This window comes from Cupressus sempervirens, chromosome 5, assembly GCF_028749045.1.
Source record: "Cupressus sempervirens isolate cs-2001-9-10 chromosome 5, ASM2874904v1, whole genome shotgun sequence".
NCBI classification, from domain to species: Eukaryota; Viridiplantae; Streptophyta; class Pinopsida; order Cupressales; family Cupressaceae; genus Cupressus; species Cupressus sempervirens.
Window position 1 is genome coordinate 14,741,490 of NC_143122.1, and position 72,089 is coordinate 14,813,578.

Here is a 72,089-nt window from a genome sequence, read left to right on the forward strand (position 1 = left end):
CATAAAATATACCTTGCTTTAAGGCCTTTCGAGTTAGGGCCAACACAAACAATAATGACAAAAATTAGTTTTCCATGATCTAACTAGATTCACTTGCAAATTCAATCCCAACTAGTCTAAATACACAATTGGATAAGAACACCAAGAGGAATCCACACTTGTACCCTCAAGTCCACCAAGCCATCCTTTAGTTTCTAAGGTGTAGCCCTAGCTCTTTAAACTTTGCATCTACACTTCATTCCCTTCCCAAGCTAGAATATCATTCTCTCCAAAATTGAATCACTAAAAGACTCCAAGATACCCTACTTATACTTGCCAAAATGGCTTACAGAACATTGTATAACATTACAAAACAAAAAAGGTCAACCTAACAATGGTCTACACACATCCCAAGATAAGATCTATTCATAAACATCATGATTGAAATAAATCCCACATGTCTGCTTGCACCAAAAATGTAGAAAACACTCCAAAATGCTAACACTCGGCATTAACAGGAAAATTTAGCACATGAAGGATCACTCGGCAAATGAAGAACCACTCGACATATGAAGAATATCTTTACATACACTATGGAACTTGGCACAAACTATAGAGTGAGATGGGATAACACACGAACCTAAGTTTTTACATGACATGGGATAACTTCAACTCGGCTTAAATTGCAAAATTACTGGCACTCGTGATGAAGGGTTCTCCCCTTAATACCATAAACCATAGCAGAACCAAAGAAACTAAAAAAAATGAAAAAACAAAATATGTACTTCTTATTTGCGTCACAAATGTGGAATTACAAAATTTACAAGTACAATATGTAACCCACATGGGTGCCTTCATTATAGTAATCTGAAGACAAGTTGCAGACTATTAGCCAAAGTTGTTCTAGACAATGTTTGGGCCCTTCTTGAATAGGCAATTGTATGCTACCTAGAGAGGTTCTAGAAAATGAAACTTAATACCTAGGTCCGACAAACCCTAACAATACATATAGAGTTGGCCAAATACATCTTTGACAATTATTTTTGATATTTCGAGTAGGCCAAGTTCAAAAGGCCAGAACTCTTGAGCAATTGCTCTGATTGGCTATAATAACCACTTTATAGAAACATCAGCTCCTAATCTATAGGATTGGAACCACAAAAGTACCCTTCCATTGAGCTTGCAAACCTCATGTGGGAACTCTAAGGCCTCCAACAGTGAGCTTGAATAATTTTTCTACAAAATTTTCCACCAAAAATCTGCAATAACTTCTCTAATACTTAAGATTGAGCAATAAAATTTTTATGGTAGGCTTATAACTCTAAAATGAACCTTGCTATAGAAAATGAGAACATTCCAAGCTCATATGAGAGACTTACTAAAAATAGAAAGTTCCCATAAATAGTAACCACCCTATCTATTTGTCCTTATTAAAATAGAAAATATTGAAAAGGAAATATTTTTGGGTGATGCAAGATTGCTCTTACACCTACAATGCTCCTGCAGCAAACACCCAAGGTAATTTGAGAAGTGAGCCTATCATGTCTCAGTTGTTCAGAGGAAAACCAAGACAATTAACCTCCTCCTTTGCTAGCCATGATGAATCCTCAACTGGCCTTGCTTTCCATTTTACTAGATATTCCTCATAAGTTTTGTTCCTAGTACTTTTGCCAACACAATTGTTCAGTATCCCCTCAATCTCCTTTGTAGTTGAACTAGCTGTTGGAGTAGTCCACTGTGCTTCTTCCACTTCATCTCCATCACCTCCTTCATAATACTTTATTAAATTTGAAATGTTAAATACTGGTGAAATATTAAATTTAGCAAGAAACTCCACTTCATAGGCATTTCCAGAATCATGTCTTTTCACTATCTTACACAATAGTAACTTCCTCGTTCTCAACTTATTATAAGTACCCACTACAAAATGCTCCTTCCTCAAATGAACCATGACTTCATCTCCAATCTAAAATTCCTTATACCTCCTTTTCACATATGCCTTAGCCTTATACTATGTAATCATCTTTGTGATGTGCTTCCTCACCTCCTCATGGATGTTCTTCAAATGTTCAACAAAATCTTTTGCTTTAGCACTACTTATCTCTCCTTTATCCAACTACCTCAATTCAAAAGCATTTCTAAGACTACTCCCATTTACAATTTGAAATGGTGATTTATGAGTACTCCTATTGATAGAATTATTATATACAAATTCTACCTATGGTAAAATCATATCACATCGTTTTGGCTTGTCTCCAACCAAACATCTCAACAAGTTTACAAAAATGTGATTCATAGCTTCTGTTTGTCCACCAATCTATGGATGATACAATGAACTAAATTTCAAATCTCTCTTCAACTTCTTCCATAATGTATGCTAGAAATACCCAAAAAAATTTGTATCTTGATCTGAAACTATACTCTTTGGCAGACCATGTAGTCTCACCACTTCTCTAAAAAAGTACTCTACCACATGAACAAAATCACTAGTCTTCTTGCAAGGAATGAAATGTGCCATCTTTGAAAATATTTCAACCACCATAAAGATAGAATCATTCCCATGCTATGTCCTTGGTAATCCAAGAACAAAATCATTGTTGACATCCTCCCATGACTTCTCTAGTATAGGTTATGGCAGATACAATCCTGTATTCTACTTTACTCCTTTTGCCATCTGACATATTGTACAAACTTCTTCACAACTTGCTAAAACTGTGGCCAATAATAATTCTCAGTAACCAAAGCTATGAATTTATCTCTGCCAAAATTTCCAACCAATCCTCTACTATGCTTCTCCTTGATGAGATTCTCTCTCATTGAACTTGTAGCAATACACAACTGGCTTCATTTGAACAACTTACCATCCTAGATCATGAAATCTGACCACTTTGTCTTGTCAAGTGTAATAGGTTCTATACAAGCCTTCCATGCTTCACCAAAATTAGAATCATCTAGATGCAATGTACTGAGTTCCCTGAACCCAACCACCTCTATCTACATTTCTATCAAAAAAAATTTGTCTTATACTAAGAGCATCCACAACTTTGTTAGACTTCCCACTCATATGTTTGAAAACAAATATATAACTCTACAACAACTCAATCCACTTCAAATGCCTTTGGTTCAATTTTCCTTGACTATTCAAATATTTCAAAGCTTGATAATCAGTATACAAAACAAACTCCTTAGGAAGAAGATAGTATCTCCACTTCTTCAATGCTTGAACTATAGCATAAAATTCTTGATCATAAAAAAAATATTTTCTTTTCGCATCATTAAATTTCTCACTGAAATAAGTAACTAGTCTGCCTTCTTGGCTCAAAATAACTCCTATTGCAGTACCACAAGCATCATAGTCTACATGAAACACCTTGTTAAAATTGAAACACCTTGTTAAAATTGGGAAATGCTAAAATAGGTTGCTCAATAATTTTCTATATCAATGGATTAAAACTCTTATCTACTCCTATAGTCCACTTGAATTCTTTCCTATCCCCTCTCATTGTTTCAGTCAAGGGTCCACAAATACTGCTAAAACCTCTTATGTACTTTATGTAAAATGTAGCTAGTCCATGAAAAGATCTTACCTCTGTCACACTCCTTAGAGTAGGCCATTGAAGGATAGCCTTCACTTTCTCTGGGTTAATTTTTAGACCTTCTACTAAGACTACAGATCTCAGGTACACCAACTCCTTCTTTACAAAGCTACACTTCTTCTAGTTTATCAACAACTTCTTTTCCCTCAACTTATCAAACACCTAGCAAATATGAATCAAATACTCCTCCAATGTCTTACTAAAGATCAAAATATCATCTAAGTAAACAATGAAAAACTTACCTAGAAACTCCTTTAGTACCTCATTCATGACCCTCATGAAACTTCTTAGTGCATTCATTAACCCAAAAGGCATGACTAACTACTTGTATAGTACTTCCCTTGTCTTGAAAGTAATCTTACACTCATCACCTTCTCTGATACAAATATGATGGTATCCATTCTTTAGATCTATCTTTGTGAAATACTTAGCTCCACTCAAACAATCCATAATTAATCATCCTTTCTTGGCAATGGAAATTTATACTTGATTGTGATCTTCTTGATAGTGCAAGAATTTGTGCACATCCTCCATTCTCCATTCTTCTTTGGTGCTAATACAGTTGGTACAACACAAGGACTCAGACTCTCTTGAATCAACCCCTTTTGCAACAACTCATGAAGTTGTTTGTTCAGCTCTTCACTTTTTGGTTGTGTCATTCTATGTGCTCCATTATTTACCAAACTGGTACCATAACCAAATCAATCTGATGATTGATCTTCCTTATTGGGGGCAATCTATCAAGTACATTATTTGATCCAATATCAAAAAATTCTCCCAACATATCTGCAAATTTTGTAGGTACCTCCTCTACTTCTTCTTTACTATCTTTTGGAATTATAGAAAAACACATATGCTCATGCTTCATACATTTAAGAAACTCCTTTCCTTCAACAAAACATATTCTGGTACCAATACATACCTTTTCATCTTTCTCCTTCAATGGCTTCAACTTATGTTTCACTCCATCCTTGGTCAAGGTGTAGGTATTTTCTCACCCATCATGTACAACATTCCTATCAAATTGTGACAACCTACCCAACAACATATGACATTATTCATAGGTATGATATCACATAGTACCTCATCCTAGTAGCTTCTAATCTTGAACTTAATTGAGCACTGGTCATTGACTATGACTTTGTGGTCATCTTTCACCCAAGTAATATGGTATAGATGTTGGTATTTCTATCTTTTCAGCTTCAGCTTTGAGACCATCATTTCTCACACCAGATTGGTGGTACTTCCACCATCAATGATTAGATCACAACACTTATCTTCTTATTTTCACCTTGTGTGAAACAAGCTTTTTTGATCAGGTTCATTCTCACCACTCAGTAGTTGTCTTCTGTTAACTGGGACTTGTTCTCTTTAAACATCTTCAAAATGTGATGATCTGCCATCTTCATCAACATGTGCAACTCTAGCTTGGCCTTCTATTCTTTGATCTGTCCTTCCTTGGCACTGGGTACATTCAAAATCTCTATGCCCTTCTTCTCTATAGTGAAAAAATTTCCCACGAAATCCTCCTCTTCCATATCCTTGTCCTCCACCTCTTCCTCTTTGATCTTTATTTTTTAATCATTGAAATTATTAGAATTTTTTCACCTCTATTTTTGACTACTACTTCTAGCCTCATCCTTATTCTTCTGATCATCATTACGATCTCCATAAGATCATCCACTAGATCTTCCACCATGACCTCCTCCACTATTCTTGGTCTCAAACTTGTTGCTCAATTTCTCCTCAACTTTTAGGGAAATATGGTATGCCTCCTCAATACTATGCATTCAAACTAGACTCAGCTTTTCCTAAATGCTTGGCCTTAACCCATTAAGATAACAGGTGACTTTCTCCTTATTAGCTTTTGCATGGTCGATTGTCATGAAAACTTGGTAGAACTCTTTGGTATACTCTTGAACAGATTTTCCCACTTGCTTCAACCCTTGCATCTTCTTCAATAGATAAAGATCATAATCCATGAGAATGAATTTTTGCTTCAATTTAGCTGTCATCTGATCCCATTTGGTGATTTTGTCCCTTCCCTTTCTATTTTTCTCCAACTGAACCTCCTACCACCAAATCTTCACATGTCCCTTTAGTTTTGCCTTTGTAAACTTGACCCTATCAGGACCCTTAATATCATCATACTCAAAGTACTCCTCTAGTTCATTGATCTAATCAATTAACTTGTCTAGGTTAAGATTTCCCAAAATTGTGGGAACCTCAAACTTAGATCTTTTTCCAATCTTGGAGATGGCCCTAAAAAGCCTCTCTTCCTTTTGGTTTCGAACTACCTTTACTTCAAAATTTTCTTTTCCCTCATCCTCATCCTTGCTTTCACCTCTTACATGAAGATTTATTCCTCTACACATTTTTTCTTCTGGGATAACTTTAAGAAACCCCTCCCTAGAAAAATATTTAAAATATAGGCGAATTCAACATTTAATATGAAGGAAACTTTTCATATCGAGGATGATTTTTCTATTCAAGGCAAGGCATAATTTTTTTTTCTATTGGCAAAAATTTCCTTTCCGTATCAAAATTTAATAATAATTGTGGCGAATTAAATTATTATTTTTTTGCATGCAAATAAATGTACACAATTTTTTTTTGGTCATAAATTTTTTGTAATGTAAGAGGTGAATTAATTATTTTATATAACGCAAAATATTAATATAGTTGTGTAATTTGTTAGTTGCTACAAAGAGATTATTTAATTTTATAGTGATTTTACAAAGTCATGGGTGGGCCATGACCCATATGACAAGTGTACAATGGCTAATGTACTTGTAGTCTGTCATTCCATTAAGATTAAATTAATAAAGTGTCATTTCTTATTTCCAACTTGGTCAACGTGACAACATCATTTTGCATGTTATCATTGTTATCGTAAAAGGAATTGATGTAGACCATTAATGTAAGATAGATCAATGGCCTCAACTCTATTTCAGGCCTAATTTTAAATGTTATAACATAAACTCTAAATCTTCTCGAAATTAAGACACTTGTCCCAAAGTCCAAAATATAAAATAGTTTGCTACACTAGGGTAGTTGGAGACATGCATTGGTAAGATGGTAGGCGACGCTCGGCCCCAAGAAACATATTATTTTATTTTAAGGGTGAAATGTCATTATCCAATAAGAAGAAATAAGATGAAGGATGGCAAATAGTTTAAAATAAATATGTCCTAAATGTATATTACGTTCAAAATTGAACTAGGATTTGGGACCAATTATGAGTAAACTAATCAGCGATTAGCCTGGGATTTGGACACAAATTATTTAATATCTTGGCGACCTATTTGACCCTGTATGTAGGTTTTATTTTCCAAGTTGTGATTTTCGAAAGATATAGAATAGCCATTTGGCGAAGATTCTCCACTAAAAAAATCACTTTTGTTCTTCCAATGCTTAAATTTGTCTTTGGAGGTCTCAAAAACCCTTAGGTGTAACACCTACAACCCTTCCACCACACTCCCTTCGTGGAGGAATTTTTGCACTTTCACAGAAAGCTTAGTACAAAATACCTCACAATAAGCATTTTATCTACATGCTCATCCTAAATCATGGCCCTGGTGTGAACTGCCTCACAATCAACAATTTTCCCACACACTCAAGAACTCTAGCTCTGATATCACTTGATGAAGGGTGCTCCCCTTAATACCATAGACCATAACAGTAAAAAAGAAACAATAAGAAATGCGAAAACAAAATATTGACTTCTTATTTGTGTTAGAAATGTGAAATTACATAATTCACAAGTACAATATGCTAACCTAAATGGGCACCTTCATTACAATAATCTACAAGACAAGCTGCAGACTATCACCTAAAGCTTTTCTAGACAATATTTAGAACCTTCTTAAATAGACAATTGTATACCACCCAAGAAGGTTCTAGACAATGAAACTTAATACCTGGGGCCGACAAACCCTAACAATACATATAGAGTTGGCCAAATACATCTTTGACAATTATTTTAGATATTGTCGGTGGGCCAACTTCAAAAGGCCATAACTCTCGAACCATTACTTTGATTGGCTATTCTAACCACTTTTCAGAAATGCTAGCTCTTGATCTACATGCTTGAAACCATGCAAGCACCCTTCCATTGACTTTATAGACCTCATTTGAGAACTCTAATGTTTTCAATGGTGAGCCTGAAGATTTTTCTAGAATTGTTTCCACCAAAAATCTGCAATAACTTCTCTGATACTTAAGATTGAGCAATAAGATTTTTATGAACCTTGCTATAGAAAATGAGAACATTCTAAGCTCATATGAGAGACTTACCAAAAATAACAAGTTCTCATAAATAATAGAAAAGACTGAAAAGAAAATATTTTTGGGTGATGCAAGATTGCTCTTACACCTAGGATGCTCCTGCATCAACTCTGCAATTGCTACAACTTGGTAACAACTAGTAGAATGAACATAAATGAGCAGGATAACATGTCAACCCAGGATGCTCCTACATCACTAATCTGTAATTTTATTACTAATACATGATATTTGTGATAATATTAAGTTATTGGTAGTGGGCCAATATCCCTCGCAGCTTTTGCATCATGGATGAACTACCTATTATCATTCTATAAGGCAATTTGTTGTATTGATCATTGACATGTCAATATTTTGGTGCAAGAACAACCCCATCCATTCTAACAAGTGGTATTTGAGGTTGGTCACAGGCTTGAATCCATGTAGCTCATGGTGAGTAATGGTAGAAGGAGAATTATTGGTAGTGGTCCAGTGTCCCTTGTGGGGTTCACAAAATGATTTAAATGTCTCATGTGGCTCTATAAGACTATTAGTTATATTGGGCATTGATAGATCAATCTTTTGGTGAAATGATAAACCTGGCCATTCTAACATGTACAACAAAAGTTATAAAACATAAACATTACATTCATTTATATTTATTCTAAAAGGCACATATATTTGTTGGAATATAGAGTCATTATAGACAACCATTAGTTGTGGTTATGCAATAAAATGGTATGTATTTAGGACTCCACAACTCGATTGTTATATGCAACTCGAAGTCAAGGTTGTTCATATGTTTTGAACATTGTCTTGACTATGGATATTCCTGAGAAATAATATTGAGAGATATTTCTGTGTGTTTTTTTTACTGGTATAATTCGACTCATTCTAATGCACATGCTAGTTCAATTCTATTCTATAAAATTGGACAAACTAAATTTTATTACATGAAAATGGACAACTCTTGTAAATATCAATTACATGTAATATCTAAAGCTTCGTCTATACAAACCACATATAACAAGGATGTAAAGTGTCCTATTCCTCCAAAAAATTATTTTTCAAATCTTGCTAGATGTGTTGGCTGTTTAAAAAAATATTATTTATCTGTTAATGTATTTGTGTAGGATTGAGAAAAGAGATTTGATTTTTTCCATTTAATCTTAGCAACTTTGTTGTTAATTTTAAGTAGTATAAGTAAGTTAGTGTCCTAGTTAATTTAGGATTGAAAAGTAATCTTTCACTACTATAAAATTATTAATAAATTTATCATTTCTAATGTTTAGAAAAATTTTGATTTATAAGTGAATCAAAAGACTCCTTAATTTTCAATATTCCTTCTAATTTAAGAACTCCATGTGTACACCATATATGACAAAAAATACCTAAAATAGATTTTGTGGAAATGTTAACAGGTCACAAAGTCATTATAGAATATTAAAAAGTTTTGAAACACATACTCAAAATGTATTGTTTAATAATGTTTAAATAGGAAAGAGTGAAACATCTATTAAATTTACAATTGAGATAATTGTCTTAATTTGAAAAAAATGACTACTTTCAATTGTAGTCAGTAACTAAGTTTTCAAATTGCCTTGTTGAAGAAAACCTTTCAATATTTTGAAAACTTAAGGTAGAGAGAGGGAGATTTTCAAAAAAATTATAGCCCACATGTAAAAACATCAATGCAATGAGTGAAATCTTTAGGAAAAAGTTCATCTTCCATAAACAAACATAATTCTATTGAGAATGACTCTAATAGGGAAAGAGCTATATGAAAATCATAATACCTATAGAGAAATAGAATTTAATATTTCCTTGAAATTTAGATTTATCTACAAAAATAGAAGTTTGATGTGCAAGATAAATAGTGTGATTTGGGATCATTAACAAAAGAAGGAATGAAATATTGCCATGCTCAAGAGGAGACATCTATGAAAGAAGTCGAGCATCATGTAGAAATTTAGGAACAAAATAAATTCACATAGATCATCTAGTTATAATTCTATAAATAAATCATATGAGCATTTTTCATAGTTACATGTTATATTAACTTAATTTTTCCAGCATAAGTGTTAGTTAAAATGCAAGTTTGGATCCGTCTTTTTCAGAACGAGTAAAATGGTATTGTAGGAAATTATAGAATTTCAAGGTACACTTTTCTAATACAATTAGAAGATGGAATTTTAATATTATTTTTAGAATTTTTAAGAAACCACCAACTGGAGTTAAGTTGTACATATACATTGGTCATGAAATAACAATCCAAAAAATACAAAAAAAATCTTACAAATGGAAGAGATTTGTTGGTGGAACTTAAGCTAGAAAATATCAATTATAGATGCTACTTCAATATAGTATAAATGTGATTAAAGCAATTATAAATGAGTCAAAAAACACAAAAAAAAATTCATTATTCATGCTACCTAAGTATAATACCAATGTGAGCAGAAGAAGACGGTTCTTGGTTTCACTACAAAACAATAGATTTATGTGTTATGAAAGTGGAAGCATTAATTATAATCAATAAAATTACCAAAAAAATTAGATGCAATGAAATATTGAGAGAAATAATGAACAATAACAAGACAACTAACAAAACAGAGATATATGTTGTAAAACCTTGACAACATGTCAAGGAAACATCCACAGGGCAAGTATTGGTAATCTTATTGCTCAGAAAAAACTCTATTACATTTCAATTTCAATTTTGTTGTTGCAATAAAACTCTTGAAAAACATTTTGATATGCCTTCATAGAGAAGAAAGATATAACTTCTTGAAGATAAGAGAAAAAATTCTTAACATAGAACAAAACTTGAATTATTCCTCAAAAGCTTAAAGTTTTCTTTTGAAGATAAAAACTAATATTTTTTCTAAAATAGAAAAATATTATTTTCACAATCTTGTTTTTTATGCTTTTCTTCATTTGTTGTCGTTATCTAACAATCTCCACTTTGAGAGCAATTTTCTTAATACTTGCCCAAGCCCATGTATATGTTGGAAGCATGAATGCTAATGATACTTCTATGGGGGAGTATTGTAGAAACATGATTAGATCATGTTATCATGATGATATGTTACATTCATGATTTTGTTTGTCATTGATGTCAACATAGAAGTTTTCTATGATATCTAATAGAAGAATAACAAAAAGATCACGTTGGTACGGACAAATCATTGAGTACTTTCACTAAGAGGTTAAAGGGAGATACCACTAAGTGTCTAGTATATGTAGCTAATCTTAGAAGCATAAGGTATTAATTTAGGAAGAAGTTATGCAAGTTTTGGTGAATACTTTTCTGACATAGAGTTTTAAAAAGCATGTTCTAGTAAACTTTTTATATCTCTTAGTAGAGTTGTTATTTTGAGAAGCCAAAGTTAAAGATGTGAAGAAGACATTCTAAAGATGTCGTAGCTAAGATTTCTCATCATAATGTTACACATATGAAAATTTATTCAAGTTAAAAGGCTAAAGATTAATTTTATCACTAATTGTAATGTGTTCTTAATGAGGTCTTATAATAATTAATTGAGAAGGTGTAATAGCCGACTCAGGGAATTTTTTTATGGATTTTGAATAAAGGAAGGACATTTTTCTTTATCATGTAAGGATGCAAGTGAATGATTGTAAGATGCATGAAGAGCAGAATGTGAAGATAAGTAGACCAGAGCGAAGGTGAAGGAATCTTTGTTGCCAAGGTTTTATTTCATGATTCAAAGTATGATAATTGGATTTGAGGTTCTTGACCTAGTCTACAAGGTCTTAGAGTGTTTGGTTTGGTTGATAGGATAGATGAAAGAAGTTAGATTACAGTACAAACAATTATTCTACAAGGAATAGTTGAGAGATTAGTTAGATAGTGAGTTCAATGGTCTTGCCCTAGAAGTTTTTTGGACAATGGGTCTTTCTATCTTCCATAACTCCTAACAGGGTTGGCACAACTCCTAATAGGGTTGGAATCTCCTAACAGGGATTCAAAGTCTCCTAATAGGGACTCATATGCACTAAATGTTGTAATAGAATCCTAATAGGGTCCAACCTCTAACAAGGAATATTTATATTAGTACATCATCTTGTGGGCATCATTCCCACTGAGGTTTTCCCTTTCATCAAGGGTTTCCCTAGTTGACATATCTGGTGAAATTGTGTATGTGCATAATGTTATGGTTGCTCTTTACTTTGGTTGAAAGGTTAAGATTATTTAAGGTTGATAAATGTCTTAATTATTGGATAACTAATTCACACCTCCCCTCTCTGTTATCTTTGTGGACTATTGTTTCTAATAATTAGTACCAAAGTATCAAGTCCTCGAAGATAAAGTTTAACAACGTTGGGAGATCCATGGAAAACATATTTAGAAAGGATAGTCCCAAGTTTGATGGAACAAATTATGATAGCTGGAAGGAAAAGATGAAGACTCATTTGTTGTGTATGAGTCCAGGATATTGGATCTTGATAAAATCCAAAAAGACAAACATTGCTAAAAAAATTTGGAATCTTGTACCAAGGAAGAAAGGGAACTTTTCATGTGCAACATGAGAGCTAGAGGAGCAATATTGTCTGCACTTCTTGAAATTGAGTACATCTAGGTAAAGTTACTTATTACTTCTCATATGATTTGGAAAGCTTTGGAAAATACTTTTGAAGGTGATGAACATTCTAAGAAATTAAGGTTACAAAGTTGGATTTGTGCATTTCAAGATGCTAAAATGATGGAAGATGAATCTATAAGAACATATGTAGCCAGGATATCAAAAATTACTATAGATATTAGATCGCAAGGAGGAACCAAAGAAGATGATGAGGTGATATGGAAGATATTGCAAAGCTTAATGCCACCATTTAAGAAAGTGGTTCAAATGATACAATTATTGATCTCTTGTACCAAAGACTTCACAAAGGAAATATTACTTGGGAGACTTGAAGCAATTGAGAATGAGCTTAGACAGTCCAAAAAATTGACCAGAATAGAAACAACTTTTAGTGCCCTAAATTTTTGACATAGCTTATCAAGGAGACAAGTGCTAGAGGAGACTTTTCTAGCAGTAGCAAATCTAATGAGGACAAAAAGATAGAAGGAGTAGCCCTTTTGGTAAGAAGAGAAAAGGATGGTAAGAAAATCTTTAGATGTTGGACTTGTAATGAATTTGGTCATTATGTATCTAAGTATCCTAAAAGAGAGGAAAACTATAGAGGAAATTTCAAACCTAGAAGAGATACAGAGAGTTTGTATGCAAATGAAGAAGATGATTTGGATAAACTAGTAAGTGCTAGTGATGATGAAATAAAATTTGTAGCTATTAAAGAAGAAAGTCTAGAGAAGATGGCTTTGGTATCACAGGTTGAAAAGAAATGTAATTAGATAGTTGATAGTGGTTGTTCACATCATATGATAGGTGATATGAACAAGTTTGTTGAATTCAAAAGTCATGATGGAGGCATTGTGAGATTTGGAAACAATGCAATGTGATATGTTAAAGGTATTGGATTTATAACGCTTGATGGTAAGACAAACATTGAGGATGTATAATTTGTTGATGGTTTGAAATAAAATCTTTTGAGTGTTGGACAACTAGTTGATAAAGGTTATCAGTTATAGTTCAAAAAAATGACATAAATGATAAGAGATAAAGAGGGAAAGGTAATTGGAATAGAAACTAGATCTAGATGTAATGTATTTCAGTTGAATCCTACTACAATGACATGTTTGGTTGCAAAGGTAGATGTCAGCTAGTTATGGCATAAGAGATTTTGTCATAGAAACTTTGACAACATTATGAAGGCTAGTATTATGTTTTCAGTTAGATATTTGCCTAAGATTATAAATCCTACAAACACAATTTGCAAGGAGTGTGTATTGGCAAAGCATATCTAAACTTCTTTTCCTAGAAAGAAGTTTACTACTACAACTAAATTGGAGATTATACATATAGATCTTAATGGTCCTATAGAGACTAAAAGATTCTATGGTGAAAAGTATTTCATGATATTAGTTGATGACTTTTCTAGAATTATGTGTGTTGCATTTCTTATAGAAAAACTTGAGGTATTTGATAAGTTGAAGATATTCAAGAATAGAATTGAGAATGAATTAGGTATGAAGATTAAATGTTTAAGATCAAATAGAGGAGGAGAATTTACTTCAAATGAGTTTAACATATTTTGTGAAGCTAATGGAATCAAAAGGTAGTTATTAGCTACAAGATCCCCTGAACAAATGATATTGCAGATAAAAGAAATAGGTCAGTAATAAAAGAAACAAGAGCTATGTTAGCTAAGAATGATGCATCCAAGATTTTTTGGAGGGAAGATGTGAATAAAATAGTCTACACTATGAATAGAGTGTAAGTCAGGAAAGACACAAACAACACCTCTTATGAACTATGGTTTGGTCAATCACCTATAATTAAGTATTTCAGAATTTTTGGTGGTAAATGTTATATCAAAATAGATGATGACATTAGTAAGTTTGATGCTAGAAGTGATGAAGGTACATTTCTTGGTTATTCATTGAAAAGCAAGGCCTATAGATGTTATAATCCAAGAACTATGACTATTGTTGAAAGTGCAAATGTAAGAGTTGAAGAGAAATTTAGGATACAAGAAAGAATAGTTGACTAAAATTTAGATGATAAGAATGTTGTTACTAAACCAAGGAATGATGAAGTATTATTTGAGACTAACAATTATTTGTAGAATGAAGGATAGCTAATATAGGAACAAAGCTCAGAACCTTCAATAGAGCTAAGAGCTAAGATAACAAATCCTACTTCTGGTAAGAATATGACAAAGAATCATCCATCCAAATAGATTATCAAAAGCAGAAGCCAAGATGTGATGACAAGAAGAAGAATCAATGAAGAACTATGTTTGATATCTCAAGTTTAACCAAAGAATATAGATGAAGCATGTAAAGATGATTATTGGTAGAAATATATGAAAGAAGAATTGGATCAGATAGTGAAGAATGAGACATGGAAATTGGTCCCTAGACAAATAGACAAGAATGTGATAAGAACAAAATGGTATTCAAGAACAAGATGAATAAACAAGGTAAAGTGGTAAGAAACAAAGCAAGATTGGTATATAAAGGTTACTTGCAACAAGAAGGAATAGACTATGATGAAACCTATGCTCCTATAGGAAGAATAGAAGCAATAAGGTTCTTTTTAGCATATGCAGCATACAAGAAATTCAAAGTGTATTAGATAGATGTCAAGTTAGCATTTTTGAATTGAGAACTTGAAGAAGAGGTATACATAGAACAACCTAAAGATTTTCTTGTAACAGATGACAAGGACATAGTATGCAGATTGAAGAAAGCATTGTATGGCTTGGAGTAAGCACCCATAACTTAGTATTTAAGGTTGGGCAAGCATTTAACAAAACTTAGATTTAGCAAAGGTATGACAGACAATAATCTATACTGAAAAGAAATTGATGATGGGTTGATGATTCTGGTAATATTTGTTGATAATATCATATTTGGAGAAAATGATGATGAAAGTGAAAAGTTTGCAGAAGAAATGAAAAAGGAATTCGAAATGAGCATGATAGGAGAAATGAAATATTTCCTAGGATTATAGATTGTGTAGGACAAAGAAGTAATCTTTATTTCTTAGACTAAGTATTTGAAATATCTAATGAAAAGGTTTGGTGCGAAGCATGTAAACTCATTGGAACACCTATGGTAAGTAGACACAAGTTATCTACAAAGGATGAGACACCTACTATTGAGCAGAAGAAGTACATATCTATGATTGGAGGATTGCAATATTTGACTCACACAAGGCTAGATATAGCAAATGCAATTGGAATTATTGCAAGATGTCCAGCTGATCCCAGAGAAGCACACTATGCAATAGTCAAAAGGATATTTAGATACCTAAAAGGAACACCATAGTTTAGATTGTGGTATAAAAAATCTAATGATTTCACTTTATATGCTTATATTGATGCTAATTGGGTAGGCAATATGGATGATATAAAGAGCACTAGTGGTGGAGCCTTCTTTTTTGGAGGAAGATTGGTTCCTTGGCTAAGAAAGAAGTAGGACTATACCTCACAAAGTACAATAGAAGTATAATATGTTGCATCAACAAAAAACTGTAATCAGATTATTTATAAGAAGTAGATGTTGAAGGATATAAGGATAGAATTTAGTGAATCTGTTGTCATATTTGTGATAACACAAGTATAATGAATATGTCAAAGAATCTAGTATTACATTCTAAAACTAAGAACATTTCTATCAATTATCACATGTTGAGAGAGAAAGTTTTAGAAAAGGAAATTAGATTGGAGTATGTATGCACCAAAGAGAAGATTACAGATTTTTTTACTAAGCCTCTTCCCAAAGAGACTTTTGAGTATTTACAAGCTACGCTAGGGGTTATGCCCCTACCTACATCAAAGTAGATGATGCAAGAGTGCATTAGTCCAGTGTAACAAAGCACTATTATTTTTGTGGAGTGAATGCTAATCCTTTCTATATGGGGGAGTATCTATGATAGAGAGAGTCATCTAGGACTCTTGTTGGATATTGTTTTTGAATAGTGTCTTTGGAAACTTGAGCAAGCTAGAGATAGTTGTTATAGAGATTGATGGTTGTTGAAGACTTTGACATTGATGTCAATGGGGGAGAAGTTACAACATGAAAAATAGTTTGAGAAAAAATAATTTGAGCATGGAAAAATAGTTTTATATAGATCACATTGAGGTATATCAATGAGGAAAGAATGATTGATGAAGAGGATTTGAAAAGAAAGTTTAATAATCTTTTACAGTTGGTATTTTTGGAACTAGATGTTTTTCATCTATGTTGCCATAAATGTCAAAGGAGGACATTATTGGAAGCATCAATGGTGATGATAATTCTATGGGGGATTATTGTAGAAACATGATTAGATAATTGTCATGATGATATGTTACATTCATGACTGTGATTATCATTCATGTGAACATAGTAGTTTTTTGTGGTATTTGATAGAAGAACAACGGAAAGATAAAGTTGGTACAGATAGATAATTGAGTACTTTCATTAAGTGAGGTTAAAGGGAGAGAATAATAAGTGTCTAGCATATGAAATTAACCTCAAAAGCATAAGATATTAATTTTGGAAGAAGTTATGTAAATTTTGGTGAAGACTATTTTGAGATAGAGTTTATAGAAGCATATTCTGGTAAACTTGTTATAGCTCTTAGTAGAGTTGTTATTCTAAGAAGCCAAAGTTAAAGATGTGAAGAAGACATTCAGGAGATGATATAGTTAAGTTCATATATCATAACATTACACATATAGAAAGTTACTCAAGTTAAAAGGAGAAAGATTAATGTTATTGCTAAGTATAATGTGTTCTTAATGAGGTCCTATAGTAATTAATTCAGGTGTAATAACCGACTCAGGAAATTATTTTATGGATATGGTATAAAGGAAGGAAATTTTCCTTTATTATATAAGGATGCAAGTGAATGATTATAAATAGCACAAAGACCAAATGGGAAGATAAGCAGAGCAGAGCAAAGGTGAAGGAAACTTCGTTGTCAATGTTTTATCATGTGATCTAAAGTTTGATATTTTGATCTGAGGTTTTGGTTTAAAGAATAATTTTGACAGTTGAGTGTCAATACACTTACCCATTTTTCACTATACATGCCGAGCAAAGAGTAGGTGCTGAGTAATATCAAGTGCCAAGTGATATCAAGTACCGAGTTATTCAAGTGCCGAGTAATATCAAGTGCCGAGTGATATCAAGTGTCGAGTTATTCAAGTGCTGAGTAATATCAAGTGTTGAGTGATATCAAGTGCTAAGTTATTCAAGTGACGACTAATATCAAGTGCCGAGTAACATAAAGTGCCGAGTGATATAGTTTTGTTTAGGTGTCGAGCTATCCAAGAAACAGCATGTGCCGAGCATCAATAATGCTTCAGGAGACGAGTAACTCAGGATATCAGCATAAGAGTTTGTAATTTCACAAACTATGATGTAAACCATTTTTCTAGCTGACATAAGGTAAATCTCAAATGATCTAGAGCTAAGAACAAATCTTTTACATTTCCTATGCAATCTGCATGCAACCAATTGGAAAATTGGAAAGGCATGCAACCAATCAGCAAAAAGGGAAGTATTGAGCAGGAAATTGAGATTCAATGTGGATTGTAGATCCATATCTAACCCTAAGTCTTCGAAGTCTTTTTAAGGAAGAAAAAAATATTCACTGTAATGATGATAAGAGAAGGAGAATAGTGTTAAGAAAAAAACACATAATGGAATTCAGTGAAAGAAGACATAGAGAGTAAGAGCAGCAATTCAATATTCAGTTGATCAAAACAAAGTGAAAGAGATGAACAAAAATCAGATCTCACAGGATCAAAATCATAGAGAGAGCCAAAACAAGTGCCTGCATTCAGCAATCAAGGATTGCAAACTAGCAGGCTTATAATACCTAATACTCTCTTACCATTATATTAGAAAGGAAATCCTATGTAGATAGGTTGGCTTAACAGCTATTTGTAGATCCTTATCAAAAGGTGATTAAATCCTTTAACAAGGTGACACTTCATGATAAGTGTTTGTAAATCCTTTAACCAGGTCACTATTGACATAGTGTAAAGCCTTTAACAGGGCAGGCCTTTAATAGGGCAGACCATCAGAAGTGGTTGAACAATATTAAAGTAGTGAATTTTTGTGGGTATCATCCCCACCCCAGTTTTACCTTCTTATTTCTAGAGGGTTTCTAGGTTACCAAATTCCAGTGTTATGTGTTGTTGATGCATGTTTTAGTTTCATATTTTCATGATGTATTTACATGCATGCAATTTACTTTCAGATAAAAGTTTTATTGGATAAAGTGGAATACTTCTGATTCACCCCCCCACCCCCTCTCATCAGTATTCTTTCCATATTTGAATATTCCAACAATTGGTATTAGAGAAAATTAGGTTCTCACAAGAAAAAGCCTAACAGCTTGGAGGAAAAGATCTAAAGATGGAAGTTTTTAAACTTGGAAAGATCATTGAGAATCAGGTGATAGATGTGCAACTTTCTCTACATAGCTTGGAGGAATCTTGAGATAAGTTGAGAAACTCATTGAAAAGAAGGAAGGATTTAGCCATAGCCGAAAATGAGATAAACTACAAGGAGATTGATACCACAAATATATTTTCCAATGGAGATATTAAAGAGTTTGATGTAGCAATTGCAAAATTAATGGAGAAAAACAAAGTTCAAACAGATGAGATAAGATCTCTCAAGATGGAACATGAATCGCAGGCAATAATGTTATGTGAAATCACTGAACAAAAGAAAAGAGTAGTTGAAGATAAAGCTATGATGGAAAATGACAAAAGGAATCTTGCAAACAGAATTGAAGAAAAATGTACTGAATTAACAAGGATCTCAAACATGCAAATGGATACACTTGCCCAAATGATGAACCTTCATCATGAACTTAATGTGAAAGACATTGAGATCTCTACACTAAAGATGCAGAATAAACAATTGCAAAATGACTTAAGAAGAGAAAAGGAAATTGCAGAAAGCTTCAACAAACTCAATGAAGCCATCAAGTATTTTGAGCAATTACTGAAATCCCCAAGATCAACCTATGATACATTAGGACTTGGATACAATAGCACTGAAGTTGGAGAATCATCAAAGAGTGTTGAACAAAGAAGAAACAACGGTAAAAATTTCAAACTTACATGTCATTTGTGTGGAAAGAAAGGACATACATCTAATGTATGTAGAAGCAAGAATTCCCATCAGCATGATAAGCCTAAGAATGTAAACTATTTTCATAAGTGCAAGAAGCAAGGTCATCAAGCATATGAATGTGGATCCAAGACTATTAAGACATCAAGATTTGAGGATCACTATCATAATTGTAAGAAATATGGACATAGAGCTTTTGAATGCAAATCAAAGCCTATGTGGACATCAAATCAACCAGCAAAGACATCAAATCATGAATTTTGGGATTACAACACCAGGTACAGTTGTCACTATTGTCAAGAATAGTGACATATACCCCAAAATTGCATAAGACCACATTTTAGGGGAAACTATAAAAGATGGTTGAGTCAAACCACATGTTTTAGTTGCTTAAAAACTGGTCATATCAGCAAGAATTACCCAACAAGGTCAAAGGCACCAAGTTCTAAGTTCAACAATGGAAAGGAAAAGATAGATGTTGAACACATCAGAAGTGAGATGAATAAGACATGGAAGAAGAAAGATGAGTGTAGCACATCAAGTGCAGAGATCACTTCACCTAATAGGTCAAGTGATCACACTTCATCAAATTAAGCAAGAATGAGCGTGTGGGATTGATAAACTAAGTTACATCATACATCAGTCCCAAAACATAGAAGAACTACAAAGAAGAAATCAGCATAAGAAAAGATGCTATTTCAAAATTAAGAGTCTTGCAAAATTTTCCAAAATTGTCTTCAGGTGCTAAGTTGCTAACAATGACCAAATTGATAGATGATGTCGAGCTATGAAATATCAATGGGAGCCAAGAAAAGTGAAACACAATGAGTGCCGAGTCATGTCAAAATCCTTCAGGTGCTGAGTAGACAGTTGTCAGCGCACTAAGCATTAATTACTCTATTTTGAAGAGTACATAGTTTGATTTTTGATCATTTCTTACCATTCAAACATGAAGCAAAGATGAGAAGAGTGTAGAAGATCAAGGTCTGCTTAGAAGCCATTTGTGAAGATTTCCACAGTGATTCAGCGCAAGTCTCATCGATTTGAGGTATTTTACTTAAGTGTCAAGCTACGTAGTGTTTATAAACTTGTTTAAATTGTAAACCCTAGTTTGGAAAACAATGGCATCTGGGTCTGGAACCACTAAGACCAAACAGAGTCATGAGATACAGTTGGTTAGTAATGAGGTTAAGCAACCAGAATTCAAACCCATTCCAGAAGTTACATATAAGAAGGATCCGACAAGTGCATTATCAGTTATTCCTGATAAAATTGTTATAGTCCAAGATGTTCATAGATGCTATAACTGCAAAATTGGAGCCATAGGAGATTTAGAAATTCACAATGCACATGACAAGCTATGTGAGAACAACATACTGAAAGATGAGTTCTCAATAGTCGAGAGAAAAGGATTGACCAAAACCCTAGAATTTTTTACTGTTTTCAAAGTTGAATGGGTACGTATAGTTTTGAGTAGAATACATGATGGATCCTTTTGGTTAGAAACAGGGCCAGTGAAATTCAACAAGAGAACTGTTCATAGGGTTACTGGTATTCCAACCCTAGATCGGCCAAAGACCCTGCGTAGTGACAAAAGGGAAGTAATAGAGAGAAACACGGGTGCTAAATAGAATAATAGGGGAATGACTATTGATACAATCACAAAACCCCTACTGGATTTTGCTGTGAGAATCATCTCACACAAATTCTATCAGTCAAGCAGGTTAAACAATGTGCCTTGTATAGCAGTTGATGTTGCATACAAATTGATTAAAAAGGATCATACCTATGATCTAGCAGAGCTCATGTTTCAACAAATTAATAAGAATCTAGGAGCTATAAGGAAGAGCAAGGGAGCCTAGTGCAAATTTGGATCAGTTTTGGTGTGCATGTTTTTCTATTTGATGAAAGAATTCCCTTCTATAGGTAAGGTGAGATGGAGTCCAGAAAAATAATTGTTGAACAAATCAATGGATATATTGAACAGATGGGTGATAATTTTGATGCCCAAATGACTAGTTACTTTGAGTACTTCAAATAGTCCATGAAACAAAGAATGAGGATTGCAATTTCATTGACTAACAAATATGAAAAAGACATTTGTTTTCTTGTAGATAGTGATTATACCTATATACAAGCAATCATACCTAGAGTAAGATGGCTTAGGCCACTAGGCTATGAACTCAACATTGATCAAGCCTTTGCAGCAATAATAGCCCTCCTTGGAGAAGAAGTTGATAAGAATGCAAAAGCCTTTGGAACATACGATGTTGTAAAATCAAGGGTGATAACAGATTTGAAAACTGCCTTAGCAGTAAAGAAGAAAGAAAAATTGGTAAGGAAAATCAAACGAAAATTTGGTGTTGAAGAAGAAGGAATAGCAGAAGAGAAAGAAGAACCACAAGGTCTGACTCAAGGGTTAGGAGAAGAAAAAGAGGAAAGTTTTGAGGAAGAAGAAGCCGAGGAAGGACAAGTTGAAACCAAGGTCACAAAAAGAAAGGCCACAACTCCTCCTGCTCCTCAACCCAAAGGAAAGAAAGTAGTTTCTCCAGCACCAAAGAGACCTACGACAAGGGCTGCAACACAAAAACCCCAAGAGGAGGCAAGACAAAAGAAGAAAACTTCAAAGAAGACTATTACTGAGCCAAAGAAGAAAAGAAAATTTGTTGCCCAGCCTGAAACAGGTGAGGAGAAGACTGAGTCAGAGGACAATAGCCAATTTCAAGTGGTAAGGCACAAACCTCAGACTACTATTGATAAATTATGTTCAAAGATCAAGAATGATGATTTGAAAGGTTTAAAGAACCTAAATTTTTCTAACCTCACCAAAGAAGAAAAAAATAAATTAGAGGAATCAATGTATGCTATGATGGCTGAGTATAAGCACACACCTCTAGAATTGGATGAATCAATGCCTAAAGATTTCTACAAAATTGTAGAGGATAAATGGCATTTTTGTTTACAAATGGAAAGGGAGATAAGGGAATCAACATTAGCTAGATTGTTGCCTGATTTGACTAAGGATCAAGTAACAAATGTAGTCAAGAGGCATAACAATAGATTCACTCCCAAACATAGAGATTTTAGCATTTTACAGAACAAAATTGAGGAGGTAGTTACAAAATCCACAAGATTGTGGAAGATAGTTTACAAGAAAATAGAAGATGTCTATAATGAAGAATATAAGGCAGAAGCAAGTGTCAAGATAAAGGAGAAGAAGGCATTAGGAATCAAAGAAAAAGAAAAGGAACAAGTGGAGAAGAAGGTTGAAGAAGAAAAGGAAGATGAAAAGGCACATATAGAGGAGAAAGAGGAAGAGAAAGATATAGCTGTGCAACAAGATCAAAGTGTGCAAGACACATAAGTATACCCTCCTAGTCCTCCTCATGCCACCATCACACCTACAGAGATTATCAAAATCAAGGATGTTACAGACACTTCAAGTCCAAACATCAATCCATTAACTGCAGAGGATTTAGAAATCCTTGACCAATCAACACTAGTACCAAAATTATGTTCAAATCCTGTATTGGTCAGTGTTGATGAATTGCAGAATCCAGTAGTCAAAACAAAGGTAGTCAAGGTGAAAACACAAGAACCACCTTCAATCATACAACCTACTGGTATTCTATTCCTTCCTCCACCACCTCCACTAAGTGTAGTCATTAACACACTTCAGATGCTAAGTACAGCAGCAGGGGAAATTAAAGAAACATTTGAACAGCTAGCAAGTTCAACCCCACCTAGTGATCATCAAAAGGATATACAAGCTGAAGAGAAAGAAGAGACAAGCAAGAAAGAGGAGTCTACAATAAAAACATTGGTTGCATTACCTAAATCTGGTACTCCAACACAGACTCTTCAGTAGCCAAGCACCGACAGGTTACAATTACAAATCAGGACACCAGGCTCGAGCTCATCAAAGGTAGTCAGGAAACTTCACTATGGAATTCCTGCACTTGATGAAGAAATAAAGATTCCATATTATGAATCCAACACTCTCACTGAAGATAAGATCAATGAAATTCAGAGTGCATTGGACAGAAGAAGGAGACAAGAAGCACTTAGAAGAGAACACAAGCACAAGCTTACCTTGAATGAGATCAAAGACATATTCACAGAAGCTTTCTACTTATAGTCTCTAGATGAGTCAAGACCAATCGTAGAGAAACTATCTAATATAGTTGACCAGGTGACTAGTGAAGACTAGGAAACAAATGCTAAACTACTGGAATGGTCAAAAAGAAAATTCCAAGGCAAGTTAAACAAGAAAATATCTGGTGATATAGCACTATCACAAGTAGAGCTGGCTAAGAAAATTGAAATAGTCAAAACTATACTTGGAAACATATTTTCCCTATACAACAAGTTGTGTGTGACTTTTCCACATTCACACAGGACAATAGCCAGAAGATACTAAGCTTGGAGAAAAATCTGAAGATTTCTAGTAGGCAACTCCCCACAAATCCGTCTTAGAGTGAGAAGCTTTTTGCCCAATCGCTTCACACACAAAGAGAGTTAGCTATCTTAGCAGCAGAGGAGGCAACCACAAAAGCTAAATTGATGCAAATTCAATCCTCTATCACACCTCATTTGGAAATACTTCACAAAGAGTAGATGAATGCAGAGACAGTCCTCAAGAAAGACCCCAATCTTTCTACAACTAATGGACTTGTACACCTAGCAGTAGAGATTGCCATCCAACATAAGTCATTGGATGTTGCACTAGCAAATTGGGATGTAGCTTTGAAGGTACTCCTTGAAGTAAATAGTGCATTTTTGGCCAAGTATGGGATTTCCTTATAAGACCTTTGACATAAGTGTCAAAAAGGGGGAGAATAAGCATGGACTAAGTGTTAAGAAGAAATTAAGTATGGGGGAGTTAAGTATAGAATGAAATGGAAAGTATGATGAAAAGGGGGAGATAGAGAATTTTTGACAAATCTTGTATAACATATTAGTCAAAATACAAAAATAGGACAGAAGTCACAGAGTGTACAAGGCATAATCAACTCACAGGGAGTCATAAGGTATATTATTATTTGTTTCTAAAATTTTTGAAGCAACTAAGAGGATGCATGAAATAATGCCAAGATCATAGGATCTTAGTTAAGTGTTTTTTCCACTCATGTCAAAGGGGGAGATTGTTGGTTTCCAGAATAATTTTGACAGCTAAGTGTCAATACACTTAACCATTTTTCACTATACATGTCGAGCAAAGAGTAGGTGCCGAGTAATATCAAGTGTCGAGTGATATCAAGTACTGAGTTATTCAAGTGCCGAGTAATATCAAGTGTCGAGTGATATCAAGTGCTGAGTTATTCAAGTGTCAAGTAATATTAAGTGTCACATGATATCAAGTGCCAAGTTATTCAAGTGCCGAATAATATCAAGTGCCGAGTAACATAAGGTGCCCAGTGATACAGTTTTGTTTAGGTGCCGAGCTATCCAGGAAACAACATGTGTCGAGCATCAGTAATGCTTTAGGAGCCGAGTAACTCAAGATATCAGCATAAGAGTTTGTAATTGCACAAACTATGATGTAAACCATTTTTGTAGCCAACATAAGGTAAATCTCGAATGATCTAGAGATAAGAACAAATCTTTTACATTTCCTTTTCAATCTGCATGCAGCCAATTGGAAAATTGAAAAGGCTTGCAACCAATCAGCAAAAAGGGAAGTATTGAGCGGGAAATTGAGATTCAATGTGGATTGTAGATCCATATCTAACCCTAAGTCTTTGAAGTCTTTTTAAGGAAGACAAAAGGATTCACTATAATGATGATGAGAGAAGGAGAATAGTGTTAAGAAAAAAAAACATAATGGAATTCAGTGAAAGAAGACATAGAGAGTAAGAGAAACAATTCAATATTCAGTTAATCAAAAAAAAGCAAAGGAGACGAACAAAAATTAGATCTCAGAGGGTCAAAATCAGAGAGAGAGCCAGAACAAGTGCTTGCATTCAGCAATCAAGGATTGCAAACTATCAGGTTTATAATACCTAATACTCTCTTACCATTGTATTAGAAAGGAAATCCTATGTAGATAGGTTGGCTTAACAACTATTTGTAGATCCTTATCAAAAGGTAAATAAATCCTTTAACAGGGTGACACTTCATGTTAAGTGTTTGTAAATCCTTTAACCAGGTCACTATTGACATAGTGTAAAGCCTTTAACAAGGCATGCCTTTAACAGGGCAGACCATCAGAAGTAGTTGAACAATATTACTACAGTTAATTTTTTTGGGTATCATCCCCACCCTAGTTTTACCTTCTTATTTCTGGAGGGTTTCTGGGTTACCAAATTCCAGTGTTATGTGTTTTTGATGCATGTTTTAGTTTCATATTTTCATGATGTATTTAAATGCATGCAATTTACTTTTTGATAAAATTTTATTGGATAAAGTGGAATACTTCTGATTCACACCCCCCCCCCCCTCTCATCAGTATTCTTTCCATATTTGAATATTCCAACATGAGGTTCTTGAGTTTCTCTACAAATTTTGATAGTGATTGGTCTAGTTGACAAGATAGAGAAAAGAAGTTAAAGTATAGTACAGACAATTATTCTGCAAAGAATAGTTGAGAAATCAATTGGATAGTGAGTTCAGTAGTCTTACCCCAGAAGCTGTTTGGATAGTAGCACTAGTGCATTTCACCCTAAATTGCAACCAAAAATTATGACCAAGTTTTTTAAATGGGTTGGTTTGTTGCGTTATAAAGTAAATTTTTGTTTTTTTTTAATAACATGCCCATGTTGGTCGCAATTGCAACAAATTAATTTTGTCATAATTGTGACACACACGGCAGCATAAAACAAAAAAAAAAAGGGCAAAAATGTAATTCACATTTCATTTGGTGAAGCTACGAGTCTGATCTCCATCAACATTGGCACGAGGGAAGCTGTGAGTCCAGTCTCCATCAACATTGGCACAAGGGAAGCAAAAAAGTCTGGTCTCCATCAACATTGGTGCGAGGGAAGCAAAAAAGTTTGGTCTCCATCAAAAAGGGCACAAGGACACGTCTGCTATAGATCATTGACGCGTGCATTTGATTGTAGAACATTGTAATAAAAATTTGTTGTGACTTATTGCTATGATTGTAGACTTCCATTTGTGCTTTCTTGAATGTCATCACCCTTTTGTTTTAGCTCTTGTTCTTGCCACCTCCTTCATGCTCCGATCACATGGTATTTTAAAGTTTTTTTGGGGGTTTTTTTTTTCACTTTTTATGATATGTAGTGTATCATCTCATTAGATTCTTCACTCATACTATGCAACTTTCCATGAATTGCCTATTTGGATTATGTTCATGATCTCAACTATTAAGTGAAACTCTGCACACTCACTCTTCTCTCGACTGTCTAGGGTTCTAGAATTTTGAACGCTTTTGATCTCCTTACGGCTTGAAGAGCCTTATCTTTATCAAGTCTTCTTCCTTTGAAATGGATGTCATCTGAATTGACACTGAGTTTCTTATCAAGCACAGTTGGCTACTTTGCATAATTCACACTAATAGAAACAGCAACACCAACTACTTGTTACTCTGCAAGGAAAAAGTGAGCATCTTCTGCACCCCTTTCACAACTTTCATGCAATCTTTTGTGTCTGTTACAAAGTGCACTCCACATTTAATGATTCATCTTGATAGAAGTCCTCTCCTTGGAAAATAACAAGCTTTTTCATTCTTGAATAGGGCTTGACTACTATTCTATTTATCCCAGGAATGCCATGTAAAACTCTCTGCCATATACTGACATATTCAGGCTATTTTGTGTTTTTTAATGGACACTTTTAATGGATTTCTATCAAGCCACTACTTTAAGAATATGCTCTCTTTCGTCAAGATTACTTTCTAGGAAAGTTACTAAACTTTTTATGTCAATACTTCAGTTAGAAATATGCTTTCTTGTTTAGCAACACAAAATCTACCTTGTCTTCATAATTTTGTAAAGTTGTATGATGCTCATCTTGCAAAATCAACCTTGACATTTTTAAGAATTCATTGAAACATAGTGCATATTCCTTGTTTCTTGTATCATATTTCATTATTCCACAAAGTTTTTCTCATGACCAAATCATACAATTACATAGCCTAACAGTTCCTTAAATCAAATTAGCATACATATAGAAAAAATGCATGGAGATGGCAGGTTGTGAAAGCAATCATATAGGGCTGCAACGTGGGCAGCTTGTATTAATCCTTGAAACTTGCCATGTGTATGAGGGCTTGGTACTACTGACTGTTGGATAAACACACGGAGTGCATTCTTTAATTTAGGCACTGCTTGATGAACCTCATCAGCAGTACGTTTTTGCTTTTTAAGTGTTGAAGTTGAAAACTTTTGCATGGCAACTCCAACATCAAAGCATAACATGTAATTTGAGGGTGCCAAATGTACTGCTCTTAATAATGTTCTTTTACAATCTTGCCACTGTTTTGCTTCATAATGTGATCGAGCTAAATATAATAAAAATTGGGTGTCAGTGCCAAAATAGAATTTCCTCAAACAATTTTGATACATTTTCACTACAAGCCCAAACTGTCCTTGTGCAAAGTAAACATGTGCTAGATTTACCCACACATCAGGCATCTGAACAAAGATGTTTCCTGCTGCAGCTTCTTGAACCTGTGTGAAAATTTCCTTTGCAATATCAAAATGACCCCTTTCGGCTAGCAAAATGCCTGCCCCATTTGCAGCATAGACATTTCCAGGTCTCTAAGCCAACAATTTACAATACAGTTCCCTAGCCTTATCGAGATGTATTCCCTCTGCATCTGGGTCCTTCTTCTCATTGCGTGAAGCTGCAAAATAATTCTTGTTTCCAAGAGAAATGTCAGCATAAGCATCCTTACCATCTGATACATTTTGTGCAGTTTTAATTGTTTCTTTTTCTTTAAGCCAGTCATCTATTTTCAATTCTAGGTTGCCAAGCATGGTAATTGCATTTACTGAGGTTTTATCCACCTTAACTGCCTCCCCAATCAATTCCAGGCTTAGTTGGATCTCATTTCAAGCTTGGGCCATGGCTGCAAGTCGTAGATATGCATTCACATAATCAGGAAACTTGAACAATATTAGCCTCTACAAAAGATTTGTTTTTTCAGTGTCATGTAGCTGTTCAAACAGCCTGGCAAGATTAAATAGTATGGTATATGAAATATTTTACATATTCAAAAATAGATGATCTATATTCCAAGAGATATTTTGTAGTCAAAATAGAAGTTTGAAAATTGTTGAAAATGGTTCTAATCTTTTTAATTGAATTCACCAAACAAAGTTATTTGAGAAGATGTTTTGTAGTCAATATAGAGGTTTGAAACATAGAAAATGTTATTTGTTTTTTATTTGTTTCACAGAAAGATTTTGAACTCAACAAAAGGAAAATTAAGTGATGAAATTTTGTTCCTCTTATGTTCAATGATATAGTTCTATTATCTTCTTTTTTCTTTTTTCCTTTTTATTGAATATATATCTTAAAATTATTTTAAATAAATCTTAGGTTCAAATTTATTCAATATTTGATTTATTTTTCAAAAATAAGAAATTGTAACCCACTTGAATATTTTTGTGACATATGACTTCTAAATGATCCATGAGAATTTAACTTATATCTTGAAAATATTCCAGATTGATTTGATTTCCATTATTACATATATACATATATGTTTCTAGAGATATTTAGTTTATTTAAATATGTTGTTGCTTCTGATCTATCTACTGTATAGGTAAAATACTAAAGGTTCACCACACAAAGAGTCTTTTTGATGAAATTATGTATTCACCAAATAAGAAGTATGACCAATGTAGGATGGAATGAATTATTTATTATATCATCCCCAAAATACCTCAATAGGAGACAAGAGGTAGTTGAATCATGAGCTTTCCATTGAGTTCGAAGATATTTTTAGAAAAAAAAAAATGTATTTTTGGAGAATGGTTAACACTATAAAAGACAAGTTATCTAAATAGATTATTGAATTTTTTGTTAAAAAATATCAACTAGGATAAGATTATAAATCAAGGATAACAACATGATTTGGTATCCTATTTCCAAGATAAAATAGGCTACAAAGAAAGAAAAGTGGTTCACTCATAATATTCTAAAATGCTAATTTGGGTATAAATTGTGTCTTGTTGTCTTTATGGGCTTCATTTGGCTGGTCATTAGCTGAAAAACTATGAATATATAAAGATCAATTAAATAGGGATAATCATTCATAGTTTTTGTATGAACACATTTAGACTATTTTAAATTAAATATATTGATTTTCCTTTGCATTGAGTTGCTATAATAATTTTGTTTGCTTCAAATCCATATAGTAGATTAAATAAAATTTCTCATTATTTCTATATTCACCACTACTTATAGGTGAAAAAAGAACATTCAAGCATTCAAGGACTATTGTGATATTTTTTATGCAAGCTCATAATGTCCAATAGACTTTCAAATAACCAAAATGCTTCATCCCATGTGTGAAAGTTTTCATTTATAGAATAGCTATTCTGTGGTATATGAAATATTTTATATATTCAACAATGAACGATCTATCGTTCTCTTGTAACATTTAGCAAATAGTTTGAATACTTGACTTTCTATAATATTTTGTTACTTGTATGCACATTTTTGGGGAGCCAAATGACAAAGATGAGCTTGAAATATTTGAATACATTCCTTTTCATATGAGAGATTATGAACATATGTTAAGATAGATTGAAATATACATATATATTTTATCGCACACTTATGTAGTGCACACATTTAGATATGTGTAGTTACTTTTAAACATGTTAATCTAGTGTAACTTATAAAATGTCTAATATAAGTCTAGGTTGAAAAAGGTTATAATTTTTTAATGGAATTTGTCAAATAAAGTTATTTCAACAGATGTTTTTTAGTCAACATAGAAGTTTGAAACATAGAAAATGTTAGTTATTATTTTATTTTCTTCATAGAAAGATCATGAAGTCAACAAAAGGAAAATTAGGTGATAAAATTTTGTTCCTGGGTAGGGCCACAATAATGGTTCCCACTTTCCATAATGAAGAAATCAGATGGAAAGTGGGGAAGCTAAATTTTAGGGGCTTCAAATGAAGCCAAATCTTTGAATGAAGGTCCCAAGGGGCTTCACTCGAAGCCTCCATGCCGATATTGGTGTGGGGGCTTCGAATGGATCTTAGGGCTTCATTCAAATCTGACATGTAGACCTCGTTCATACTCCTAATAACTGATTGGAAAAGCTTTTAAATCCAACATTTTTTCTTTTTTGTCCCATGGTTTCATGTATGAGTTGGTGGACTAGGGTGCTAAGAGGGAAGTCAATAACATCATACCTTGCATCAGCATCTCTTTCTATGATGTAGGAGCACCTATTCATTGGATTTCTCATGGATAAATTCATATTTTAAATTATATTTAAATAGTATTTAAAAAGAAACTCAATTTAAATAGTGTTGTCACTTTACCCCACGACAACTCAAGTGAAACACCTTCTTCTTCTAGTCGATGGAAGAATTCCATATCCTTTAAACACACAGGAAAAACTTCACAATTGTTACTGGGGCTTTTATTGATGAATTCAACCCAAACACAATTTTCTAATGCCTCCATGAAAGTTTGCTAAGCCAACTCTAGTTCATCACGCTCAAAATGAAGAACCCCAATGTTGTTTAACAATTCAATGGGTACATCTTCTCTGCTCTTCTTCATAAGAGACTTTGTTGTGTTAAGAGAATCTAAGGTTGCAATGTGGTCTGATGATATCAATAACTCACCCATATTAATAAAGGAATGAGCATCACGTGGATCTATGTAAGTTGCCTTTCTTAGAATTTCTAAAGCCTTCTCTCGTTGCCCTTGTTGAGCATATATATGGCCTACAGCTTTCAAGCTCTCACAGTTCTCAACGTGAACCTCTAGAACCTTTTCAAAATTTGAGAGAGAACTCTTAAGATCTCCCAATTTCATTTAACCTATCCCAACCCAAAGTATGGCAACACAAAATCATGTGGCTTCTGGCTTTCCTTGACTGATGCCATGTAGTAGTGGCCAGCAATTTCATAATCACCTTTGCTATGATAAGATCGTGCAAGATTATAATATGAATGAGATTTCATGAGAGGGTGGTCTGTCGAAACAAGAGCTATCTTAGTCAACTGTTCATTTGGATCTCCACATTGCTAATCACTTGGATCAATGCTTTTCTCTTTGTTCACAAAATAGGTTTGGTCCCAGAGTTCAGCAAGTCAAGAAAGTGAACCATTTAGGTTAGTGTCTCCCCTCCCAAATGATTTCCTCAAATCAATATAGATGGGTTTTCAAGGAGTAATCCAAGTCCAATAGGAATGGGTGGTACTAGTAGTGGAACTTTAAGCCCTATTTAGTTTTTCTTTTCTACTTCCTTAAGTACTCATTCTAAAAATTAGATGGAAGCTTGGGCTATTCTCTATACTCTTGAGAAAGCCTATGTATTGGTCTAGAAATTGATTTTTTCAAGATGGACTATGATTCTTGTCACCCTTCTGAATAGTGGAAACTTTCTAGATTGCTCTTGGAGGCTAGCCCTGGTGGCTATGCTTATGTACAATTTAATATGTTTGAGAATGAATATGAACCTTTTTGTTAATATGATTCTAGATGTTAAGTAGTTAGCTATAGATGCACCCTTATGTGTGATCTTTTTTCTTAAATCAATATAAAAAGGTGTGGCCCCTCAGGCCACAATTTACGTGGAAATGAAAAAATGAAAAATAAACATAGATATGAGATAAGAAAAATAATAAACAATGGAATAATAACACAAGCAATAGCCATTGCTAAAGTCTACCCTTCTCATACTTTGTCACTTGCATAAGCTCAAAATAAGAGATGCTATAAGCCCTAGAAAAGGCATAGCTTTTGAACCTAGGAATTCTCATAAAACTTTTCAATGTGGAAATTGTTTCTCATCATGCATCTGAAAAATAAGTCTCGCTGTAGATTTTTCTTAAAATCACAGTCAATGAATTTAAGGCTATAAGAAAAAACATGCCCACCAAATATGACACTTTGGGTTTCAACGTTGAAACTATAAAGCATCAACCTACATTGGACAAAACAATTTAAACAAATTGAAATGGAGTACCCAAATCAGGAATCGCTAAATGTCCTAATCAACCAGTTTTTACACTCTGCAGTAATGACCTAGTATTTATACCAATTATGCTAATTCTTGTGGAATATGTATCATAAATATTGCCTCAAATCCTTAGCCTACCCTATGGGCCCAGAACCTATCCAGTTTACAAGTACTAACTAGAATTCAAAACCGATATCTTGATGTATTTGATAGATCATTGTCAATTGTCCGATTTCTCTTTATTATCATTTCTTGAAGGATTGATGGGTGGATGCTTAACCAATTGATGTCGTAATTATAAATATTTAAATGATTGGATGCTAGAATGGTTGATACTTGAATAGTTGATATTTGCCTGTATAAGTGACTGATTGTTTGCTTGCTGGTCTGATTGTTTGGTTATTTTGATATTTGATTCCCAATTGATGATAGGTGGACAATTGAATGGTTACTTTGATGGATTTAGGATTGATGATTTAACAAATGTTGATAGTGATGATTGAATGAATGCTGATTTGATATATTGGTGTGTAATGATTTCATAAATTGATTCTTGAATGGATTTTTGATTTTGTATCTAGTTGAATGAAATGACATTTGATGGTGAATTTCTATTGATCTTCCCTTTATATTTTATTTATAAAAGAATTGCCACCCTTCAAAATGAATTGAGTCGCCACCCTTCATTGCTGCCTCACGGAATAATAATTTATTTCCAAATGATTGTTTGCTTCCTTCATGTTCTCTTCTCATAGAATGGTCTCTCCTTTATATCTTAATCCTTCAATACTCATAACTCTTTATTGCATTCATTTTGATCATTCACTAAACTTAATTAAATTATAATTGTATTACATGTTATTTTAAGTTTTTATATTTTTACTTTTTATTTTTATTATTGAATGTCATGTCAAAAAGGGGACATTATAGTGAGATGCATTACAATATAGCAAAATAACAAGAACATTATTGAAACAAACTGATACAAAATTCAAATTATAAAATCAAACTACTACAACAACACAAATTAACCTAATAGAAAGCATAGAATACCATTCCCACAATGACCGAACATTTACCCATTGAACTACACCTCTTCTAAATAATGTAAGATGCTGATAACATGTTGATACTGCCATCACACATGTCAAATTAGACTGATACACACTAAAAGCCACCGCAATCAATTGTAGCTAACATCTGGATGCACACTTATAATTGATGTCAATTAGAATATTGAAGGTCTAGAATAGGGCATAGTGGCTGCTGATATAGTAGGTACAAACTTGTAGAAAGCTCACCAGATTCGCCAAAGTCTACATAACTAAGACTTAGCATCAAAGGTTCTCCCTAGGCACCTCGAAACCACCAAATATTGGCCCCAGAATAGGAGCCCTTCATCTTCAAGCTCTCACATACTTGCTCCACTTGGTACAACACCCCATAAAGGTCATCTATTCACTTTCAACTTGGATAGCCTACAATATGGTCTTTGTATACAATTCATTTTTTGTCATTTCATTATATGGTTTGAACAAGTGTGGAAAAAAATCATATTTTTATTATGAATTTTCTGTTCACCAATCTATGTTAAACTAATTAGCAAGGTCACTTTCCTAATACTTTATGAACTGGATGCTATTCACAAGGTCAGTTTCCTAATACTCACTATAGTACTTGCTATTCAATTGAGATAGACATGGCTCATTAGTTTGTTTGTATTCTCTTTGGATTTTGTTAAAGAAGACAACTAAATGCTATATGATGAACTAAAAGTTTTATGGTGTCAACAGGCTTGTGCATCTCTTGAGCCAAATTACCAGCCCCAGTGACATTTGTTGTTGTTTAAAAGCGGCACCATACTAGACTATTTGCAAACAACCATGCAGATAGGCATTCTATAGATAGACTTGGGAACATCTTGCCAAGTCTTCAATACATAATAAAGAAACTGAATTTCATAAATTGTTTTTTTGATAGTTGATTTTTTTAAATATTTCCCATCAAAAATTACTTAGTACATCTCATCTTTTTTTTGCACAGGAGCTTGCAGTTCTGAAGAATCTGATAGCAAAGAATTTGAAGAAGATATTGTAGCAAAGGTATATTTGGTGTTCTTTTTTAAGTGGAAATGTGATTGGAAATTTTGTATATTTTCATATTTCACTTGTAGAAAGGTCAAATTGTAAATAGAGGTGAAGTTGTATGGATTTAAGTTTCTTCTTCATTATTTATAATGCTTTCGATTCCTCCTTTGTAGTCGTAAAAATACTTGTTTATTTTCACCTTTCCAGATACCCTTTACCAGGTTCTTCAAGATTCCAAAATATCTTGGGCTAACCCCACTCCAGCATGTCCTAACTCCTACTTGATTCAGAGACCTAACTCCTTTTTATATGTGTCTTCCTTTTACTACTCCATCTGCAGGTTGCAAACAAATCATCCTTCTTCCACCAATGAGTCATTCCATTCAAGAAAGACCATGTCTGACGATATCAACGCACAAAAAAATAGGGAGACAATTGCTAGACTGTGGTCTAACTTAAAAAGAAAAGGTGATGGAAAATGTTATTGTCCTTGCAAAATGTGTAAGGGCTTAAAGACTCGAAGATATCTAATCACAACAGCTTAGCAACATTGTAGGCAACATGGTCACATTGAAGGTGGAAATGAGTATCGCCCATTGCTATGTATTTCAATAGTTTATAAATTACATAGGACATGATTGGATGATCAAATCATGGTCATGGTTAATATAAGGTCATCATTTTCATAGAGGTCAACATCCCTGAGTTTCATGTTATGGACCATGACAATTCAGAGAATGTGGATTTCCAAACGAGGGAACATGGAGGTGTGAATATTGAAGTAGAAGGTAATGATACCATGGAAGAAGATCAAGATGATGAAGATCACGATGATCAAGATGATAATGATGATGATGATGATGGTGATGATGATGCAGAGTTTGATGTACCTTTACTTGAGAAGGCAAACCAGTCCCTATATGAAGGCTCCAAAACAACTCTTCTTGCTGCTGTATTGCTATTGGTGAACTTGAAGGTTATGAATGGTTTATCCAATGTAGCAATGACATGTATGTTAAGTTATGTCATCTTCTTTCATTATTTTACTTGTAGCTCCCTTACAATTAACATTGGGTTCATGTATCAATTAATATTCTTTAAATTAAGAAATTATATTTTTGGTCATAGGTTGATAGGTGAGTGTTTGTTACCACCATCAAACATTCTACCTCGCTCGTACCGAGAATTATCTGCCATCATGAAAGATATTGGAATGGAGTATCAAACAACAGATGCATGTCCAAACAATCATATTATATATCATAAACAGCATGAATTTGCAACAAAATGCCCTACTTGTCATATCAGTAGATATCAATTAGGTCGATTAACAAAAAAGGTGCCTCGCAAGGTTCTTCAGCATATTCCCATTATTCCACGTCTGCAACGATTATTCAAGTGCAATAGCTTGGCACAATTTATGGATTACCATGCACGCAATAGAAGTCAAGATGACATTATGCAAATGCCTGCAAATGGTTCGGCATTTAAGGAAATAGAGGAAAAATGGCCACACTTTAAAGAAGAACCTCGTAATCTCAAGCTTTCATTGGCAACAGACGGTGTCAATCCTTATGGAGAGACGAGATCTACTTACTCAGTGTGGCCTATTTTTGTTATCAACAATAACATACATTCTTGGTTGTCCATAAAGAGAGAGCACATAATGTTGACACTGATTGTTCCATGTATTTTTTGATTTAGTGATCATCTAAATTAATTTATTATTACTAATCCATCAAATGGTCAAAATAATTATGTAATGTTTTTGCTCATTCAACTAGGTAAGTACCAAGTCAAAGATATCAACATATATATTGAACCCCTTATCGACGAGTTGGTGGTGTTATGGAATGGGGTTCCTATGTATGAAATTTGTAGACCAATAGGACAAAGAAAATTTCAATTTCATGCAATGCTTGTATGGACAATACACAATGCCCCTGGGCTAACACATTTTTGTGGTATGTTCTCTTCTTGACACCTCTTTTGTGGTATGTCAAACTTAACAAATTTAATATAATTATACACAATCTTGTACGTCTTTAGAAAAATGGTAAATTTGCATGTCTAGTTTGTGGTCCAAAGATAAAATCTCATCATTCAAAAAGTTTAAGAAAGCAGGTGTTTGATGAGAATAGACACTTTCTGCATAGAAATCATAAGTACCGAATTACCGAAAAATATATTTTCATGGGTCTAGAAGAGATTACGTCAAAGTCACAAAGAATGACACCTCACCTATGGAAGTTGGCATACAATATAATAAATTTTTGAGCTAATGTCATTCCATTTGATGCTTTTTGTTTCAAATTTATATTTCTATATTGTGTTTTGTTTACTGATGATGTGATTGATGGTTGTGAAGGTCATCAAGACATCAATGTCCGACTTCCAAAAGTAATAAAAATTTATCCTATGCAATTTACTAGGTTGTCGTACTATGAGCAACTCCCAATTGTGCATTTGTTTGATCCTATGCATATTGGAAAGAATGTAGTAGAGACATTATGGAAAATCTTGGATGGAAGGTGTGACAAAGATCAAATTGTCAAAACTTGTAGTGACATTGAAGAATCCAACCATGCAATGAAAAATGGTATTCGACCAAATAACAATGGAGACCAGATTGATACAAGTGCCATTAGTTGGTTATTGTCAGAGCAGCTGAGCAATGCTATAAAAGAAGTCATAAAAAAAAATACAATTTCCCACAGGATTTGCTGCGAACATAAACAATGTCACATCAAATAAAAGTGAATTTGGGCCAGGGTTGAAAACACATGATTGGCATACATTTATTAAGGTAATTCATGTTATTTTGTATTCACTATATATTTATATATTGCATGTAGTTTCAATTGCATTCTTTTATAAAATATTGACAAGATCATTTTACAAATATTGTAGTACGTTCTACCTCTATCTCTCCCACACCACTTTGCCAACAATGTCAAACAGGTTATATATGATCTTGGAAAATACATGAGGTGGTTGTCATCTAAAGAAATCAATAAAGAAGATATAAAATATTGGAAGACAAAAATTCCTCTTCTGATGTGTGAAATGCAAAAGTGTCTACCTCCAAGTTTTTTCAATGCTCAAAAACACTACCTCATACATCAAGTTGAGGAGATTGAATTGTGTGGACCTGTACCAACCAGGTCAATGTGGATGGTTGAGAGGCACTTGAAATTTTTGAAAGGCTTGGTTTGATAGAGAGCGCATCTCGGGGGTTCTATGGTGGAGGGATATATAGTATACTAGACCATGGTGTACATTACTGAATATCTTCCTAAGTTTGGAGCAAACATCCATGTAGATCATATTTGGGATCCTGAATCAATTAACAAATTCAAAAGGGAGTACTTGATGGGAAAAGGTAGATTGAGGAAAGTGAGAGGTAAATCTAAGATGTTATTGTAGTTAATTAATTCATATGAATCTTCAATATAAGTTATTTTTAATTGGCGTATTTATTTGAAATAGGCAATCGAGAGTGGGATGCAATACATTTGTATATTGCGAACAATCTTGATTGGATGACGGAATGGATTGAATGATGTCAACAAAATGGTTGCTCATTAACATGGGAAGGTTTTGCTTCATTGGTTATAGAAGCTCATCGTAATGGAGATTCCAATGTTATGCCAATGGTAGTTGATCTAGTAAAGGGTTTAAGAGGTGGAGAGGTACGTAGAAATTTATTAATGATCATAACTCGACATATGTTTTGTATCAACTCACGATGCAAATAATTTACACACACTTCAAAAATTCCAGGTCAAGCACCACAAAGCTATGTACTATCATGGCCACAAATTCCACATAAAAAGGTTGGATGACACAAAGAAAACTTGTGATTTCGGGATAACTGCAGTTTTCAAGGTCACCGATATATCATCTAGAAATGACATACATCCTCAACAATCTCAAAATCAATACTATGGCATATTGGATGATATAATTTAGTGTAAATTTAACACCTTCAAAGTAGTTATATTCGTCGTCAAATGGTATAGGTTACGACTAAATCAAAATGATCCAGATAGAACGGTTATTCAACATGATAATGGATTTACAATGATCAATACAAGGTCGTTTGTGCTAGTTGGAGATGAGCCCTATGTTCTTCCGAGCCAATGTGAGCAAGTGTTTTACTCATAGGTTCCAAATAAATAGGGTTGTTCATTTGTTGTTAGACATGATCCAAGAGGAAGGTCAATAAAGTATAATGTTATGGAAGAAGAAGATATTGAAGATGATGAAGAAGCAGATAATGAAGATCAAGATGATGTTGATGCCGATGATGGTGATGGTGATGATGATGATGATGATGGTGATGATGATGATGATGGTGATGGTGATGATGGTGATGATGATGGTGATGATGGAAATGATGATGGTGATGATGATGGCGATGATGATGGCGATGATGGCGATGATGATGATGAAGAAGAAGAAAAAGAAGATAATCAATGACTACAAATGTCATCATCCCTTCCGTTGATGATCTTGCATTCCATATATAAGGTAAATTTGTTCATGTTTACGATGTTGCATATTGTTCATGTCATCTTCTAATTTATTTGTAGGATACACGCATCATGTAATTTTTAGCGAACTTAAGTTAAATGATTAACATATGCAAGAAATTTGATTACATATTTATTGTGTTCATTTCTAATGATTATAACATATGTTATTTATAGTTACCAATGTTTATGTTGTGTCTGATTATGACCCTTTTTGCAAATAGTCAATTGACTATAGGTACATTTTCACCCCTTCTATTGACGATCTTGCATTCCATATATAAGGTAAATTTGTTCATGTTTGCGATGTTGCCTATTGTTCATGTTTTCTTCTAAGTTATTTGTAGCAAACATGTATCATGTAATTTTTAGCTAACTTAAGGTAAATGATTAACATATTCAGGAAATTTGATTACATATTTATTGTGTTCATTTTTAATGATTACAACATATGTTATTTATAATTACCAATGTTTATATTGTGTTTGATTCTCACCCTTTTTGCAAACAGTCAATTGACTACAGAAGATTTGACCCATTTGGCGTGGATTGTGCACAGTGACATGGATCAGCAAGTATAAGTCAATAAATAGACATAATTTTCTTATATCCTTCTTGTTTATCATTGAGCACGTATGTTATAAATAGACATATTACATAATCATATAATGTATATATAGACAAAGAAGGTCTGTATAGAAATATAATTATAGAAATATAATTGTATAATCACTTTCAACTTACTACATTTTATATATGTCAATTTCATTTTCCATTTGATGGATTGCAGGACCCACCAAATAGGTACTTGTTAGATCTATCTACATCGAATGAGGGAAATGAGGAAATGGTAGATGAAAGCTCTACATGTAGTACGGCTAAAAGAGGGAGATCAACTAGAGGTCAAAAGAATAGAAAAAAATTTGATAAACGCATGCAATTTTTCCTTACTAATGGGGGGTCATGTTCTTATGATGATGAGACCAAAGGTGACATCAAGGTGCCCTTTTGGTACTCACACATTAAGAAAGAATGGATACCCAATGAGCTACCTCCAATTAACACAAATTTTTGTGTTAATGAGAGGATATATCGCATTGCTCCATCCTCATTACATGGTTTGGGCCTATTTTCCATGGATGGGATAAAGGTATGTTACAAAAAAGTTGTCGAATTGTTCAAGTATGTTGGTCCATGTTACAATTACAATGATTGGATGTGAATTGTTCGATATAAAAAAAGTATGCGTAGATATGGGGTATCAGCTAATTATATACAACAGAAAGAAAATGATCAGAGTAAAAGATTTTCTATGTACATTGATGGGAGACCAAAAGCAATAGGTAATATTGCAGGTTTTATAAATAGTACGCGACCTTCTTCAACTAGTAAGCAACTGAATTGCATATTTGAGGCACGTGAGGGGAATGAACTTTTTGTTTGTGCAATAAAATCAATAAGTGTAGGGGAAGAACTGTTGATTGATTACCATTTAAATTGCATAGATACAAACAAAGTTACTATCATGAGGGTTGTAAGTACTATTTACCATTTTGTTAATAAGTTTTTTTTTGCTATCTATTGCTTTAAGTTAGCTAAATTTTTTATGTTTAATCTTTGTGATAGGACGATATGGATCCGACAGATGATAGAGGTCACCAGGATGCTACTCCCACCCCTTCTTCAGTGAGGGTAAACCTTTTTGAAATTGTAAAAATTAGATAGTTGAAAAATGTTATATTATTACGTTATTTTATTTACAATTTTTGATTTTTTATGATAGTTTTACTGATATTCCTCTCACAATTTGATTTTTAGGCTAAGGGTAAAGCAGTAGCAGTAAGCACCGAGCCACTAGCTATGCATTCTGATGAGGATATTGTTGATACTCCCAATTTCATAAAAATGTTGAAGAAAAAAATTAGAAAAATTAATATAGAAGTAATGAAAATTTTGGATGAGGCAAATATGGAACCCGGGGAGATGATGAAGAAGCTATCAGATTTGAAAGCGCAAGCTCAACGTTATGAAGTAAGCTCCAATGAATATTTAGTTATAACAAAAGTTCAATAAAGATTTATATTTTATAATCTTTTATGTTGTGAAGTAAAATATGTAATATGTGCAAAAATACTTTATTGATGCAATTTTTTTAAAGAGTTGTAAGAAACTTTAACTACTAAATTCTTGCTATACACTAATTGTCAAGGACAATGCGGTGAGGCCGGTAGTAGCAGAGCTCCGACTGCCACTGGTAAAATAATCTTTTAGTTGACAAGTTAGAAGGAATTTTTTATTTCGAACATTCAAAACTTCTTAACTCTTACTTTTATTATTTCAAAATGTCTTTGCTAACAATGTATTGTTCAAGTCATCTAGTGCAAGAGACTCCTACGAGGTTGACAGACGCCCGTACAATTGCCGACTACAATGTTGACAACAAGGGGACATCTAGCTGGTAAATCCTTGTTTTTCTATATTTGGTTTTGTGTTAATTATGAGTTGATAATATGTACTTTAATCTTGGGATGCATCACATAGTGTATTGCTTTTTTTGTGGTAGGAGATGCACCGTCTGGTACGTCACCAAATGGGGATCATAGTGCATCTATTGGTGATAATTCATTGTCATTTCTTGGAGCTACCCGTGTTTCTAGCATGGGATTATGGAGACATCGTTGTTGATTGACAATAATGAATTAATGTCTTTGAAATGTCCTATGATTCCAGGTACTTTAAAGAATTATTTTTTATATTGTAATAAGGATTTTCTTGCAAGATGTAAACATGATCGGAAGTGGTGAATGCAAGGGCTGTTGATGTCGAGTGATGCCTCATGACCTTCTTTAGTGTGTCATATTGTGCAAGTTGTTTAATTATTCTGGAATTCCTTTTTATTAGGGTTTTGGTAGGATCATCTGAATTAGCAATGACCTTTTGTCTATGCCAGTAATTCTCTAGTTTAGTAATTTGGTACATTGTAATTTCATGCTTTCAGTAGAAGATACTAACCAATTTTTCTACAGAGAACCAAAAGTAGGAGTCTTCTTTCATATGATTCATTTTAATAGTTTTTACTATTAATTATCCCATGACACTTTTTGTAGGAAACGATACATTTTATAGGAGGCTTTATGACCTAATATTGCGAAGATTCAGGCCCACCATACGTACTAGGTTGTTGTAGATATAACTGAACTAATTTTATCCCACTATTTTTTTTCATATCGTTAATTGGTACAACATTTTTCCTTTCATTTGGGTCTTTTTTTATACAAGCTATATCTAACAATTTTGTGTTTTTTCTTAAAAGGTGGAACTACCAATCTCAAAAATTAAAAGATGAGCTCATCAAAGATATAGAGCATGAGTTTGGTAGTAATATTTTTTTATCGTAAGAAATTGTTACAAAAAGCTTCCAGACATCTTAAGGTTGTGAGGGACACATATAGAAAGAGCCTCGTCCTAAACCCGAAGTATGAGTGTCCTCCCTTTGTTTCAGTGAGGGGCTGGAATGAGTTCATTTTGGATACAAAGGAGAAAGGGAAACATCCAAAAGAAAGTACACCGGCAAATCCAAAAAGGTATGCAATAGTATTAACTACTAGTACATTAATGAGAAAATTTAGGGTTCAACTTTAGTATCAACAATTTCAACTAGCTCAATTTAATCTATCTATTGATGAAAGGTATGTAATTCATATGCTGACACAATTGCTTATAAATCTCAATCTCAATCTGGGCATAAATCCTACATAAGATATATTGACAAAATGAAGCCCTTTATTCATATTTAGTGACAAATTTTAGAGCCTATGTCTCCTATGGGTTCTTTCTCAAATTTTATCTTTTCTGGACTCAAACTCGAATTCAACTAAGAAATTCCTACTCAAAGTTGTGACATTCAAATCTTGTGATATGATGTACCATGTTAGATTTTGAGTCATAAAAATAGGCAATGCCTTGACCACTATACTTGTTGACTTTCCCTTTCTTTTACAATAATTGCTCGCTATCTTGAGTTTCCTATCCCCTGTTTTCTTTTGGGTCATGTGTGCATCAAATCTACACTTAATCTGCATGTAAATCCTGATGAAATCCATCATTGAAGATATCAAATCCCATATTCTGTAGTATTCTGTTAACTATGATAATAGTATATAATGTTGTCGTTAGTGATTGTTATTTTATATTGTCATCAATTCCATTTTGTGCTTTGTTGCATATCAAAAAAGAAGTGCATATACACTATACATCATATTTAAGTGTGAAGCATCACAAAATCTAATATCTATCTTTAGATAACAATGTAGTTTGAGAATCCTAAAGAATTTAAAGGTGAGCATTTCCACCACATCTAAAATCCATTCTTCTTTTTTAGTATTTTCCATTGTTGCTGAAGCTCTGATCACATGGATTGTGTGTCTATACCCAACCAATAGATTATCCTTTTTAGGGAATCCCTACTTTTTCTCTTGTGGAAACTCTAAAGATGGAAACTCATTAAGAGATTTTTCCTGATATCACCCTACTTCTAATGTTTCTCTTCTGTTCCTTAGCTCTTTGCAAGCTCACAAAAGGTGTATTAGCTTTAGTAACATGTTAATTATTTTTGTGTAGACTAATTCAAACACATATATCAGTGAAGTAAAGAGACAAAGTACCAAGCCTAACACATCTACCTTGGGGGAGCACTCTTAAGATACAACATAATGTACAAAAAAATTCATAGTGTGTACAAATGACTTTTCATGTGATTTGAACCTTCACCTGCACCTCTTGTTCCTTCACATTCTCATCCTTTTGAATTCAATATTTTTCGCTATGTTGTTTTGTCAAAATCTCTAAAATAGGAGTTATTTCTCCAACATACTACCATGCATAATCCTCAATTTTGCTATTTAAATTTTGTTATTGTAAATATGAAAGGTATGTAATTCATATGCTGACACAATTCCTTATAAATCTCAATCTCAATCTGGGCATAAATCCTACATAAGATATATTGACAAATGAAGATATATTGACAAATGAAGCTTCTATTATGTTCTCTCTATGACCAAAGGCACTCACCCTTATCAAACCTTCACCTGTGGGTCCAAACCCACTTCTTGGAGTTGTAACTATATGTGCTTTCTCAAGGATCTCAGTAAAAATATCCCATGAATTTTGACCAGGAAATCGAACCCATACATATGGGGCATTTTTTCCTCCAAAGACGTCAAACCCAAGCGAAGTAAATGTTTCCACAATGATTCTAGTATTCTCTTTATAAAATTCGACAACTCCATGCATGGCCTGCAACAAAATTGAGCATCCCACATTAATAATCATCATATGAAATATTTTAGCACTAATGCAAGTTAAAGTGAATGATCATTATTTTAAACTCAAATAAACTTCCCTACAGCTTTGCAGATCTCTGTGACCAAAACCATGCTTTCTTATAATAAGCAATCTCAATCCAACAGAGGAAAGGTCAAAGAAAATTTGACAACAGCTACCTTATCAATGACTCTTTTTTGACATATTGTTTTTTCTTTAATATCAGAAAGAACAAGTATGATTCATATGAATTAGGTAAGTTAATTAATCATTGATAAATAATAGATAAGGTAAATTACCAATGAGTGCTTTATTTTCCTTTTGCTACCTTATCAATGTCTCTTATCAAAAAACATAACTTGAAAATGATAAAATATGACACAACAAAAACTCGGATATTACATATCTGTCAAAACAATCGTTTTGAAGAGCACTTCTTACCTTTAACCCTTCTGGAGAAAGGCAAGCTAATCCACCAGCTTGTGCAATATTAGATGCACCATTGAAACAAGTACACATGATACAATTGAAATCATTTACAATAGGGAATCCATCAGAGCATCGAAGCTCATCAAGAACAACTGTCCATCCAAGACGGACACCTGTAAAGCCAACATATTTGAAGAACGATGCAGTCTCAATTGCAATCTGCATCACAATATACAACATTAGTAACCAAATGAGAATACCTTCAAAAGTACAAAAAATAAATGCATTAAAACTTAGACAATTTCAATAAATGGCGATGCAAAGTAGAACATGTCTAGACTCTAGTATGATAAATAGCATGAACTCCATGGATACATAGCATGATTACACATGTCAATTGAAGGTATGATGCTATACTTTCTTCCCCTTTTTCATATTTTTGGTGGAACATGCTACTTTATGCTAAAACCTTCATACCAATATATAATAATCCATGATTTAGTACTGATCTTTATATCTATATCATCTAACATATTTCAAACTTTTCATAGGTTGTAGGACACATCAAAGGCAAAAAAGGTGAGGCTTGAAAAGGTTGGGCAGCACAGACTTGGCTCTAGGGGATATTCGAAAATCAAAGCACACATTGTAAGTAGCAATAAATGAATTGCAAAGAAAAATTATTTATAAAATGAAAATAATTTTTTTAATTAATAAAAAAATGCAGGTTGTTGATTTTAATTTGGAGGCCACAGAAGAACACAAAAAAATTGTCTTCAAGCAAGGCTATGCAGCGGTGGCTGAGCGCCTACGGCAAGCTTCCATTGCCCCAACCGAGTAGTCTCCTACATCATGTGCACAGGTAAATATGCCAAAAAATATATTAGAAATTTAATACTTTAGTAACAATTTATTTGATAATAATGTGCATGACATTGCAATGCAGCCTGTTAATCCTGACACAAATCATACGCAGCATCATCAAGCCCCTGATGTGCATCGTAATGTCGATGAAGGTGCTCATTTGTTATTTAAAACTAATTATGTAATTATTAATACAATTTAACATCTTTAATTGAACTTGGTGTAATCTTTTTGTGTTGAGGATATAGGATCATGTCGTCCTGAACAAGTGCCAGAGGATGTTCAGACTGATCAGCAGGTAGATCATGTAGCACATTCAAGTAAAGAAAATCTATGTTTTGTTCTTTTAAATTAATTTTTTGATTTATAGTTCTTTTACTTAAATAAAAACTCATAATTCACTAATATAAAATGGTGGGAATTTAACCTCATGAAGTACTTGTTATTGCAGCGGACCCCCCTTTTGGTGCAGTGGCCTCATGATGTTCTTGAACGGATGAGGAGGAGACATGTGTTAGAACCAGTAGAGGAGGGGGATCCTAACGAGGACATTGATATTCCTCTTAGAAATTATATGAAAAAAACAAATGGCAAGAAAGCAAAAAACACATGATTATTCATGAATGACTTACTCTTGAATATTGTTAATGAATTATTCATGAATGACTTACTCTTAAATGTTGCGTGTTAATGAATTATTCGTGAATGTTGTGTGTTTATGAATTTTATGTGTTAATGAATGTTATCATGTGATTATAATGATTGAATGTTATATTTCAAAAATGGATGAATTGAATGTTATTAAATGTTAATGGGGATGACGAGGACATTGATATTCCTCTTAGAAATTTTATGAAAAAAAGAAACGGCAAGAAAGAAAAAAAGATATGATTATTCATGAATGACTTACTCTTGAATATCGTTAATGAATATTGTGTTAATGAATTATTCATGAATGACTTACTCTTGAATGTTGTGTGTTTATGAATTTTATGTGTTAATGAATGTTATCAAGTGATTATAATGATTGAATGTTCTATTTAAAAAATGGATGAATTGAATGTTATTAAATGTTAATGGGGAATTTAAAGTCATGTTGGGGGGGCAGGGGCCAAATGAGCTTCCACCTTCATGTGGTTGGCCCTGTTAAGTAGAGAATATTTAACTATTCTTGAAACCAAGTGAAGCTCAAACTTTAAAGATAAGCTTATAGTTAATAGTGACAACCAATTAGCAAGTTGAAATGAAGTTCTTCATTACAGGTACCTTTTTAGTTTTTAAAGCATGATATCATGTTTTAATATTGTATAGTTTTTTTCTCTTAAGTTAAAGTATTCTTTTACTATAACAACATAATTTATGACCATTTTAGTAACTATTCTAACATCGCTTTATGACAAATCCTGTTTTGGCAAAGATGGCGATACGTGGTGCTATCTATTCCTTGGGAGATTGGATTGCATAGGTCTGTATCTCAACATCAAAATGTCAAATGGTGTGAAATTGCACTTTCCTTAGTCAAATTCAATAGTTTAAGAATAGTCAAATTCAAAAATAAGAAATGATAGTCCCTCCTCATACAATGGAATTTTAATAGGAATGTTGAGAAAACAATAAAAATGTTGCTCCATGAACAAAGTTGTTGTCTTGCAGGATGTGACAAGCAATAAGGGGTGTGCGTATTAAAAAACATGACAATTACTATAGCAGGTCAGACAAACTCTTTGTGCATTCACAACATTCTTTCTAGATTTGTTCTTGAAACCCAAGGTGTTTTTTTTCCCCTATTTTTACTTCCTTTCTTTAATCTTTACATTATATTGCAGAGCCCCTTCTTCGAGATGAAACCAGCATTCATAATGACAAGCTGGCTATTGAAGACACTCTTAATGACTTGGTTTTGGATGGTGGTTTTGTGACACCAGAAAGCAACACATTCGGCCATGCTTTCAGGTGATATATTTTTTTGCAATTTCCATGGCTACTTCATTTTGTATTAATCATAAATATCAAAAAAATTATTCATATTGCACTATAATCTTTGATCCTTATAGAGATTATGAAAAGGAAAGTGAGAGGAAAAAAAGTGTTGAAGGTTTTTGCAGAATTCAACACATTAACCAGACTTATGATTTCATACGTTTTATAACTTTCATAAAAACATTTTTTCTCAAACAGATGTTTTGAAAGATTAGAACTATACACTCAATATTGGAAAAAGATTTTGAGATCTCTTGTTTGTCATAAAAAAGAATGAAAAATTGGGTTTGCTTTACTAACTTATCCAATGCCTTAGGGCATTCAGTTAGAAACTTCAAAATTAAATTTTTAGAGACAACTCTTCAATTCAAATAGTAAAGCTTATATGATCAACATATTGAAAAGTATGAGATATTAAAAGTTTGTCGTCCTAAAATATCTAATTACTCACTGCTAATATTTGGTAGCATATTCTTATCTTCTTCATTTGTACAAATTGTTTCATTACACTCTATTTTATTATAAATGATTATCTATGCCAGGATGATTTGGGTTATAAAGTTTTTTAAAATGTGGTGTTTTTGGCAGGTTTGGCAAGATTTTTGCGTCGCATGTGTTTGGATAGCCCACAATTGTATCTTGTGATTTCGATTTCAGTTTGTATGTTCTACAGAATGAGGATCGGTTGTTTTAGAGCAACTATCCCAAGTCAGTAAATAGTATTCTTGGCGAGTTTTATGTGCTCATCACTGTAGGTGATGCACACAAGAGAATGCGACCTCTGGCAGTTAATATGATCAATACTGCTAAGAAAAGTGCCAATTTTTTAGAAGATATTGAGTGGCATGCACTCTATGTCTTTCATCAATGGAACCATCAACAGGACATACTTTTCTCTAAGGAGGCTAAAAAGGTATTTTTTCAGATTTCCAATTTGTGCTTTCCTTTAGAGGGGTCTTTTAGAGGATGAGTTACCAAAGAATACTCACCCTAGATCTTTTTGTTTCTATGGTAAGCAAGATCCCACTAGGTTTTCTAGCTTATCAATACTAGTATAAGCTTTCTCATGTCAATCATAGTTTATGCATATATTTGTTGTACTATTTTTAGGCTGGAAGTAGTAATACTCTAGTACATTTATATTTTTACTATATTATAATCTTTTTCTCTACTACAATCGGTTATGGTAATTCCAAGGATGTCTGGAGAGGGAGAGGGAGAGGGAGTGTAGTAATGGTAGGTTTGAACTATAGAGTTTGCTAACTGGTAAAATCACTTCCTCTCATTAATTGCTTTGAATTGAACTACATTGTATTATGTATATTATTATTATTACATGGGGTAATCCCTTTGAAAGCCCACGATGGCTGGTGAAGTCAAGGATTCTTGAAGGATAGCTTGTACCAAAAGTTAACTTATGCAACCATAATTTTAGTAAGAGATTTTTTCATTGAAACATATGCAACATCGTTGACCTAGTTCTCATACAGAAGGAGGAGGATTATAAAATAGATGCATCTTTAACTTAGTTCTCATGAAAGAGTTGGATTGTAATGTAAAGTGGTAGTAGAAAATTTAAGCCTAATGTTCTAACTGGTGAACTCTATTGAAATCAAGAATATCATAACTTCTTATGCCATACAAGGAATAATATGATCTTCACTATCTGCAGTATAGTATGACATGAACTAGCTGTCTTAGTCCTCCTAGAAAGCTCTGGTTAATCTCTAAAATAACCAAGCAAAATGTTATTAAGCCATTTATTAAAACATTTAAGTTCAAAATAGTTCTCTAAGATCTAATGTCTTTTAACATTAAAAAAATTGTTTTGAAAGTTCATCTCCTGTTTCTAGCAGGGTCGCCATGATCATTATCTGCCATGTCTCCTTTGTTTGTGAAACTATATTTAAGAACCCAATCTCACTGTAGGTAATGGATGGATAAGTCTTTAAAAAATTAAACAGAATATTCAGCTTGTAATGATCACTGATAAAATAATTTCTATGAAATATATAGAGAGAGAGAGACAAATTGAAGCACTGCATCTTATTTGGATATTCATTTTGTGGCTAGGAACGCTTGGCTGGGAAGGCTTGTGGAAAGCAAAATTTTCTGTTTGTTTTACATGAAACAAAGTGGGTTGTCTTAATTATCAATTATTTAGGGTAATAGGGTAAAATGTGCATCAATTCTTGTCAAAGAGGCATCGTCGGCATAAGATATTTTGGTGTGAAGATAAGGGGAAGTCAACTATCTCCACATCACACAAAAGGATTATATTGAAATTTGTAATAGGCCACTACCAAAACAAACTCTGCACATCTTGGCAAGAGATTTCATGGAAATTTAGAAGTTTAGAATTGAAATTTGAAAACTGAATATTTTATGGAAGGATTCACATGACTAATAAGATGATAAAAAGAGAGCTTTTTTGGCAAGTTTATAGCTATACTAGAATTGCACATAATGGTTTATAACTACAATGGAGTCTTACATTTAATGCAGACTCATAGAGTAAATATTATACAATCTTGTACAATGGAGCCTGGCATTGAAATCAATCCAAGAAGAAAAGAATAGGGAGCTATAGAAGTGCAGCTCTTGGGATTGACAGTAACCTTCACAACAGTGCTATCAATAAAGAGCCAAGATAATCCAAGTTTATCATAGTAATCATTTGCAACATTCCAACTCTTAGAAACTACCAAAAAGACATATAAGCAAAATGGATTGTTCACACAAAATGGTGGCATAGGATGTATGCTGAATTTTGTACTTAAAATAAAACTAATATTATGCTCAGATGTATACAATTTATTTTTATATAGTGGTTTATGAAAATACCACCTTCAAACCATATTAGGGGTTTAATCAAAATAAAATTACAACTACTCATAGACTAGTCATTGATAGATGCCAGATAGATAGGAATCTATCAGAGGTATTTAATTTTGAAAAAGTAAAACTTACCTCATATTTGGTACTATGTAATAGGTTTTGTTGTAAAATGCGCACAGTTGATTCCATAAGCAAGTTTGCGGTTTCAACTATTTTAGAGTGTATGGATCACAATTTGTTGGTTTGAAATCGGCTTGACATATTTTACCTTTTATATATTGATTGAAGTGCAACTGCTCATCTAACCATGCTAAATAAAACATTAACATGGTTAGTTGTGCATCGAAATATGCTGCCATGTTTTATATCACAAGTTTAGACTCCAGAAAGGGGAGGTGACTTCTGCCAGTCAAAACAATTGAAGATATGCCTCAAGCTTTATCATTCAAGACAGTTTGGAAAGATGAGATTGTTTGTAATTAGATCTTAAGAATAATGAAGCATAGTCTTCAAAGCATGTGACTAAATATTTCATCAACTTCACCAGTGAATGCCATAAAAATGGAGTAGAAAAGAAGGCATAGGCTGCCACTGATACTGCCCATACTATTCCATCGTTGTAAAGAGGAAACGCCATGAAAAGTAGTGCTCCAAACACTACAATCCAGACGGTAATAATAGCCAAAATAGGGATATGGAATTTGTTCATCATGACAAGAAGAAGGGATAGAGAACCCAGTAAGTAAATCCCCCACCGTATTAATGGGTAAATTGTTTTTGGAACAAGGTCTAATGGAATCAAATAACTTGCAACTATAAAAAAATGAATTAGTTTCTTCAGTAACACTGAATGCAAAGAGTAGCTCAGTACAGATTTCAGGCAGCAGAGATTGGATGAAGAGAGTTGTGTCTTGAAGCTTTTCCCACTAAATAGTGCTATTATGGTTGTTACCAGGTAGAACATTGACTATGCTACTAAATGGGTATCTCCTCATCACAGCTGTCACATAAGGAAATTATTCATTAGGGCAACATGATTTTGGATATTTTCTGATGATGTTTGTGATTGTGGTGTTTCTCAGATGTTGAGCATGGTTGTAGTTGTGCAATTGGCATTTCAGAGTATTGGTGTGGTTTATGGGGACATAGGAACATCACCACTTTATGTGTATGTGAATACTTTTCCTAATGGCATCAAACATCCTGATGATGTTCTTGGGGCTTTGTCTTTGATCATATATTCTCTCACTCTTTTTCCCCTCATCAAATACATCTTCATTGTATTTTGGGCCAATGATAATAGAGATGGTAAGATTATAATAGCTCTAGTTTCACTTTGTTTTTAGGTCAAAGTTTGATCTTTTTGATGTGAAAACATGTGTTCTAAGTTTAAAGGGACGGTTTCTTTTGCAGGTGGAACATTTTCTCTTTATTCTTTGATTTGCCGCCATGCAAATATTAGCATGATACCCAATCACTAGGAAGAAGACAGGAAACTCACCTCATATACACTTGAAGTTGTAGGTAGTTAGCCCAATAGAGCCATTAGGATAAAGGAAGCTCTTGAACAAAGTAGCTTTGCCAAGAGATGTTTTTTAATACTAGCCCTTGTGGGGACGTGTATGGTTATAGGAGATGGCATCCTCACCCCTTGCATCTCTAGTACATATTATTGTTTTTACAATATGTAATGCTTTTTGTTGTTATTTTTCAATATATTGTATGCTTTTTATATCAATGTTTCAATAGTGTGATCTATTATCATATGTTAGAAATCAAATGATCTCGAATTCTACTTAATTCACAATAAATCCCTTAGATTGTACAAAATTTGTTAACTTTTCCCTTTCATTTGTTCAAGTAGTTTCACTAACACTTAATTTGTTGATATATTTTAGTTCTTTCAGCAGTGGAGGGAATCAAAAGGGTGAACAAGTCGCTCAACCAAGGTGAGTTTTTGGCATTTGCTCACATTATAATATTTGAGATGGGTAGGAAGAGTGGGTCATTTATCAAAATAGGAAGCACCCAATGTATAAATTTGGTGTATAAAAGTTAATTTTATATTGGTGCATCCTAGACATTAGACAAATTGGATAACAATTGCTCATACCTTCCAAAAGTATTTGAATTTACACAAAAAACTAAAATAGAGTCCATTTCATTGGTCGAAGTGATTTGAAGAACAAAATTTGTGGGATTGCAGGGGAGGAGGAAATGAAGCTAAAACACAATTCCTTAACAAAAGAAAACCAAAATAGAGTACATTTCATTCATAGAAGTGAATTGAAAAACAAAATTTGGTGGGTTGCAAGGGAAGAGAAAAATGAAGCTAAAACACAATTCCTTAACAAAAGAAGATCAATGATATGAATTTGTGTGAGAGTATGAATGGAAAATCAAAAAATTGCTGACCCATTGATCTGATCAGGTGCTTTAAAGGTCACTGGTGCTCTTGAATATTTTCCACATTATGAACAACACTAGAGTTCAAGAAAAATGACTGATTCACCAAGCTTTGGAATGGCCAAATCAGACACTTCAATGCCTCAGCTTGAGCAAAGAAATAAATAAACAAGCTATGCTTAATCTTTTACTATTTCAAACATAGATTACAATATAGACAATTAATTTTTTTCTTGCTGAGATTTTTCCTAACTATTTCAATAGTATTCTACACATGTTGCTATCTTTATTTCACAATATCTCATTCATCACTTTTAGGGGCAGTTGGTCTTATCTACATTTTATACTAATTCTTCCATGCCCTATGTAGACAGCATCTAGATTAATAGCAATTGTAAACCTGACCTCCACCACATGAAAATATGATGAATACACTTTTTTTTTATTAATCAAAATGATTTTTTGATCGGGTGATGTTTGAATATAACAATTATTTGACTATCTTAGAAAATAAACTTGACCTTACTTTAGGTTTGATAGGTACATTGAATTTAGATGAATAATGCACGATGATTTATATGTGTACAAAGATTTAAAAATAGTCATTTAGAAGTTATCTTGGAGAATTATATATTGTTGTTCTAATAAAAGAATGATTACATAGAGGTGATGTTAGATAATTACTTTAGGTTGTTTCAACAATAGTTTCAATAGAGCCTCGCAACTCTTTCAATTAGATTAGGTGAGCAAGGAGTGTAAGATTAATGAAACATGGGCTATCTCTTTTCATTATCAACATCTATGGATCTATATGTAATTAGTGGGCATAAAAGTTATATTGGAGAATTACTTAATCTTGTTCCAATAAAAAAGTGATTACATAGATAAGATAAGATAAGATAAGATAATTTTATTAATGTCAACAAAAGACCACTATAGGTCTCAACAATAGTTCACTATAACTATTTCAAAAGTCTGTACAATACATATTTTTCTAATATTAGATAATTACTTTAGGTTGTCTCAACAATAGTTCACTATAACTATCTTAAAGGTGTGTACAATACATATTTTTCTAATATTCAATACATTTTCTTCTAACAACTGTTATCAATACACTCAATACACAAGCACAAATGTCTTTACTTGCCTAGTACCAGGGCATATGCACTGAGTTGTGGTGCCAAAAAGGTGACAACGAAATTTTTTTTTCCTATTTTAAACAGCGCGTACGCACTATAGCACATACGCGCTTTAAAAAAAATAAAAAGTATGTATGATGGGCTGCAAACCCGCAGCCCATCATTTTCATTACCATTTTCTTCTACTCCTACAGCGAGCAGAGCGTACGCGAGTTGAAGACTCAACATTTGCACCACCATTTGCCAAAATGTCTCCTCGTCGACGAAATCCAAGACCACAAGCGCACCCATGACGACACCATAAGTGATATAAACCTAACTTTGCATTGTTTGATATATTTTTCATATTGTTTTGTAAGTTTTTTATATTCTTTTGTAGGGTTTTTACAAATTTCATTTAGATTTGTTTATTTATTTGAATTTCAATTGATTTTTTATCAGGAAATGTTCATAATCAACCAGAAAATCCACAAGAACATCAAAACCCTCAAGAACCCCAAAACCAAAACCCTCCTCAAGAAGAAGAACAAATTCCACAACCCGAACCAATTGCAAGACCTCCACCAGGCACACAAGAAAATCTAAGAAATGAAATAGAGAGAGGCAAAACTGAATTAGAAGGAATCATTGCTCGGTTGAAAGAATTCGGACAAACCAATCCAATGAGGGCTCAATTGGCATCATCCCTCAAATCCATTAACACTCAGATAGCCTCAGTTAGTGGTCAGTTAGATATTTGGCGGGCTAAGAGGGATGAACAAAAAAGATTTTATGCAAATAAATTGTCATATGAAGATGTTAAAAAAAAGGAAATACCAAAAGGTAGTATATGTGCATTATTTAGAAAACCCGGTGAGAAAAATACTGTTAGAGAGGGTACTAAACGATTCCCCATCCATTGGTGCATACATGATGCTATTAGAAATAATTTTTGGGATAGATGGTGGATGGTTTTTGATGCCCCTCCTTACAACAATCACGAGGTCCCCATGTATTTTTTGAAGAAATTATATTGTGGGTTTGTCCTTGGGGAGATCCCCAATTATTTTGATATGTTAGACTCCCAGGGTAGAGGTGGGGGGTCATCATTTGAGAGGCCCGGAGCACATCGTGACCCTAATGTAGTTAGGGCACCCATGGTCCATCCACAGCGTGAGCATTGGATTATTCCTTCAGTTGTGAAGGAACATGTAGAGGCCCGCACTCTAGGGACCATTAATGCTTTGACACAGACCCTCATCCATTCCACGAGCCCATTAGTTGAGGGGGAGCCTTCTATACGTCATGGTCACATGTGCACTTCATGCGGATCCCTATGCACATTTGGCACTCATGTCGGAGATGGTGCAGATGATGGGCTTGTCACCGATCAATTCCTGAATGAGACATTTGGCATTGACACACAAGTAAATTACTAATTTGATCACATTTCATACGTATAGTGAATGATTAATTAATTAGAATTTATTGACATTGTTCAAAATTTAGGGTCAAAGTGTTCCTGGGCCTAGCAGTGATCCTCCAGAACCATTTTTTGTCCCTTCGATGAGTCCTGAGTTATGTATCAATTTAATCATTTTAATTAATACATATATTTATTACGTAATCATATTAAGGATTGACCAAAAAAAATATGCATGTGCATCAGTTCTCCACAGGACCCTCAACCTTTACCACAGACGCAGAGCAGAGACATCATACGAGCTTCACACATGTACAGTTGTTTCATGTTAATTTAATTCATTTGATTATATTTATTCCATGTTTCATGTTAGATATAATGTGTATTGTATGACGTGCAGCTCATGATGTCGGACACACCTCCTCATCTGTGACAGTCTGTTGATAGTGGAGTGGCCGCAACTGTGGCTAGCTCACAGCCACTGACGGAGGTATGAAAGAATTTTCTTCATTTTAGTTGTTTTTTATAATAGTTAATCTCAAAATTTCTAATGTTATTTATAAGTGATTATATTTATTGAATTTTTGTAGGGTCTTGTCACGCTCGATCGTCCACGAGCATTTGAGGTGGACTTACAAAGTGACTATTTGTTGGCGGTAAGAAAATAATTGATTTTGTGAGTACATATATTTGATTTCAACATATAATAAATATTGATTCATATCTACTTTCTTTGTATTAGTTGGACTTGGAGAAGAGCCTCAACAAGCTGTCAAGTGAGAGTGTCAGGAAGGCCCCGTCATCTCCACTGTCTCCCTCCACACGATGGCAGAGGACGTCAAGAGACTTGTTTCCTTCCCCTCATGGGAAGGAAAAGATGTAGTTGAGATATTTGATACATATATATAGAGACTTATTTCCTTCCCCATGTATATATATAGGCATCTGAGAGACATATTCGATACACATTTGATTTACATATGACATTCTATATTCGATGTATGACATTATTGGTTAATATATAATATGTTTGTTCATATACGACATTATTGGTTATCGTAATATATTATGTGTTTGTTAATGTATATGACATTATTAATTATCATTTTATATTATATGTTTGTTCATGTATGACGTTAAATTAGATATGTTCGTGTATGACATTAAATTAGATATGTGCATGTATGAAATTAAATTCAATTGCTAGAGAGTTGCCATTATGTCTACCAACTAGTAGATGTTCTTTTTTGCTTTATTAGTAATTCTCAAAAACTGCAAAGAAGTTGTTTCTGGTAGTATCTACTATAGTCCTACTCAAATATGTTTTCAAAAATACTTAGTATGGAAAAGAAATGTCTATGGAAAGCTTGTCAAATAGGATATTGAAGAACTAAATGTGGATAGTCATTAGTACCCATCAATAAGAACACGGACATCTTTCTCAAGCAAGCCATATGACATTAGCAAGTAATTTATAAATTTCCTTTGCAAATAACTAGAAGATGCTATGAATCTTAATACAGAGTTAATCACAAACTCATTATTCCATCCAAGAAGCATATATCACCCTAAGCCAATTAACCGACAGGATAAAAATTAATTCAATTTCAACAAAATTTTGAGTATAACAAGCATCTTAGGGATTCTTACAAGAATTAACACGATGTTCACAAGAGCATTACAATTTCTTGTAATGCTATTTCACATATTGTAATCATATTCAATTTTGAATGGCCATTTGTGTTACAAGCATAAATGTTCTTTAAGGTCTTTTAATTCTAGACATGAATTTTATTATGAAGCTTTTTTATGACAACCCACTCAATGCATATATTGTTGTTCCACATTATGCTAATTTGACTTTCATTGGTTGATTTGGGTCTAGACATGACGTTATTCACTACCTTTTTTATATATTATTTTTTTGTAGTGAGGTTCTGGCCTGAATGAATGTATTAATCATCGAAGTTGTGAACCTTGGTCGAGATCCTTACAAATATATTTTCAAATTGGACCTCAAATAGTTTTCTCAGTCACCCCCTGTACATAGATACTGAAATTGTAGTTAATTACAAAATTAATACTAAATTAACACAAGTTTAATTGAGAAGTATTATGTACCTCAATAGGCTAGATTATTATTAACCAGGAAGCTTTATCTTAGATCAGTTGGTTTCCTAAATCTTTAGCGCAATGAAAGTCTTATGGAATGTGGAATTAGGTCTACTAGCTAAGGAATGTTCTTTAAAAGGTAGAGGAAACTCAAGACTCACATGTTTCCAATCAATATAAATGTTTAAATTGCTTCTCTAATTTTTTCTATTTATGATCTTCTTAAAACTTAACTTTCTAAATGCATTGATGGGGAAATAAAGATCTTCTAGGAACTAAAGGCTAATCATGTTGAATACTTACAATTCTCTATTTTTATCTAATAATTTAAAAAAGATTGTACAAGTATTTTCAAAGAGCAACACTTGTCACTAACATCATAAGAAGGAATATCCAAGGAGTCTTACCACTGATCCCCCACCACCAAATTCAAGAGAAAACAAAATTCCACTACTAAAGAGATAATAACAATGATCATCCCTAGTCTCTCCCTTATCACAAAATGATTACCATCAAAATTTGCATTTCCAATTGCGTCATGTGCGTTGAAGTGATAGTAACATTTTCACTCTCTTACCTAATGTCTCCCATTTCTGAAACTCCTGGGGAAGGGCAAGGCCATCTTCTCAATACTTCAAAATACAAAAAGTTCCATTTTTTCACATATTGATAATCGTTGACTTAAAGTATAGTGGAAGTATTGACAGCCCATAGATATGCCCCATCAAAGATTGCAGCCCTGTGGCATTTAGTGACCCTTAGGGACATTATGGTTCAGCGTGCCTGAGAATGTTTGAGCACTGAAGGGGACAGGAAGAGGTTGGGGATAGGGTTTACCTGGCCACCCGGAGCTAATGGAGCAGATAGTTTGATCCCATGACGAAAGATGAGAGAGATTTGGCAGTTGGCAACTTTGTACTGGCCAACACTACAAGTTTCAGCATCACCCCAGATGGCATTGTAGAATGAAAATGGAATGTGATCTCCAAAAAGAGAGAGAGGTTATTGTAGGTCTTTGCAACACAGTCCTGTAGGAATTGGAATCTCATCCATATCTTGCACGAGCTCCGAGATATGCCCCGTCAAAGATCGCAGCCCTGTGGCATTTAGTGACCCTTAGGGACATTCTGGTTCGGCGTGCCTGAGAACGTTCAAGCATTGAAGGGTACAAGAAAAGGTTGGGGATAGGGTTTACTCGGCCACCCGAAGCTAATGGAGTAGACAGTTTGATCCCACGACGAAAGATGAGAGAGATTTGGCAGTTGGCAACTTTGTACTGGCCAACACTGCAAGTTTCAGCATCACTCGAGATGGTGTTGTAAAATGAAAATAGAATGTGATCTCCAAAAAGTGAGAGAGGTTATTGTAGATCTCTGCAACATGGTCTTGTAGGAACTGGAATCGCATCCATACCTCGCACGAGCTCCGAGATATACCCCGTCAAAGATCGCAGCCCTATGGCATTTAGTGACCCTTGGGGACATTCCAGATTGGCGTGCCTAAGAACATTCGAGCACTAAAGGGGATAGGACGAGGTTGGGGATAGGGTTTACCCGGACACTCAGAGCTAACGGAGCAGACAGTTTGATCCCACGATGAAAGGTGAGAGAGATTTGGCAGTTGGCAACTTTGTACTGGCCTACACTGCAAGTTTCAGCATCACCCGAGATGGCATTGTAAAACAAAAATGAAGTTTGATCTCCAAAAAGTGAGAGAGGTTATTGTAGGTCTCTACAACATGGTCCTGTAGGAACTAGAATCGCATCCATACCTCACACGAGCTCCGAGATATGCCCCGTCAAAGATCGCAGCCCTGTGGCATTTAGTGACCCTTAGGAACATTCTGGTTTAGCGTGCCTGAGAACGTTCGAGCACTAAAGGGGACAGGAAGATGTTGGGGATAAGGTTTAATCATACACCCGGAGCTAATGGAGTAAACAGTTTGATCCCACGACGAAAGATGAGAGAGATTTGGCAGTTGGTAACTTTGTACTAGCTAACACTACAAGTTTCAGCATCACCCGAGATGGCATTGTAGAATGAAAATGGAATGTGATCTCCAAAAAGAGAGAGAGGTTATTGTAGGTCTTTGCAACACAGTCCTGTAAAAATTGGAATCTCATCCATATCTCGCACTAGCTCCGAGATATGCCCCATCAAAGATCGCAGCCCTGTGGCATTTAGTAACCCTTAGGGACATTCTGGTTCGGCGTGCCTGAGAACGTTCAAGCATTGAAGGGGAAAAGACAAGGTTGGGGATAGGGTTTACCCATCCACCTTGAGCTAATGGAGGAGACGGTTTGATCCCACGATGAAAGATGAGAGAGATTTGGCAGTTGGCAACTTTGTACTGGCCAACACTACAAGTTTCAGCATCACCCGAGATGGCATTGTAAAATTAAAACAGAATGTGATCTCCAAAAAGTGAGAGAGGTTATTGTAGGTCTCCACAACATGGTCCTGTAGGAACTAGAATCCCATCCATAACTTGCACGAGCTCGGAGATATGCCCCATCAAAGATCGCAGCCCTATGGCATTTAGTGACCCTTGGGGACATTCTGGATTGGCGTGCCTGAGAACATTTGAGCACTAAAGGGGATAGGACGAGGTTGGGGATAGGGTTTACCCAGCCACCCAGAGCTAACGGAGTAGACAGTTTGATCCCATGATGAAAGGTGAGAGAGATTTGGCAGTTGGCAACTTTGTACTGGCCCACACTACAAGTTTCAGCATCACCTGAGATGGCGTTGTAAAACAAAAATGGAGTGTGATCTCCAAAAAGTGAGAGAGGTTATTGTAGGTCTCTACAACACAGTCCTGTAGGAACTAGAATTGCATCCATACCTCACACGAGCTCCGAGATATGCCCCGTCAAAGATCGCAGCCCTGTGGCATTTAGTGACCCTTAGGGACATTCTGGTTCGGCGTGCCTGAGAACGTTCAAGCACTGAAGGGGACAGGAAGAGGTTGGGGATAAGGTTTACTTGGCCACCTGGAGCTAATGGAGGAGACAGTTTGATCCCACAACAAAAGATGAGAGAGATTTGGCAGTTGGCAACTTTGTACTGGCCAACACTACAAGTTTCAGCATCACCCGAGATGGCATTGTAAAATGAAAACAAAATGTGATCTCCAAAAAGTGAGATAGGTTATTGTAGGTCTCCGCAACATGGTCTTGTAGGAACTGGTATCCCATCCATACCTCACACGAGCTTTGAGATATGGCCCGTCAAAGATCTCAGCCCTATGGCATTTAGTGACCCTTGGGGACATTCCGGATTGGCGTGCCTAAGAACGTTCGAGCACTAAAGGGGATAGGATGAGGTTGGGGATAGGGTTTACCCGGCCACTCGGAGCTAACGGAGTAGACAGTTCGACCCCACAACGAAAGGTGAGAGAGATTTGGCAGTTGGCAACTTTGTACTGGCCCACACTGCAAGTTTCAGCATCACCCGAGATGGCATTGTAAAACAAAAATGGAGTGTGATATCCAAAAAGTGAGAGAGGTTATTGTAGCTCTCTGCAGCACAGTCCTATAGGAACTAGAATTGCATCCATACCTTGCATGAGCTCCGAGATATGACCCGTCAAAGATCGCAGCCCTGTGGCATTTAGTGACCCTTAGGGACATTTTCGTTCAGCGTGCCTGAGAATGTTTGAGCACTGAAGGGGATAGGAAGAGGTTGGGGATAAGGTTTACTCAGCCACCTAGAGCTAATGGAGCAGACAGTTTGATCCCACGACAAAAGATGAGAGAGATTTGGCAGTTGGGAACTTTGTACTGGCCAACACTACAAGTTTCAGCATCACCCGAGATGGCATTGTAGAATGAAAATGGAATGTGATCTCCAAAAAGCGAGAGAGGTTATTGTAGGTCTCTGCAACATAGTCCTGTAGGAATTGGAATCTCATCCATATCTCGCACAAGCTCCGAGATATGCCCCGTCAAACATCGCAACCCTGTGGCATTTAGTGACCCTTAGGGACATTCTGGTTCAGCGTGCCTGAGAACGTTCAAGCATTGAAGGGGACAAGACAAGGTTGGGGATAGGGTTTACCCGGCCACCTGGAGCTAATGGAGGAGATAGTTTGATCCCACGACGAAAGATGAGAGAGATTTGGCAGTTGGCAACTTTGTACTAGCCAACACTACAAGTTTCAGCATCACCCGAGATGGCATTGTAAAATGAAAACAGAATGTGATCTCCAAAAAGTGAGAGAGGTTATTGTAGGTCTCCGCAACACGGTCTTTTAGGAACTAGAATTGCATCCATACCTCACACGAGCTCTGAGATATGCCCTGTCAAAGATCGCAGCCCTATGGCATTTAGTGACTCTTGTGGACATTCCGAATTGGCATGTCTGAGAACGTTTGAGCACTGAAGGGGATAGGAAGAGGTTGGTGATAGGGTTTACCCAACCATTTGGAGCTAACAGAATAGACAGTTCGATCCCACGACGAAAGGTGAGAGAGATTTGGCAGTTGGCAACTTTGTACTGGCCCACACTGCAAGTTTCAGCATCACCCGAGATGGTGTTGTAAAACAAAAATGGAGTGTGATATCCAAAAAGTGAGAGAGGTTATTGTAGGTCTCCACAACATAGTCTTGTAGGAACTAGAATCGCATCCATACCTCGCACGAGCTCCGAGATAAGCCTCGTCAAAGATCGCAGCCCTATGGCATTTAGTGACCCTTGGGGACATTCTGGATTGGCGTGCCTGAGAAAATTCGAGCACTAAAGGGGATAGGACAAGGTTGGGGATAGGGTTTACCCAACCATGCGGAGCTAACGAAGTAGACAGTTCGATCCCAGGAGGAAAGGTGAGAGAGATTTGGCAGTTGGCAACTTTGTACTAGCCGATATTGCAAGTTTCAGCATCACCCGAGATGGCGTCGTAAAATGAAAACAGAGTGTGATCTCCAAAAAGTGAGAGAGGTTATTGTAGGTCTCCAAAAAGAGTGCTTAAAAATGCAAAAATAGCACAGGGCCCTTTGTATGGTTTGGGAGTTTGACCATTAAAACTAGAAATTGTCCTAGTAGTAAGTGCTGGTAATAGTTTTGAAATTTGATTGTTGAGTGTTGAGAAACCTCAAGTTTGGGATTTTTCTTGTTGGTTTGAGTCTATAATAACCATTTCCATCTGAAAAGTTGAGTGTTGAAACCATTTAAGAAGTATTTGCATAGTTTTCCCTAAAATTTGAGTGCATAAAAAGGGGTATGTGATTGCTCCCAAGGTGGATTTAGTGTTTTCTCCAAACAAGAGTTGCATTTTATGTTTGAAGTCATCTAATATAACCAAAGTGAAGGTGTTTGAACCATTTTGGGGTTCTAGAGATGTTGCAAAGTAAGAGTTCTAGAAAGCCCTAGGGTAAAGGGGCTAGAAAGGAGGGTTTTGTAAAAACCATTGTAAAGTTGATCATGAGACCAAAAAAATAAAAGAATCCTTGCATTTGAGTTGTGTCTTAAGAATTTTTTGGGTCATGGGAGTTCCAAAAGTCAAGGGATTGTGAGTTGCTTTGTAAATGGCCTCAAACTAGGCCTAGTTGGCAGACTGAAATAGCCAGTTTTGAGTAATATTTTACAAAACAAGTGTAGTTGGTTTTGGAGTATATTTTAGAGTGAGGAAAAGGGTATTTAAATCACCCAATAGTTTAGGACTGGCAAGGGCTAGTTGGAACAAGCCTAGAAGAGGCAAAATTGAGAAAGTGTAAGAGATGAGTTGCAAGAAACAACTACTGTAGATGATGCAAATATTGATGAGTTGTAAAGCGAGGGGGAGGAAATCACTATTGAATCCTTCCAAAAAATCAATGGCTTATTAGATGAACCAATTAACACTTTTTTGAGGAGTTATGGACAAAATATGAAGGGACTAGGTACAATTGCACCTAAAAATACCCAACCAGAAAACCTTAACCAGCCAGTGGACTATTATAGGAGATAAAACCTTGAGCATACAACAAACATTGATATTAGATTAAGCTTGCTAATGCAAGATTCACAACCAGATTGGTTGTAGGAGGTTGTCACAAACCTTGGGTAACCAAATACTTGTGGGGATGAAAATGTTTCCCTTTTAATTCCATCCCCACCACATGTTGACCCCAAGGACGTCATCTAATGCTTTGCAAATGGTGGCAACCATGATGAAATAAATAGTTAACAATTTTTTGATACCCAAGCCCAAAATAACTATGATGGAGATGTTGATTTTATACGTTACATGCCACTAGACAGAAAACAGCATAGTGTTTTACCCAGTAGATTCCTATAGCTACCAAAGAAAAGGATACAAAATTCTAAGGAACAAGAGAGACTAAGAAGTTATTTGAGGCTAATGCACTTTACATGAAGGAGAAGATCAGGGTTAGGAAAGATGGGAGAGAGGAAAAGATTGCAAGAAATGAGATCTTATATGCTATAGAGAGGGGAAAATGAGTTGCGGAGAAGGTTGCACTAAAGGAATAGAAGAGGAAAGAAAGAGAGGATAATCTAAATGTTTGATAGATATATAGACCAAATATTGGAGGTGCACCTTCAAAAACTATACAAATTATATTTACAACACTAGTGGAAGGAGATGTAATTGCACTAGCCCTAGAATCAATTAGTATGCCCAACATACCTCTTCTCCCATAGCATAAATCACATTCTGATATGTTCAATGATCTAATCCCTAGATTAGGAAATATTCTTACTTAATAAGTGTAACCCCAAGCATTGTCAGCATAGTTGGCAAAAAATGGTGAGAGTCCCAATCAACTAGTGAAAAAAATGACTAAGTTGATGGAGTTGAATCCTACATTACACACATCTCCTAGTAGTGGACAGGAGGATGTTGGGATTGGGAGCATAGCACCTATTCCCTTTCCTAGTTTTATGGACAATTGATGGGAACTCAAGTAGATGGGAGAAATTCCAATTTTTTTGAAGCGATAAAGTTTTGTGATGTATTTAGAATATCTAAGGTAGACTTATTTTTTATGTGAACTAAACCATTCTTACATTACTATTTAAATGTATTTGTATTGTTATAATAGTTTGATTGTTGGTCATGGTGTAAAATATGTAAAGTTTAGAAATATAAATAGTTCATCATAGAGATATTATAGAATTAATTTATTTTAAATAATAGAAATAATCATAACAAATAGATAGAAATAAAAAATAATAATTTTATACAAAAAGTTTTAATTTATTTTAAATAATTAAATAATAGAAACATTGTAGAATTAATAATGACTTTAAATAACCAAATACCAAAGCCAAACAAAGAAAATGGGACTTTTACCTTAAATGAATAAATTACATGAAGAAGGGTGGCTCGCTGTTTGGAAATCTACTTATTTTTCTTCTCTCCCTCCTGTCATCCAAGAGAACATGCAATGAAAGAAAAATATCGTCACAATAAGAAAATATGAAAAATATTGTTCTAGCTTTAAAAAAATTGGAGACATCAAAACATAAAATCTAGATTCTAAACAAATCAAAACATAAAATCTATGATTTAAACTAAATCTCATCACTTACGCATCATAACAATACGGTCCACCTTAGTCATGTGGACAGTCTTGGGGAAGAGGTTGCAACAATGTATTTGGATCCAGTTGATCACACTTTCTCTCTCTCCCTCTCTCTGTATTCAATCTAATGAGCCAACTGGATCTGCTCGACATTTTAATGTCTCAAGTATTACCTCGTGGTCTGACTCGTGAACTCTCCAAAGATTCTTATTATGTGGTTTTCCACCATATTTTATCAAGTGGACATTTGAATCGACAACAAGATTTGAATAATGAAGAATCTTCCTCTCTGTTTTCCAATCCTCGAATAACCACAAGTTAGGGTTCTTCATAGAATATTGTCTAAGCCATGTGCCGGTTACAACCACCGCACTGACATGGTACTCTAAACCTTCACCATCTATAACTGAGTGATCCAATTTTTGTTTGGCTTGAACACAACGACACAAATAATAATCTGTCCCTTCTTCATTGTCTTCAGGTGCAATAATAGCAAAAACATGGCCTACAGTGACAAATGTACAAAATGCGGTCATTAATTCAGAAAATACTTGCATAAAAGTTATAAAGTTACATATTGAAATTACAAAGATATATAAATATATATATTACCAGGTTGCACTAGATCAGACAAGCGGTCAAAGTCAATAGATGATTCCATCTGTACCATTTCCAGTGCTTGTGGGGGACGATAGGTGTCAATTGGGTCCAAAACCCGTATATCCCATTTGTCCACCCATTCAGTCGACTTACAGTCATACTCCATGAACCTACATCAGAACTTCTAAAAGAGTGCAACTCATTGGATCCTGTTAGTGTGCAACAATCCTGATATGGTGCAATGTTAGTATTATCTATCAACCAAAAAAATCTACAAACCGTAGACTCACCTTCCTTACCTGGACCCATTGTAGCATTACACTACTGGATGATGGATTTTGCATCTGTCAATATTGCTCCATCTTTGTACTTTAGTTCTTCACAAGCTAAGGCTCTTTTGATGCATGTGCCTACACCATCGTGCTCTCCCTTTCCATGACCAGCCTCTGTGAAATTCCACATGCATTGAATTCTACACAACTTGTGCATCCTGCTCAACCAATAGAACATCCGTGCATTCTTGAATTGAGATGCATAATTGTCTGACCAAATAATGTGTTGATGATATGTGATGCCCCTGTTAGCCAAATCTCCATAAAATAGTTGAAAATAACCATGTACAAACTCTGTCGAATGTGATCGATCATCGTTGATGTAAAAATGGTACTCCCTCAAAATCTTCCTATCATCCTCTGTACTTGTAGGTGAATGCATGAATGTTATGTGAACAAATATGGAAACCTGTTGAGAAGTATAATACTTTTCTTGCACCTCATTTTGTGGTTGTAGTGTGTAGTTCTTTGCGAAATCTACAACCGAAACAATGGTATCCAGTGGAAACGTATCCTTGCACAACTTGAATTGCAAATCTAGCCATCGAGCTCTATGGGTATGCCTTGCATACTCATAAATAATGTTTTCACGAAAAATCTTTATGAACTCATACACTGGAATCTTTTCAATGACTAAATCACATCTTTTACCATGTTTCCCATCTTTTAGAGCATATGTCATTGTCTTAAATTTTCCATAATCTACTATTTCATTTCCAATTGCATGTGTACTATCCATATGTTGACAAGTTGATAAAAGTTGCAAAGAACCACAAAATAAGCACGTACCATCCAAGCATGATGTCTTGTAAAATTATTGGCCGTCCCTTATTTCACATAAAATGTTGGATATGAATTTCCTTGAAGATCTTGGTGCTTATTTATGTCACAATCCTGCAAAACAAATTGAGAATGCAAAATTATGCATATATGCCTAAAAACATCAAAATGGTTAGAAAATTCAATATGTATCCTACAACAACAAGTTGTGCATGTGTGATTTATCTTCACATAAAAAGGTTTACCCATCTCAAAAAATCTTTGAATTATTTGAATTTGAGGATACATACCAATAAATTTTGCAAAAAATTGTGTCTGAGTTGTGTCCAAAAAATGTTTTGCATGTGGCTCGCGATTTTGGCTACCAATCCTCCTTCTTACAACATCTCTTTGATTAGGGGAAACACATGTGTTATTTTTCCAAAAATCTTCGATCAATGATTTCAAGGCTTCACTAATTTCTTTATCCTTTCGTGGTAGTCTACCGCTAAATGTCCATAACTCATTTTTTGTTGGATCTTCCAATCTCTCACGCCTTAGCATGGCTCTCCTTAGAGTACCTCTACCAATTTTTAATGTTTTGCTTGTCTTTCTCATGAGTCGAGCTTTCTTCATTTGGCTACTTACTATTGTTGATGTAAGTACTCATCTTGTGATATTACTATCTTTGGTGCATGATTTAGAACCCACTTTGTCATAAGCATTCATTAGATTCTTTACAATGTTTTTTTCATTTGAATCATCCATCATTCTTAGCCCAAGAATCTTCATGATAGGCCTAAATTTTAAATTCTTCATCATTTCAACAAATAATTCGCATTGACCTGTAATATTTAATTCATCAAAAAATAATCTCCACATACGATTAACTTTTCTTTGACAAGTACGCTTGCTAATCTTGTCAGGCATTGATTTCAAAATGTTACTATCAATATCAATCAAATATTTTGGTCTTCTAAAATGAATTCAGAAGGTGTTATAATCTCTTCAATTCTCTCAACATTTTGAACATCAACATAAGGTTGAGTGTATTGCGTACCTTGAACTGAAGATGATGTGCCTTGGCAATAAGATGCAAAAGATGGAATATCACCTACTTGATGTGTTGATGTTGTGCCTTCAACATGACATGATGGAGTGTGTATATTGTCGGATCTACAAATTAGTGTCTCTTCAACATGAGAGGACGATATGACTTCAACATTGGAAGATGGTGTAGCGGTCGATATGACTCTAGCATTAGAAGATTGTGTAGCTTCACAATTCAATTGTCTTCTTGAGCGTAACAGTCTCATTCGTTCTCTTTGTCTTTCCAATTCTTCCTCTTTGTTTCTTAGTACCAGTGGTTCTTGATCCTCTTCGAAAGTCAATTCTTCATTATTGCTTTGCAATTTTCTTTGCTCACGTATTAATTTCATTTTATCTCTTTTAATTGCCAAATCTCTCTCCCTATCTTCATTTTTTTAATTTTTTGGTTTCTTCCTTGGCATGATGATGATTTCTACATGTCAAATTATTCAAACATTTGAATTACTTAAAATGTGTAAATTACAAATTATTCAAATACATATAAAAATTATAATTATTTGAATGAATACACAATATATATATAAAACGTCTTGTCAAATTTTTAACCATTTCGAAATAACATTTCATTGAAACATACAAATTTCAATGAATTCACTATATATTAAACAACATGTCAAATTATAATCAAATTTGTATCTATATATCAACAAACAATATTTAAAATAGATTGCACTAACCTTTTCTATACAAGGAATATTCAAAAAGTCTTCAAATCGTGTATCCAATGATTGAATTTGGTGTTTGTTAGCTTCCAAAAGTGTTTGCCACCTTGAAATAGTGTTTGTTAGCTTGAAATAGTGTTTGCCACTTTGAAAGAATGTTTTCTGTGTTGAAACCCGCAATTTCTATCGAGATAACAGAGTGCAGAACAGAACAAAAGCAGAGAATGAATGAAACGGGCCCCAAAGTTTCTTTTTGACCGTTTTTAGGTGATTTCACATAGTGCGTACGCACTATGTGAACACATCACTCTCCACCCTCCCTACTCTCTCTCTCTCCCTACTCTCTCTCTCTCTTCCTACTCTATATAGCGCGTACGCACTATGTGAACACATCACTCTCCACCCTCCCTACTCTCTCTCTCTCCCTACTCTCTCTCTCTCTTCCTACTCTATCTCCCCTCTCCCATCCCCTACACTCTCTCTCTCTCCCCTCTCCCATCCTTTACTCTTTAGATCTCTCATACACACTCCCATCCTCCCTCTCCCACTTCTTACTCTCTCTCTCTCTACCACCTCCTACTCTCTCTCACACTCTCTCCCATCCCCTACTCTCTCTTACACACACTCCCATCCGCTACTCTCTCTCTCCCCTCTCCCATCCCCTAAACTCTCTCTTTTGCAGATACACACTCCCATCCCCCTCTCTCTCTCCCCTCTCCCATCCCTTACTCTCTAGATCACTCACACGCACTCCCATCCCTCTCTCTCCTCCTCTCCCACTCCCTCTCCCACCACCTACTATCTCTCTCTCTCTCAAGTTCTCTCTCTCTCTCCCATCCCCTACTCTTACTCTCTCTCTCTCTCTCTCCAATCCCCAACTCTCTCTCACACTCTCTCCCATCCCCTACTCTCTCTGACACTCTCTCTCATCCTTTCACTTTGTCTCTCTCATCTCGTACTCTCTCTCTCTCTCTCTATCACCTCCTACTCTCTCTCACACTCTTTCCCATCCTTTCACTCTGTCTCTCCCATCTCGTACTCTCTCTTTGCCACCCCCTACTCTCTCTCTCACTCTCACACTCTCTCCTCTCCCCTACTCTCTCTCTCTTTCACAGACACACACACACACTCACACTCCCATCCCCCCTCTCTCTTCTCTCCCATCCCCTACTCTCTAGATTTGTCACATGCACTCCCATCCCTCTCTCTCCTCCTCTCCCACTCCCTCTCCCAGGTCACCTACTATTTCTCTCTCTCTCCCTCTCTACTCTCTCTCTCCCATCCCCTACTCTTACTCTCTCTCTCTCCCATTCCCAACTCTCTCCCATCCTCTACTCTCTCTCACACTCTCTCCCATCCTTTCACTCTATCTCTCCCATCCCGTACTCTCTCTCTGTCTCTCTTCCACCCCCTACTCTCTCTCTCACTCTCTCCCATCCTTTCACTCTATCTCTCCCATCCTTTCACTCTGTCTCTCCCATCTCGTACTCTCTCTCTGCCACCCCCTACTCTCTCACACACTCTCACACTCTCTCCCATCCCCTACTCTCTCTCTTTCATAGACACACACACTCTTATCCCCCCACTCTCTTCTCTCCCATCCCCTACTCTCTACATCTGTCACACACACTCCCATCCCCCCTATCTCTCTCCCTCTCCCTCTCCTACCGCCTACTAGATCTCTCTCTCTCAAGTTCTCTCTCTCCCATCCCATCCCTTACTCTCACTCTCTCTCTCCCATCCCCTACTCTCTCTCACACTCCCATCCCCTAATCTCACTCTCTCTCTCCCATCCCGTACGAGCTCTCTCCGCCACCACCTACTCTCTCTCACACTCTCACACTCTCTCCCATCCCCTACTCTATCTCTCTTACACACATTCCCATTCCCCCTCTCTCTCTCTCTCCCTCTCCCACTGCCTACTTTCACTCCCCCATCCCCTACTCTCTCTCTCCCCTCTCCCATCCCCTACTCTCTCTCTTTCATAGACACGCACTCCCATCCCCCCCCCTCTCTCTCTCCTCTCCCATCCCCTACTCTCTAGATTTTTCACACACACTCCCATCCCCCCTCTCTCTCCCTCTCCCACTCTCTCTTGCACCACCTACTATCTCTCTCTCTCAAGTACTCTCTTTCCCTCTTTACTTTCTCTCTCCCATCCCCTACTCTGACTCTCCCTCTTCCATCCCCTACTCTCTCTCTCTCTCTCTCTCTCTCTCTCCCCCATCCTGTACAAGCTTTCTCTCTCTCTCTCAAACTCTCACACTCTCTCCCATCCCCTACTCTATCTCTCTTATACACATTCCCATTCCCCCCCCCTCTCTCTCTCTCACTCCCTCTCCCATTGCCTACTCTCTCCCATCTCCAACTCTATCTCTCTTACACACTTCCATTCCCCCTCTCTCTCTCCCTCCCACTCCCTCTCCCATCGCCTACTATCTCTCTCTCTCTCTCTCCCTCTCTCTCCCATCCCCTACTCTCACTCTCTCTCTTTGCCACCCCTACTCTCTCTCACACTCTCTCCCATCCCCTACTTTCTCTCTTACACACACTTCTGTCCCCCCTCTCTCTCCCTCTACCATTGCCTAATCTCTTTCTCTTCCATCCACCCTCTCTCTCCCTCTCCCACTCCCTCTGCCATTGCCTACTCTCTTTCTATCCCATCCCCTACTCTCTCTATCTCTCTCTCCCCTCTCTCATTCCCTACTCTCTCTCTTTCACACACACCCATCCCCCCTCTCTCCTCTCCCATCCTCTACTTTTTCTCTCACTCACTCTCCCTCTCCCACTGCCTACTCTCACTCTCTCTCTCTCTCCCTCTCTACTGTCTCTCTGCTACCCCCTACCCTCTCTCACATTTTCACACTCTCTCTCTTTCTCTCTTACACACATTTCCATCCCCCCTCTCTCTCTCCCTCTCCCACTCCCTCTCCCATCACCTACTCTCTCTTCCATCCCCTACTCTCTCTCAAGCTACTCTATCTTCCCCCTCTCCCATTCCCTACTCTCTCTCTTTCACACACATGCACTCCCATCCTCCTCTCTCTCGCTCTTACTCTCCCACCACCTACTCTCTCTCTCCCCCATCCCCTACTCTCAATCTATCTCTCCCAACTTGTAATCTCTCTCAGACTTCCTCTCTCTCCCATCCCCTACTTTTAATCTCTCTCCCCCATCCCATACTCTCTCTTTGCCACCTCTACTCTCTCTCTCACACTTCCTCTCTCTTGCATCTTGTACTCTCTTTGCCACCCCTACTCTCTCACATTTCCTCTATCTCCTATCCTATACTCTCTCTG

The 72,089-nt window shown here is 35.1% G+C and overlaps 1 pseudogene; it reads right to left on the bottom strand.

Annotated features, from left to right (window-relative positions):
• Positions 1 to 22,080: 22,080 nt before the first annotated feature.
• Positions 22,081 to 45,491, bottom strand: LOC149554379 (protein CTR9 homolog; annotated as a pseudogene).
• Positions 45,492 to 72,089: the final 26,598 nt, after the last annotated feature.